Source organism: Lactuca virosa, chromosome 2 (assembly GCF_052849685.1).
Source record: "Lactuca virosa cultivar CGN04683 chromosome 2, Lactuca_virosa_CGN04683_v6, whole genome shotgun sequence".
In the NCBI taxonomy this organism is placed as follows: Eukaryota; Viridiplantae; Streptophyta; class Magnoliopsida; order Asterales; family Asteraceae; genus Lactuca; species Lactuca virosa.
Genome location: NC_136427.1, coordinates 145,709,912 through 145,782,000, shown reverse-complemented (window position 1 = coordinate 145,782,000; position 72,089 = coordinate 145,709,912). Strand labels below are relative to the sequence as shown.

Below are 72,089 nucleotides of genomic sequence, written 5' to 3'. Positions count from 1 at the left end.
CACCTAAAACCTTCCAAACTTCCAATGGTTAGAACTTCTTCATTTTAACTTCGATTTCGACGATCTTTATATTCACGAAAAGGAATTGACGATTTGAGTTGTCCTTTCAGACCCTAGGAGGGGTCGTAAGTCATAAAAATGAAGTCCCAATGGTTAGTTTTTCTCCATGCACCTTGTAGAAAGTATTAATGGATTCAGATCCTGAGTTAAGCTCTTAATGGGAATGTAAAGTCATAAAGTTGGAAACTTTATGACTCTAGAGTGTATTTTATCCATGGATCTGAAGTTTGGTCGTAAGAGCTTAAGCCATTAAGCTTTTAATAGAGTTTTGGACCTTGCAAGGGTACACCCCACGTATGAGGTCAACCACCCCGATGGTGGTCAACTGCGAAGGGTTGGAGTACGCTCAGCGTACCTCCGGAGTACGCCCCACATACTTGCACTTGGTCAGCCCAGATGAGTTGACTCGGTGGGGTTGACTCAGTTGACTTAGTGGGTTTGACCAGTTGACTTTGACTTTGTCCAAGTTTGACCTTGAGGGTATTTTGGGTATTTTGGGATTTTGATGGAATTGATCAATTGTTGGGAATAGCCACCGATTAGAGAGCTGAGATTCGAAGTCGGGACCTTATCAGCTCCAGTTTAGTTTGTGAGGTGAGTTTTCCTCACTGTACTTTCCACTCGAAGGCACAAAGGTCGGCCCATTGGATTTTTATCCTGGTTTATTGCATGTTGGTATGCTATAGTGATCTGTTCGACCTGTATCCTGGTATATAGGATGATGTTATGCTTAGGGACCTATATGATCTGTTGATTGTCAGTTGACTGGTTATATATGTTTATATGTTATGTATATGTCAACATGTTATATGTGGTTGGGTTGAGGCGGACCAGTGGATACTGAAGGCCAAGAGACCCAGGGCGACCCGGATAGACCGAAGGCCTGTGAGGCGGACCCGTCAGACCTAAGGCCAGGAGAACGGTCCAGATAGGCTGAAGGCATGGTGAGGCGGTCCAGTCATGCAGAAGGTTCTGTAAGCGGTTCAGATAGTCTGTATGTAACGACCCAATTTTTTGTTTTTCAAAGAAATTTCTCATTTTTAATTAGTCAATCATAAATCATTTAACATGAAAATCCAAATAATTGTTTTCAAATCCACCATCATTACATCATTATTTTTAAAACATCAGAGTGTCCCCAAATCATATCGGAAAAGAGAGATAGAGTGCACGCCGCATCATCACGCCTTGCCTTTGCCCTTGGGCTCCGATGTACTTGAAACAAATCCACAAACGGTAAGCTGAAAGCTTAGTGAGTCCCCCAGAGCATACCCCACACAACATCCACATGTCATATTAGCTATATAAGCTACCTCTACCAAAAAACATATATCAATTCGCTATAATAGTTATCTCTACCATTATCCATAAAGGCTATCTCTACCATTAGCCATAAAGGCTATCTCTACCATTAGCCATAAAGGTTATCTCTACAATAAGCCACGAAGGCTATCTCTACCGCATATCGCTAAAATTAAATGTATCACACATCTCAACACAACAAGTATACTAACTATCATAAAATGGTCCAGCCTTGGTGCCTTAGACCCATTGGTATGGTGAGAAGACTCACCTCACAAAGGCTGAACTAGCAAACTGAAGTCAGATATATCCCACACTGCTCCTCCCAAACTTCCTATAATCAATGAGTAAATAACTCAACACAAACCCATAAATACCCCCAGGGTCAATTCTGGTCAAATTCAAGGTCTATAACCCATGCTGACCCTGACTCGTCGAGTGTAACCTGACACTCGTCGAGTTCCTTGTTTAACTCACCAACTCGCCGAGTCATCCCAGTGACTCGTCGAGTTCCTTGATGTTCATGGCCGTGAACTCCCAACCGGAAACCCATGACCGTGAACCCTTGCCCGTGAACCCTTGTGTAACAACGTAAATTTTCAAAACAATTTTTCATTTTTAAATCATACTTTCAATCACAAAACATAATGTATCCACTGTGTCATAACAAAACATGTCCTAGAATCTCAATAACATAAACTCCATAAGTGTGTACGAATCATGCCAGCGCCTTCCCGCGATCCTCGCTAGTACCTGAAACACACATCATAACAATTGTAAGCAAAAATGCTTAGTGAGTTCCCCAAGATACCACATACCACACATACGCCTTTCCAGGCCATAACTCTGTAGGATCTTCCGATCCATGTGTCTCAGGGGACTTCCGTCCCGAATCCCGGTAGACCTTCCGGTCCTACCCGTATCGACCTTCCGGTCCATAACCCCTTGACCTTCCGGTCTATATCATCGTGACCTTCCGGTCCATATCATCTTGACCTTCCGGTCCTTACCATACATAACATACATAACACATACATATCACGTAACCGCATATAGCACATACATCTTATAGCATACAAGACCTTCCGGTCACACATATCACATAACCACATATAGCACATACATCATAGCATACAAGACCTTCCGGTCACACATAGGTACCCTTCCAGGTACAGTATAGTGAGAAGACTCACCTCAATGAAGTCGGTTAAACTCTCGTTGCTCAACGTCCCGACTTAGCCTCCTCCTATTATTCAAATAGCATTCCCGATCAATATTCTCTCATAGCCTCATCTCTACAGATTGGGTAGAAGGCCATTCTACCCTTCCCTGAACTCTCTTGAATCAGTCTTGCCCAGAACCCTAAAGTCAACGAAAGTCAACGGTCAAACTTTGACCCGACTCGTCGAGTGCACAAGGGCGACTCGGCGAGTCCATGCGAGTCCTCTGAATCCTTTCAGCCTCTCTTGGCTCGTCAAGTCATCCTTCCACTCGACGGGTTCCTCCAGTCACGAATCGCGGGGCAACCCCGACTCAACTCGTCGAGTCTGCTCATGGACTCGGCCAGTTCATTCCATGCTCGAACTCAAATGGCCTTCTGAGGTCAGATCTGTTCCTCTAATCCATAGATCTGACCTTCCTAAGCTCATTAAACACGTAAAGGTTCAAACTTGATACTCATACAACGTCCAAATAACTATACTTGAAGAATTAGCCCCAAATACAACATCCTAAGTCCATTTCTTCCATAACTCATCATAAAGCAAGATGGATAAGGCTCTCTGGACCACTATGGGTCCAGATCCGAAGCCTAAACATGATAAGGGACCATATTTCCAACAAATCATCCCAATAAAGGGTATAGAAAACCCTAGATCCATGGATTCTTCAACAAAATAGAAAAAGGGTCGATATGCTACCTCAAGGATGATGTTCTTTGCTTGAGATCCACATATATGCAACCTCCTTGGCCTCCTCTAAGCTGGAACCACCTTCTTCTTGCAAAACCAACCCACAAAGATCAAATAATGGCTTCTTCCCTCTCACAAACGCTCAAGCACTCTTAGGGTTTCTCTCAAGGGTCTGGTAGTCGCAAATGGTGGCTATAAGAGTCCTTAAATAGGTCCCAAACCTGAGAAATTAGGGTTTCTTTTGTCAGTTCTGACTCGGCGAGTGCACTCCCCTGACTCGTCGAGTCTAATCATTTTCCACGTCACCCATTCGCGACCTGACTCGACGAGTCTAAGCACCAACTCGTCGAGTCACCTCAACACAAATCAAATTACAATATTAATTAATGTACCTGGGAAACCGGGCGTTACACCTTGACCGTGAATGAGAAAACCCTTCCCGACTCGCCGAGTCAATTTCACGACTCGTCGAGTTCCCCTAATCCAACATGTTTACGGTCCTTTCCAGTGGGACTTAAGGTCCCAAACTTCAGATCTATATTCTTCTAAGGCAGATGTCACGTAACGTTGCAAACTTTACGCGCATGCATGGCCTCACATGGCCATAACACCAAAACTAACCTTCAAATAAGGTTTTCATTCATGGAGAGGGGATAAGCTTATAAAAAGATGCAACTTTATGCTATTTGGGACCTAAGACTGTCTAGATCTGGAACAATATCACTGTGATAGGTCCAGATCCAAGCTTGATTCCATTTTCCCTCAACAATGACCATAATCATCCAAATGGAGATCTAAGACTTCAAGGCTTAAGATGACGAATTAATACCTCAGTAAAGTGCCCAAAACGAAGTGGATGCTGGATATGATGTTTCTCCCTTGATCCTTCTTCCTCCAACTTGAAATCCTTCCCAAGGTTCACCAATTTACCTCACCAAGGCTCTCACTTCTCTCACAAGAGGGTTTGTGGCTGTGAACAGTTCCTAGGGTGCATATGGGAGGCTATGGAGGTTGTTAATGACGTTTATATAGGGGGCAAACCCTAAAGTTAGGGTTTTCATTAAACAGCCCCGACTCGCTGAATCAGGCCTTCCAACTCGCCGAGTCACTTCCGACCCGCGTCCATGATACACGACCCTACTCGACGAGTTGGACTCCCAACTCGCCGAGCCCATACATATAACCTCCCCAATTGGCAAATTTCCAACCAATACCCAAAATAGGCGTTACACTGTAGGCCTGCGAGGCGGTCCAATCAGGCTGAAGGCTGAGTATGCATGTTGTTTGGTGTTATCGTGATGTGTATTATGTGTTGGTATTTTAGGGGGATCTCACTAAGCATTGGCTTACAATTTTGAGTTCTGATTTAGGTACTTCGGATGATCGAGGGAAGGTGAAGACATGACTGTACACATCCTCATGTTTTGACTTATGATTTTTAGGAGACCCTGATGTTAAACATTTTTTGAAAACTATGTTTGTAAACAATTTGTGAAATTGGTTGGTTTTAAAAAGTTTAAAATTTTCATGATTTTTATGAGTGTTACACATGTTCTGTGGATTCCAGCTTTATCAAGTTGGGGTCTTATTTAGAAATTTTAAGAAATTAGTTCAATGTCTGTTTTATTTTTTCATGCTTGATATATGATTTATTTTAGTTTTATAATTGGTTTAACTTTTTACCGTGTCAAACGACATCCTGGTGTTGGAGGACTGTTTCTACATCTGGCAATATTGAGACTATCAATTTCGTTCCCTATCATTTTCCATCTTTGATGAAGCACAGTCGGAAGTAAAGAATTTCATCATCTCATGAAAAATAAAACTTCTTTTAATGATGAAAAGTAATTAAAAATTTGAAATACAATAAAATGTTTTTGGGACTTTCCTTATATGATGATAAGAAAAATACGAAAACGGAAAATATTTTTGAATTTTGTTTTTTTATGCATGCAATACAAAAATTTTAATACAATGTATTGTAAAAAAAGAAAAGAAAAGAAAAATATGTTACAAAGGATAAACTAAAGCATAAATCCCCACTCTAAGCTTAAAATTAAATATGGTCCTCAATTCTTGGAGATAAATACGATAATATTGGCATATGATTATCGAAAGAGAGAAATTACAAGGTTCTTAATAAAAAGCATAAGACCTACAAACAAGAAAAAGGAGAATAAATACTAGCTAAGACCAAACCCTAGTGGGCTAAACCCTAAAAGGCCCATAAACATGTGGGTTAACAACATATGCGCTAACATCCCCCCTTAAACTCACAATACTGCAACAATAAGCATTAAAATTTTGTCACACAAAAAACGAAATTGAGATGCCGATAGAGCCTTCGTAAAAATATATCCGCAAGCTGCAAGGTTGATGAAACAAACGGAATCGATATGGTTTCGAGCTATAAGTGATGACGTGTGAAATGACAATCAATCTCAATGTTCTTTCTCCACTCATAGAAAACAAAATTTTTCACAATTTGTATCGCACTTTTGTTATCACAATGCAGGGGAGTAGGTGAAGAAATGTGAACCCCCATATTCACATAAAGCCACTGTAACCAGATAATCTCACATGCTGTCACATCCATAGCACGATACTTATCCTCCATGGAAAATCTAGAGACAACATCTTGTTTCTTGCTCTTCCATGAAACGAGAGACTCTCCAAGAAACACACAAAATCCGGTGGTGGATTTATGATCATGAAGATCGCCATCACAATCAGCATCATTATAGGCACGCAACTCAAGAGAAGACGTTGAGGGAAACAATAGAGTCTGAAAATGAGTGCCATGAAGATATCTCAGAATACGGAGTATAGCTCCCCAATGAATAGTGGTAGGAGCAGTAACAAACTAATTGACAACATGAAAAACATGAACAATATCCAGATGAGTAACTATGAGATAAACCAAACTTCCTGCAATAGTCTGGTAAAGATTCAGATCGAACAAAGGAACACCATCAGTAAGAGAGTACCGTGCATTGGTTTCAAGAGGAGTGTCTATAGTCCGATTGTCAGAGAGGCTCGCCCCTATAAACAAGTCAGATATATATTTAGTCTGAGAAAGAAGATACCCTTTCTTAGATTGAGCAACATCAATACCCAAGAAGTAATGCAACAAGCCCAAATCCTTCATAGCAAAACGATGAGCTAGATCATACTTCAAAGACTCAACACCGTTACGATCATCACCTGCTTTAATCATCTCATCAATATATAAGGGCAAAAGAATCCGTCCTACACTCGAGCATCTAATGAACAAAGCCGAATCATGATTACTCTGGACAAATCCAAGAGAGGTAATCACCATGGAGAATTTGCCAAACCAAGAACGAGGTGCTTGCTTGAGACCATACAAAGCTTTGCAAACCCGATAAACCTCACCTGACTGATACTGAATTCCTGGGGGAGGAGACATATAAACCTCCTCATGGAGGTCACCATTAAAAAGGCATTCTTGACATCTATGTGAAAGATCTTCCGATTTCGAACACATACAACTACAACCATAGTACGAACCGTCGTCATCTTTTCCACTGAGGAAAAGGTCTCCTCATATTCAAAACTATAATGTTGGGAATACCCTTTTGCTACAAGTACGACCTTGTACCGCTCAACAGACCCATCATATTTTGTTTTTATCTTGTACACCAAATGACAACCAATCGTATGTTTCCTAGGAGGAAGGGAAACCAAGTCCCATGTATGTTTCTGATCAAGAGAAGTGAGTTCCTCAGCCATAACATTCTACCAAAGAGGATCTAATACAACCTCTTTATACGATTCAAGTTCATAAAAATGGTGGATGTTGGCTATAAAGGAAGAAAATAATCCTGAGTATGAAGAATAAGCAAAATCTAGAAACTTGGTGGACTTGATAGGACAAGTAAACCTCCTGAGGGGTAGTGGTGGAGGTGGATCTTCAATTTGACGAGTAGAAGGGGCAGAATCAGGATCAGGTAGAGTCGAGGAACTCTTTGGAGAATTGGGCGTGCCATGAGTTGAAGGATTAGGTAGCATAGATGGGTCTCGAGCCTCTATATTCTCATCAAAAGCATGAATATACAAAAGGTCTAACTTCGTTACATTATGGGTGTAGCAGGAGTCGAGAAGATAGGAATATGTTCCAAAAAAAAAGTGACATGCCGGGAAACATATAACTTATGACTCACAGGATCATAACAACGGTATCCTTTCTATCCAACACCATCCCCTAAAAATACACAAATAGCGTATTTTGGCCCCAACTTGTTCCTCTCAACATGAGGACGAAGAACAAAACAAGTACATCCAAAAACTCGTAAGGCAGAGTAGTCTGGTAGGTGACCATATAACTTCTCAAAAGGACACATTCTTGAATTCAATAAAGTAGTGATACAATTAATGTGACAACTGTCAAATTCAGGACATTCTCGAACTCATGCATCTTTTTATAAACCATATATCCACATCATGCTATGGCCTAGTAGTATAAATTAGGTCAAAATCTTGTAGAAACTAGGATCCAACAAAAATCTAGGACTAATATACTTGACTCTTGCAATTTTAGTAAGTTGTCTAGCTACTGCAGGAAATGCCAATGCTTGAATTAGAACGAACTCCAAACATTTGTTACATTGAAAAAGGGTATAAAATCCTTCAAAAATAAATTAAAATCTTCTAAGTTCATTTCATTATGATGGTAAATATCAAACAATGTTCCAAAAACCCTAAAGAGCCCAAAAATCCAAATTTACAAACTTTAAAACCTAAAAACTCTATAAGATTAGTTATGAACCTCATTATATAAAATTTAAATAATTAAGTTATGGGATATAATGAAAGACATAAAAATTTAATTATCAAACATTAATCATAATTTATTAGTTAAAAACAAAGATTTTTAATAAATCAAGAATTAAATAAAGAAGCCTTTTTATAAAAATTGGGGTTTTATAAAAATTAAGGGGAAATTATATAAATGTGAATTAGGAGAGAGAGGACCCTACTTATACTCATAAAATTCGTCTATACTCTCTCCTATGCTCTCTTTTCCCTAAAACTTCAATCATTAAGTCCATTTTTACACTTCCTGTCCCTCTCTTCACACTCTCTCTCACACTCCACTCTTCACCACACTCAAACACTCTCTTCTCTCTCTCAAAGCCACGAAATTCTCCAGCCAAGAACACCTCTCAACCTTCAAATCTTCATCTTCTAGGATTGTTCTTCAAGGTAATCACGAAAATCCTTCATCTTCCTTCACTTTCTTTCTTGTTTTAAAGGTTTTTCTTGCACTTCTCTTTCTTCTACACCATTCTTTATGAACATACATGAACATATCCATGGAATTTTGAGTTTGATGATGATAGTGGTAGGGTTTCACCCAAAAACAACATGCATGTTGTTTAATGGTGAAATCCAAGGACCAAAACCTATGCCAAACCCTAAAATACAAATTTTTACAAGTTTTAAAGGGTCATCTACCTTATGCATTCAAGTTTTTCATTTGAAAACATCACTATGAACAAAATATATCCATGCATGGTCTACAAACCATGATGCATGTGATGAACATCAAGTTAAAGAGCTTGATGATCAAAGTACATTATTAATAGTGCATGTAAATGGTTTTATTCATAAGAAAATCTAGATATCCTTTTCTGGTCGAAATAAAATTTCCTCAGATTCCCAGTAAGATGATATGAGGATTTGGAAAATTTCAAGAGTTTTTATCATTTATTTCATTTAATAAAATTATTACAAGATAACAAGGCCATAAATCATTTAGGCTACAGGGAGTGGTAACACTCTTAGCATGTTGCCACATAGGATTTTTAAGTTTTTTTCATGACACATAGGCTAAGCATGTCTAGCACAAAAAAGGTAGGGAGTGGAAGTGTGACAATTTAATAGGTTTAATTGTGGAGAAAAAAAATTAAAATATATAAATAAATACAAATCAAATAATCACAACACACATTCATGCTTTCTCTCTCCTCTCTCCTCTCGCTACACCCATGGCATCTCTTTCTTAGCACCCTCACTGGCATAAGGTAGGGAGTAGTGTAACACCTTTAGCATTTTCCTTAACACCTCCCTTGACACATCCACTCCCTTTCGCCTTAAAATACTTGCTGAGGTCTATAAATCCTAGGTAAATTCGTGGATGATCCCTAAAGTAAATGATGACATCTCAGTGAGTTTCATCGATTTGTTGTTACTGTTTTCTATGGTTTTGAATTTTCTTTTTGTTTAATCCAAATAAATCATAAAACCACTTTAGGGAATGTGAAAAGGTTATCTAGTATTTTTCGCAGATCCTACTGCATGTGTAATAATCATAAAAATATTTTCAGAAGTTTTCATAATGCATATCTATTTTTCTCCGATTTTTGTATTTATAATGGACTAATAACGGAAAAAATAGTTCTACTCATCCAAAAATCATGAAAATTTACCAGAAGACCTTATAGTATGTTAGAAATATAAATAAAAATTTGGAGGATTTTTACATTCCATATACTATTTTTCTTCTATTTTCTAAGATTAAATACACTTAAATCCACAAAATCGGATTATAGTGTATAAAAATCACCATTAGTATTTTTCTCTGATTATGTACACTGTAAATCAAGTTTGCAAAAATTTTGGTAATTTAATTTAACTGTTTGGTAATTATTCACTAATTAATGATTATTCAAGAGAATAAAACAAAGAAAAATAGAAAAACACATTGAAAAATATCTTTTATATTTTTACCAGCTTATACATATATAATAAAAGTGCTACAAAAAGTTTGTGTAACTTTGGAAACTGTTTTATATTTATCTCCATTTTTGTTAGAATAAATACACAAAAATCATAAAATCAGGTTAAACTATTTAGAAACTCATTTCAATATTTTTCCCAGCTTAAGTATATTTAATTGAAGTAATATAAAAAGTTTGGGAATTTTTATCATCTGTATGCTATTTTTAACGAATTTATATTGTTATGAAGACTTAAAATTTTGGAAAAAATAGTTAAACACATCAAAAATTCAAGGGAAAATTTGTGGAAGACCTCTACTGTATTTGGAATGAAAATGTAAAATTTGATGAATTTTGGAAACTGTTTGATAATATTTTTGGATTTTTGGAGTTTAAAACACATTTAAATGAGTTGAAATACCCTCAATTAATATTACAAAAATCTGGAAAATAATATCCAAGATTATCTTAATCACATGAGTTATAAAATATCACCATTTCAGAAAAATTGTTACCCATTCAATATAAAACGAATATTAGAACAAAAATTTAGCATTTCTCTATATGTAGAATTTAGTATATTAGAATTAGATTTCAACATAGAAACTCACTAGCGTGTGTTTGATGTCGTAGGATCCCGGTAGTAAGGCCTTGGTGTATTCCGAGGAACTACTTGTAGCTACTTGAAGCATTGTGAGTATTCACGACTCCCCTATTTTCGGTTTTTATGTTTTGGGGTGAAAAAGCATGTCCGAAAATCTATTTATTGTTCGTTGTATTTAAATTGATTTGTATCAAAATTGATTGCTATATTTTTCTATGTATGTTTATGAAACTTGAAACATGAGGCCTTATCGTCTTAATTCCCTTACCTTATACTTTAATCCAACCATTAACTCTTTGAGCCAATGGTCATTATGGATAGCGCTATTAGGAATTGACAACTCCTCACTCGCCCGATTGCTGGAGTGCATGATACCATATTAATCTATGGAACGATAAGCATAGATCTTGATTGCGCATCAGTCATAGGTTTGGTTGTGAACTCATTGTTTTCTCATGTACATACAAGCTTGTTATTTATTATAGCAATAAACTTTGTTTCTCATTATAGCAATGTACTTGTATTTATGGAAGTTTTATACAAAATCTTGATTTTGTAAACTTGTGAACTCACCAACTATTTTCATAGTTGACCCTTGTTTTACATGCTTTTTCAGGAAATAATTAGTAAGTGGGTATAAAGATTCATCATCATAGAGCATGTTGCATCGTGTGGAAGTTATTTTATGAAGTTATCTTTTGAACAATGTTATTTTGGAAAAACTTGTATTTTGTTTTGTTAATTATGGGTTGTAAACTTTTAACTGTTACTATGGTGATGTATCTTTATCTTTTGCAATGAAACCTTATCGTTGTCATATCTTGCGTTTCCGCTTTAGCGAGGTGTGACAATTAATCACATAAACAACAGTTAAGATTGCTTCTCCCCAAAAGGCACTAGGGACCTACGCACACAGGAGCAATGAGCGGGCTCTCTCAACAATATGACAATGTTTCCGTTCTGCCCTACCATTTTGCTGAGGAGTGTCATTACACGATGACTGGTGTATGGTACCATCAGAAGTAAGTAACTGAGTAGAATCATTAGAGGTATATTCACCCCCTAAGTCATACCTGAAGCACTTGATCACAATCCAATGTGGAGTTTTAACAAGCTCTAAAATTGTTGTAAATGCCAAGGAAATCAGATCTGCATTTCATAAGATAAACACAGGTATATCGAGTATAAGCATCTATAAAATATAAATAATAGGTTGACCCACCCTTTGTGGATAAAGGTGCAGGACCCCAAACATCAGAATGAATTATTAACAAAAGGAGTAGTAGAATAAGACATACTTTTACTGAAAGGTAAGGTAGAGAATTTTTCCAGTTTACAACCACTACAATCAGAAACATCACAAGTGTTCAAATGACCCAAAACACCACTAGATGATAGAAAACTCAAAAGTGATACGGACATGTGTCCCAAAAGAGAATGCCAAAGATAAAACTCAGAAGAAAAATGACTCAAACGGAAAGAAAACAAATCAATGTTGGAGGCAGCAACAACAGACACTTTGAGAACCTCCAAGACATATAGTTCCCCCACCCTACAACTAATCCCAATCCCCTTCTAGGTGTGTTGATCCCATATAACACAGACAAAATCAGAAAAGTACACCCAATTACGAAACTTACACAACGAACTGAGTGAAGCAAGATTCAAAGTAAGTTTGGGAATGTAATAAACATAAAGTAAAGTGATATGATAAATAGAAACAGACCCAACACCCTCGACTAGCCTAGATGTATCTCTAGCAGACATAACAGAGATAGATGACACGTGTGACAAAGAAGAAAATGATGACAAATGAGGAGTCATATGATGGGTTGCACCAGAATCTAAAATCCATAAAGAAGAGGGAATGCTTGAGGTACCGGATGAAGTAGGACTAGAATGAGACATAGATGCAGGCATGTCATTGGGATTAAAGGCCAAATACTATCTGAAACTTTCAAAAACCTTATGATCCAATGTAGATGGTGGCATGTTTCCAACATATTCCATACCAACTGGTGGTGTAGCAGCAATAGCAAACTGTGGAGGACGAGGTGTCCATGGAAGAGTACCAGAGGAACGTGGCTGAAACTTCTGTTGACTAAACTTATTTTGTTGTCTCGACTGAGGCTGACCAGATTTTCCTTGTTGACTAACAATGGACATTGAGCTTTCCAATGATTTTTCTGTTTCCAGAATGCACACTCATCATAAGCAACCCTTGGAGTTTGTCGAGACTGATTAGAGGAAAAAACAAGCACAACAGGAGTGGAAGTAGGAATGAAGGTTGCTTTAAACCCTTTATCCGCATGAGACTTGATATGAGTATCTTTAGCAATCAGCTCATGAACAATAGAATCCAATGAGGGAAAGGGAGAGCAATGAAAAATAGTTACACGTAGGACTTTAAAATCAGAACGCAAGGCCATCAAAAACTAGACCAAATGTTGTTCTTCCCTCCTAACAATATAAGGCTCAAAGTCTTTTAGCTCTTTAGATTCAGTAAGAGCCAATTGATCCCAAAAATCAGACATAGCAGCATAGAAATATTGAATACTCTGGTCATTTTGTTGAAGCACACAAATATCATATTCTAACTGATACTATTTAGCAAAGTGGACTGAGTATACAGTCACTCCAAGTGATTCTAAACTTCCTTTGTTGTGTTATATTTAGCTAACTGCATACCAATAGACTGTGTCACAGAATTGTTAATCCAAGTAATGACCTTGGAGTTATCAGTCTCCCCAGCATCAACTAACAAATCAAAATTCTCAGTTTGAGGCACTCAGGGTTTGGCTTTAGTTCCAGTGACATAGCCCCCACATATTCTTCCCACGAAGGAAGTTCTCATAACATAACTCCAATACGTATAATTCTTTCTATCTAGTCGAGTAATGATTAACTGAAGGGAATCATCCTTTCTAGCCATGTTGGCAATGGATAAATATCGACAACAATAGATAAGCAATCTGAGAATGAGAAGAGCAACAAACCAGCAAAAGCAACCAATCGGAAAACAAGAGATTGAACATCAACAATAAACTAACAACAACAACAAATGAATACCAACAAACAAATGAACATTAGCAACGAAGAAGCATCAAACAGATTGAAAACAAAACGACTATAGTAACCCTAAAAATATTCGATCCGCACCACAGATGACCGCTACAAAACCTTCTAACAACGTATCAAACCTCCGCTCTGATACCATGATAATATTTCCATATGATTACTGAAAGAGAGAAATTACAAGGTTCTCAATGAAAAGCATAAGAACTACAAACAAGAAAAGGGAGAATAAATACTAAATAAAACCAAACCCTAGTTGGAAAACCCTAATGGGCTAAAGGATAAAAGGCCCATAAACATGTGGGCTAACAACATATGGGCTAACAGAGTAGGCAACTCAATATGACGTATCGGGTTTTGATAGAAATGGTGAATTAAATTAAAAAATGAAGCTTGGAAAGAATGTGCTTGGTTGGAAGTGGAGCTTGCTTGTTATGTTAAATGACGAGTCTTCTTTCTTGAAAATTTTCTTGTGCTTAAATTTAGAGTTTGAAAAAAACATTCACAACATACTTGGAGAGTGACTAACTCGACCTTATGGAAATCAAAAACCAAAAGTAAAAGAAACTTAGGTTGCCTGCCGGTAAGTACAATTTTTTTAATTCGTTGGCCTTGTTTTTCCTTTAGAATTTTTAGTTAGTATAGGTTGGGGAATCCAACATCTCGACTCCTTTATTCTTCGCCTTAGATCCTTGATAATATGTATTATTTCCTGTTCTGGTAACCGCATGGTAGAATGAATGTTTTTTGGGTTAGTATCACATAATTCTATTTTCGGTGCTTTGTGTCTTGCTCTTTTTGGGGTATCATTGATAATGATCAACTCCTTCCTAAAGGTTGAACCTTTTCCATCATTTCTTTTGATGCTCCAGAATTGAGATTCTTACCTAAATATGAAGTTTTTAAATCGGGGTTAAACAATTCATAGTATTCCTTACTTAGAGGTTCAATAGCATCCAAAATATTCATATCTGATATGTTAATTAGATATCGTATAACATCATGTATATTAACATTAATTACTTCACGACTAAACTCCATATAAAGAGTGTTATTATAAACATCAATTTTAGTTTTCCATGTTTTTAAAATAGGTCTTCCTAATAAAATCGAGTTTTTGTTTGATGTATCATCATCTCCTATACCCAAAATACAAAAGTCAATAGGAAAATCAAGTCATTCACTTGGACTAAAACATCATCCGGTACACCTTTTGGGTATACTGTCAAACGATCAACCAACATATTGATTATCCTAATTTTATTTAATGATCCCATTGTTAATGTTTTAAAAATACAATATGGTAAGACATTGACAGATGCACTGAGATCTAGCATAACTCTAGAACAATCAAGGTTTCCCAATTTATATAGAACCATGAAAACATTTGGATCCTTGCACTTTGGCGGTAACCCTTTTGTAAAATTGTTTAAAAAATTATCTATACTTTTATAGTTTTTTTTATCTTATAACCTATTCTTCGATGTACAAAGTTCTTTAAGAAACTTTTCATACCGAGGAACTTGTTTAATCCCATCAAGTAAATGAATATTTACCTTAAACTTTTGAAAATTGTCCATGATATCATGTTCTTCTCTATCATGTTTTGTGCTCATTAGTCATTGTGGGACGAAGAAATGATTTTATCTCTCTTTAAACCAAATTTGTTCACTTTGGAGTTTCTTTCACCACCTCGGTTTCTTTCTCAATCATAACTTCCTCCTTTTTCTTCCTCAGGTATGATTGGGCATTCATATTATTTTCCACTTCTCATGTTGAGGGAACACACAATGTGAGTCAAATTTTCCTCGAGCTGTGCTAGTAATTTTCATTTAGATTCCAGTCTGCTCACGAAAGTTGCAAATTGAGCCATTTGTTGCTCTAGATTTTTTATGCCTGTCCTAGTCTCGCTTTGAAATGTGAGTGGTAGTTGTAGTTAAATTTGTTACTATGTCTTCTAAGGAGAAGCTGAAACTGCACATCTGTTGTTGAAAAAGTTTTTATTGAAAGCAAATTGTTGTTGTTGCTACTGAAAAACAAGTTGTAGCTACTTCTAAAATCCTGATTCTTGTTGAAAAGCAGGGTAGTGTTGAAACTGACTTTTTTGCTAATAAGGCTATTGAGGTCCTTGATGGAAGTTATTGTTTTGATTTTATCCTTAAGCTGAATTATTTAAGGCGTGTTCAAATGTCTATGTTTATCCCTCGGATACCCCCGACAAGTTTTATGGTTTCAACATCTTCTTATAGTATGGGACACATGTCAACTGGGTGTTGGTTTTTAACAATATTCCACAAGCTTTAATTGTGGATTCAATTCCTTTTTATTTTGTGAGCTGAAGAATGGCTTTTCTCGAATTAGAAATTTGAGCTTCGAGATGAGATCTTTACGACTTTTACCGCCCTGATCAATGAACAATTCTTCTTCTTATACAAAATGATTGGAGTGTACAACTAACTTTTCGACCAATTCCTAGATTTGATTCGATCTCATGTCTCCCAACATTCCCTCACTTGAAGCATTTATCAGTTAGCATTCCATAACCATCACGCTTGGTAAAAAGACTAGTATAGCTAGTAATCATTGATCTTGTGTTGTAGCCATCTCACTTTTTTGAATCGTTTCCAACAAGTGTGAAGAGCTTCTCTTTTTCGTTGTTTAATTCCAGGGACCTCTCGACGTAGGCTAGGAACTTTTGGTTCTTGAAAGTATTTCTCTAGAAATAATACTTCAAAAACATTTTCTAGTTGGTTATAGATCTAGAGGGAATGTCATACAACTATTCTTTAACTAAATCTTGTAAAAAGAAGGAAAATGCCCTTTCCTTGATCTGTCTTTTGCTACAGTATGAGGCTTCACTATAGAACAAACAACATGAAACTCTTTAAGGAACTTGTGTAGGTCCTCGTTTGCTAAACCTCGATAGATTGGAAGAAAATGAATCAACCCAAACTTTAGCTCGAAAATTTGGGCATCAAGGAAGTTAATGCAGAGAGGTTGGTAGGTTATTTAATGCTCTTTTTGGTACGACCATGGTTACTTTAGAAGTGGAAGATTTAACGGTCTCTGATATAGTGAAAAATGGTGAATCTGGTTCCTAGTCCCTTTTGGTGGTGGTGGTGGATCTTTTGTTAAGAATGTAAAATCGGGTTCGGTTTCAGGTTGGTTCAACAAGGGATTGTCATGCTGATTGGTGATCTCAAGCGGTAAGGAAGATGATGAAGTTGAGGAATTTGGTTGTCGTTTTCAGAGTTTTGCTTCTTTCTTCAGTTTCCGCACAATCTTCTCTTTTTCTGAACCAACTTCTATAGAAATATATGTATGTAAAGATATTGACATAAAATTATTATTTTTCTCGTGTCCCCAAACAACGAGAGAAATTTATAAGGCATGTCAAACCTAGAAAACAGAGATGGATAGTAAAAATCACCATTTTCTGCACTGAACGGTAGTATGCAATATGCATAGTCGAATCCACATGGACATGTCCTTCAGCCAAATTCTTATTTCGTAAGGCACAACCACTAGTCAGTATCAAAATTAATTGGGGTGTTTTAATTTTTAAAAATATAATACAAAAAGAAATTAGTAGAAAATAAAATAACATAAAATAAACTTATCAATTCCGAGACAACTCATAATCCTATAAATAATCATTCATCCCGGTTATTTAAAATGCATTCTCCCCTAAACTCACAATCTCTACCAATTTACTTTTAGCAAGTTATCTAATCAAAATAAGCTCTTTGAATTAAACCTTAACAAAACCTAAACATGCTCTAATAATTAAGTTAGAAAGACATATTAAGATTAGGGTAAAATTCTCAACACTAACCCTGATTCAGGCGGACAACATGAACCAAATTAAAATCAAACACTCGATTAACACAAAAATGATATTACTAGGCAAAAAAGATAAAAAAAAACCACGTCTAATGATTACTTGCAAGAAAAGTCGATTCTATGTGAAACTAAACTCTAGGGTTTTTTTTTTTGCCAGCCATGGCTAAAAACCGATCAATACATTAATTATGTTTGTCAAAAATTCTTCAGGAGCTCTAAAAAGCGCTAGGGTTTCGATATGGGGGATAAGGTCATATTTATAGGCTCAACAGAAGTCATATAAGGATTTAGTGGGAGAAACGACCATGTTAGGGTGGATACGGTCCACGTTTACCGGAAAAGGTATACTCGGCACATTTTAATGAAGTAATATGCTATTTCATTACTTTTCTTCAGGACACGTCCCATGTGTCAGGAACGACACAACCGTGTCTGGGTGTCGAGGTTCTCATGGGTCAAAATAAGCATAAAAATTCACTTGTGAGTGGGACACGCTCCTTGGACTTCAAACTTCATGAAAAGGCCAAAAATAAGTGTTATATGACTTTGGGGGTCGGACACGGCCCGTGTAAGAGGGAACACGACCGTATCTGGGTTTTTTTCACGATTCCGCATCCAAATCTTCATTCCAAGTTATTTCCTTCCGGCTTCCAGCTTCCTAGGTGCTTTCCAACTCAAGTCAAGCTCCAATTTTGCATCCAAACTCTAAAATCCTTCTTTAATTCATTTTAACCGGAATAGATATCAAAATATGAGATGTAGGAGAATTCTAATGGAAAACATAAACTATCCAATTATTAAGGCTAATGCATGTACAAAGGCACAAATACAGAAAACATTATGCAAAATGGGACTAAAACTAGCAAAAAGATACATAAAAATGCATCTAACATTGTCTTAGTAAGCCAAATAAAATATGCAAGAGTCAACAGTTTAGCTTAGATTTGGAAGTCAAAAGAAACTCGAACACAAACATCTACAACATCAACAGTTCTTATTTCATTAAGAACTAGAAGGTTTTTCACAGTTACTTACGAAAGAGACCTTACTACATAAACTCTCTTCTCTCTACAAAAGTCCTCACTACAAATCACTCAACTAATCTACACACTCAATGGAAGAATGATTAAGAACAGAAGATGAACACTTATGAACTCAAACCCTAAAGACGAGAGAGAAAGAATCAGATATTCGTATATATTATCAGTCTATCTTTATCCTTACACAAATATCCTATTTATCTCTTTGACAAGTCAATCCGGGTTACTTGATCAATAATATGGACCAAATATAACCCGCGTGCACACATCTTCACCGCATTATCAATCCAGTCCAAAAGATCTATAATTTGTTCACAATATGTCCTCCTGCACAAAACCATAACTAACACAAGAATATATATATATATATATATATATATATATATATATATATATATATATATATATATATATAATAAATTAAAGAATATTAAAGGATACTCAAAAGGATATATTGAATTATAAGTTTGTACTCATTAAATCCACATAACTCAACACCCCTCCGTAAACTTATAATTCAAAATTAATTTCAACACTTATTCTGAAAAGGATCAACCAGTCCTAGACTTTTACAGATCCACTCATGTTTAACAACACCCAATGGTTTAGTAAAAATATCTGCCAGATTAAAATCTGAACTTACTTTATGAACTTCAACAACACCTTTAGACACTCTGTCCCTTATAAAATGAGTGTCCACATCAAAATGTTTTGTTTTTTCATGAAAAACTGGATTATGAACAAGCTTTATAGCAGACTCATTGTCACAAAATATAGAAACAGGTGTTAGATCTTTCAATCTAACATCAAACAACAACTTCAAAATCCACATAATTTCACAAGAAATTACACTAAGTGCTCTATATTCTGATTCAGTAGAGGACCTAGAAACATTATCTTGTTTCTTAGTTTTCCATGACACAATAGTATCACCAAGAAAAATCACATAACCTGTAACTGACCTCCTTGACACTAAACACTTAGCCCAATCAGCATCAACAAAACTTTTTAAATTTAGATTACCTTTTTTAACAGAAAAACCCCTTCCAGGATTTAAATTTAAATATCTAAGCAACCTTATAGTAATATTAAAATGAGATATTCTTGGTGAATGCATAAATTGACTCAACACCTGTACAACATATGAGATATCTAGACGGGTAATGGTTAAATAAATGAGTTTTCCAACTAACTTCTGATAAAGAACAACATTTTTGATAAGTACATCATTACTATCAATGCCCTCTCCTTTAATTACCACATTACAATCCAAAGGAGTTTTAACTGGTTTAGAGCTTAACATACCAAATTCATGTAGTAACTCCATACATTATTTCCTTTGACACAAACATACTCCTTTATCAATATCTATAACTTCAATTCCTAAGAAAAACATTAATTTGCCTAAATCTTTGATTAAAAACTTGGATTTCAAAACACTTTTAACCTTATTAATCTCTTCATCACAATTACCACTTAAAATTATATCATCAACATATACAAGCAATATAACAATAGTACCATTAGTCATTTTAACAAACAATGAAAAATCATTCATACTTTGAACAAATCCAAACTCAAGTAAAAAACCACACAATTTTTCATTCCATTTCATGGGAGCTTGTTTTAGCCCATATAGAGACTTTAGCAACTTACAAACTTTATTACCATTCTTATCATTATAACCAAGTGGTAAAGTCATATAAACATCTTCCTCCAATTCACCATACAGAAAGGCATTATTTATATCTAATTGATATAAATTCCAATTAGAATTAATTGCAAGAGAAATAACAATCCTAATTGAAACCATTTTTGCAACAGGTGAAAAAGTTTCATCAAAATCTATTCCTTACCTTTGGTTATAACCCTTAGCAACAAGCCTTGCCTTAAACTTTTCTACTTCACCATTAGATTTATACTTTATTTTATACACCCATTTACAACCTATGGGTTTTCTGTCAGCAGGTAACTCACAAATCTCCCAGGTATTATTTCTATACAAAGCTTCAACTTCTTCATTCATAGCATTTACCTAGTTAGGATCCAAGGATGCTTGATAATAAGATTGTGGTTCTACTATTTTGTTTAAATTTGTTGTAAAACATTTGTTATCAAAACTAAGAAAGGAATAATTAACAGACCTTTCAATTCCATATTTATACTTTCCTTCTATAACAAAATCATTAAACTTTTGAGGAAATCTAGACTCACGAGTAGATTTCCTAACTCCTATTAACTGTGAATCAGAAATAGTATTATCATTATTAAGATTTTCCTCAGAACAATTAGTGGGATCCATTGTAACAACCTCAGGTTGCGAACCAGAAGTTTCACAACCAAGAGTACCTTCATGATGAGGTATAGTTGCATCTAAACTAGAACTACCATCAATACCTAGATCAGTTGCACCCAAAGGTTGATTGACAACTGTATCACCATCCTGCCTATTACCATTAGATACACCACTATTTTGATTATCATCAAAATTTTCATAGAATAAAAGTTCATCATTGGAAAATGGATCCGATGAATCCTTATTGTTCAACAAAGTTGTCTCAAAAAATTGAGAAACTTCATTTGATTTAGAAGCCAACTTAAAAGGAAAAACAGTCTCATAAAACTTTACATCCCTAGAAAAGAAACAAGAACCATTATCAAGACTAAACAATTTGTAACCCTTTTTAACATTAGAATAACCAATAAGAACACATTTCGCAGATCGTTCAGAAAATTTATCAGTAATGTTTAACTTAGTAGCAAAAGCTAACAACCAAACACACGAATTTTATCATAAACTGGAACATATTTATAGACTGGTTCAAAAGGAGTTTTTCCATTCAAAACTGAAGATGGGGTTCTATTTATTAAAAACACAACAGTCAAAATAGAATCACCCCAAAAAATTTTAGGCAAACCAACTTGAAACAATAAAGATCTAGCAACATTCAGTAAATGTCTATGCTTTCGTTCCACCACTCCATTTTGTTGTGGAGTGTGAACACAAGAAGTCTGATGAACAACACCCTTAGATTCAAGAAAACTTTTCATTTTTAGATTAACAAACTCTGTTCCATTATCAGATCTAATAATATTTAGATTAACATTAAACTGATTTTCTAATAACATAACAAACTCATGGAAACAATTAAACACTTCTTCTTTAGACTTCATCAAAAAAACACATGTGGCTCTAGTAAAATCATCCACAATTGTAAGAAAAAACCTAAAACCACCAATAGCAGCTACTTTATAGGGACCCCAAACATCTAAGTGAACAAGTTCTCCTAAACTAAATGACTTATGCTCACTCAGAGGAAAAGGCTCCCTAGTTTGTTTAGCCTTATGGCAAACATCACATTGCATAACTGACCCATCATCAAAATTTAAAAAAGGTTTTAAAACATTTAAAGCTTTATCAGCTGGATGTCCCATTCTATTATGCCATGTTAATTTTGAAACAAAACATCTATGATTATTAATTACTGAATTTGACCTACCTAACACTTGATTTTCCAAATAATAAAGACCTCCAAATTCTTTACCAGTCTTCACAGTCTCCATTGACAGTGAATCCTGAATCAAACAATTATTTTCATCAAAAACAACCTTGCACTTATTTTCTTTACAAATTTTGTGAACAGACAATAGATTGACATGAAAATCAGGAATAACAAACACATCAGATAACATAATAGAATCAGAAAGACTAATATTTCCAATCTTACTATCTTAGCAGTTGAACCATTAGGATGATCAACTCTTAGATTAAGTTTGGAGACATCAACCACATCAAAAAGTTGTGATTCAGATGCAGTCATATGTTAACTTGCCTCTGAATCAACAATCCATTTTCTTTTATTAAAAAGAACATTATTACAAGTCATACCTGCCATATTAGCATTAGCAGGTACTCCTTCTGATAACTCTTTCTCTTGAAGAAGTGACAAGAGAACAACCAGGTTGATGAACACCAATTTCTTCAAGATCTACTACAGATCAGGAAAGGATCTGTAGTTCATATAATAGCTCTGATAACAGATCCAAAAAACCCCAGGAAGAAAAGGAACAAAGACCAGAACCAGATCCGATCTAATGAAATAACCTGAAACCCTAACTTGACCTAGTTGAGAACGATCACAAACCACTGTGACCAAGCTCTGATACCATCAAAAGAAACTCGAAGACAAACATATACAACATCAACAGTTCTTAATTCTTATTTCATTAAGAACCAGAAGGTTTTCATAGTTACTTACAAAAGAGACCTTACTACATAAACTCTCTTCTCTCTACAAAAGTCCTCACTACAAATCACTCAACTAATCTACACACTTAATGGAAGAATGATTAAGAACAGAAGATGAACACTTATGAACTCAAATCCTAAAGACGAGAGAGAAAGAATCAGATATTCGTATATATTATCAGTCTATCTTTATCCTTACACAAATATCCTATTTATCTCTTTGACAAGTCAATCTGGGTTACTTGATCAATAATATGGACCAAATATAACCCGCGTGCACACATCTTCACCGCATTATCAATCCAGTCCAAAATATATATAATTTGTTCACAATATGTCCTCCTGCACAAAACCATAACTAATACAAGAATATATATATATATATATATATATATATATATATATATATATATATATATATATATATATATATATATATATATTACACAAATATTCTATTTATCTCTTTGACAAGTCAATCCGGGTTACTTGATCAATAATATGGACCAAATATAACCCGCGTGCACACATCTTCACCGCATTATCAATCCAGTCCAAAATATATATAATTTGTTCACAATATGTCCTCCTGCACAAAACCATAACTAACACAAGAAAATATATATATATATATATATATATATATATATATATATATATATATATATATATATATATATATATATAATAAATTAAAGAATATTAAAGGATGCTCAAAAGGATATATTGAATTATAAGTTTGTACTCATTAAATCCACATAACTCAACAGGAAGTGACTATTCAGAATGCACAAACAATGTTTGTAGAAAAGATTTATTTTATGTTAGTTGAATAAAATCGGGCAAAATATTGTTGACTAGAAGCACAAGTATTGAAATGATCTTACCCACAATCACTTGATGGAGTAGGTCTCTTTTCTGTAAACCCAAAATAAGTTGCCATGTCCATTAAAAGAGTTGACATTGTGAGGTGTAAATAGGCCCAACCTAGGATTTTAAAGGGTCAAGACATTAGAGTTTTGAATTTGTACCACACTTGACCAACGCCTACATATCCTGTATTTTCTTTTGCGCTCTAATGTCCAACAACACCTTCCATGAAGCCCGCAATGAAGCATCCATGGTTTCTGGTTTTTCTCAAAGTTTCACTAAACTCAACCACTTTTCAATAAAATTTTCCATAAAAACCTCATCTATTTTTAATATAAACTTGGATATCTTCACCCTCTTCCTCGAAAATAAGTTCTTCCGCCTCTTTTCCTCCACATTTTGTGGATATCCACAAAAAATGAAAGCAAACACTAGCATCATATCCAGGTTTTCGAAAAATTTAGCACACAACCAATGGACATTTTACAATGTGGAAGATGGTTAGAAAAAGAAAACGTGCATATCATTGATTGGATCTGAAATTGTTTTTGATTGCCTTGCAAGCCTTTGCTCAAGAATCGGTAGTTTGGACCTCAAAATAGAAAATCAAATTACTAAAATTTTTTATTACTACAAGTATCGTTTCTTAATTACTTAAATTATTGTTTCCGAACTAATATTAGTGATATTTATTCATATTCATGTCAATTTGTTATAGTTATGATAAAATGCCAATCTCTTCTTTCTATTCTCTCTTCTCTCTTCTCTTCTCTTCTCTTCTCTCTATACTAATAAAAAAGTAGTTCTTTTGTCATGTGTCACCATATTAAAACTTTTAATTAATGTATTGTCACTTGTCAATCTATTAGTTCTCCATTTTAAATTAATTAAACCTCCTCATTAATGTGATGTTATTTGTCAATGTATTTATTCTCTATTTTAAGTTTTAAATTTTAGGGTAAATAGCACAAAAAACACTCAGTTTATACCAAAATTCTAATTTGACACTGTATTTTTTTGTCTCAAATTTGACAATGTGTATTCCAATTTGTTACAATTCTGACCATTTGACCGGTCAACCATGTTACATGCTGACGTGGTATGATAACATGTCAGTTTTTATGACGTGACATGCTGACATGATATGTTGACGTGTCAAAAAGAAAATTTTTTCCACAAAAAACACTAAGTTTTCACATTTTTCGATTTTGACAGTAAGTTTAATTTTTTTTTTCAATTTTAACACTATGTTTTTTTGTTCCAAATCGAACATCATTTTTTCTAATTTTGTTCAATGTTGACAATTTTCTATTTGAAACCGTATAAATATTTTTTAATACATTTAAACCGTATAAATACGTTTTTTTTCATTTTAAAACCATAGTTTTGTATAAATGCAATGTTTTTTTTACATTCAAACCATAATTTTATGTATAAATATGTATTAGTTATATAAAAACCATATTTTATATTAAATACGCAACTTGAAAATAAGTTTGGAGGTGTGTAGTCGATCAAAAACCGGATGTCAAGTTTGCAACCCGTGAAATTTTTACATCTTATTAGAAGCTTATGGTTAGTTTGATTCTCATGATATAACTAATGCATATGTATACATTATCCTTTATATGTAAAAAAAAAACAAAAAAACACCTTGTATTTAAACAAAAATGTGGTTTTTAAACGAAAGAAATATATTTATACGGTTTAAAATGTAATAAAATAATATATTTATACGGTTTCAAATGGAAAATGGTCAAATTTGAACAAAATTTGATAAATGATGTTTGATTTGGAACAAAAAACATAGTGCAAAATTGAAAAAAAAAATTAAATTTAGTGTCAAAATCGAAAAAAAGTAAAAACTTAGTGTTTTTTGTGGAAAAAAAATTCGATTTTGACACGTCAACATATCATGTTAGCATTCCACGTCATCGAAACTGACACGTCATCATGCCACGTCAGCATGTAACCTGGTTGACCGGTCAAGTGGCCAGAATTGTAACAAATTGGAAAACACAATGTCAAATTGAAATTTTCGTATAAAATGAATGTCTTTTATGCTATTTACCCTAAATTTTATATTACTGTTTTCATTAATTCACAAATAAAAAATGTCTAATATATATTAAAAATTAATTTACATATTTATTTGAATTAACGATTATAATTTCACATAACTAATAAAAATATCTCTTAATTAATAATTTATTTAAAATAATTGATTAATAATTTTAAATTTTTACTATAAAAGTTTAATTAATTTTATAACCGTGGTTCCACGGATTATAAACTAATATTAAATATTAGTGATCTTGATTAAAGTTATATAACACTAAGAAAGGGACTATTACATTAGATAAAAATAGTAGAAAACAGAATGCTATATTACATCAATAATTCGGTAGTTGAAACACTTGGAAAGCACTAACAAAGCATGCCTTTCCACACTAGTTGACATAATGTTAAATAAATTTTAATTATTATAATACATCAATACATGTGGTGCATTAATCATCCTGTTCTAAACACTAAAACTACCATAATTTTTATTGGCATTTTGTCTTAGTGTTACGATGCTTCAGAAGAAGTAAAAGTGCTTTTTGAACGGCAAGTTGACATTAAACGAAAACTAGTTAGAGGCTAGGGGTACAAAGTTTGGAAGGAAACAAAATGAAAACAAAAACAAAATAGACAAAATAGAATTTGACTACAACCTTGAGTAACACTCAAGAACAGGATCACTACACCACTCAACCCATCTGAGGGGTTCCCCCTCCTGCTTCCTCGTGTTAATCCATAATACATACATAGATTGTACAAGTCAGCACTGAATGAGATTTGGCACCTGAGGAGTGTACCTTCAAGTTCCGATAGTTCCAGATCACCCATAAAAACACTAACATAACCGCTTCGTGGATGTTTGACAGCCTTTGATGACCCTTCAACAATTTTTTACAATTTAGAAGGTCTCCAATCGTTTGAACATTGGAGTCCAGCAATCGCCACCAACTAGATACTCTCGATCTGCCATACTTCTTTTGTTGTCCCACATTCAAGAAAAAGATGGTTCTCGGTTTCTGGAGCTATACCACAGATCTTGAATGAGGTGGATGTTGAAATGCCAATTTTTGATAAATTAATCATTGTTGGAAGTCTCCCATGAATGATTCTCCAGGCTAGAATATTTAATTTTCCGGGGATTAATGAATTCCACAACCACTTCGCATCAGATCGAGGGAGGAAGGCCATATCGATGCAGTTTCTAAAGAGATGCTACTGAATATATCCCAGATGGCTCCAAATCCCAGCTCCACTTAACTGCTCCAGGAACGTTAGAGATGTTTACCGAATGGAAATGATTTGCGAAAGGGACATTGTCCTTTTCGAGGATTTTAGGAATGTTAGCAATTACACCCCAACATCCACTTTTCCGCCTAGCCACCGAGGATCGATCTAGTAAATCCACCATCAGCCCCATAGAGGGACTTTATTACTTCAGCCCATGCACTATTAGGATTTACCTTAAAACGCCACCACCACTTCCCCAACAAGGCAATATTTTGGGCTTTCAGGCTGCCAATACCCAATCCACCCCTCTCTTTAGATGCAAGAGCTTTATCCCACGCCATCCACAGTATTTTCCTTTTTTCCAAATCATCGCCCCAGAAGAATCTCATTTTGATCTTCTCAAGAGTGTTGATCACCTTGATGGGTGCTATAAACATGGAGAAATAGAACGATCCTAGGCTACCTAGGACCGCTTTACATTGGGTTAGACGCCCCCGAAGGATAATGTGGAGGACTTCCATATTGATAATTTTGCCTGAAATTTCTCGATCAGCGGGTTCCAATGCATAGCTCTAGCCATGGACGCCCCGATTGGAAGACCAAGATAAGTAAAAGGTAGGGTACCATCGAAGGATGCGAATAAGATTTTTAGCATTTTCAATCGACCATGAGCCTAGGAAGATTACATAATCCGCGTACCGGAGGTGGGATATACTTGGGCCCTGACATGGAATTCGTACTTCGACTATAGACCTATTAATCCTCATCTGTAATGGTCGTTGTGAGCCTAGCATATGCAGTTCATAAATACTAATTCGTACTTCGGCTAGAGATCTATTAATCCTTATAATTTGCTTGTTTGGATTTTCGTATAGCAAAAATAATTAACTAAGAGCTATTCATTAAAATTACCAGAAAATACCCACTTTTAGGAATCTTTTTTAAGTTGTTTGCTTGCGCCTCCACAACTGTAATAATAACTAAACAAAACGAACATTGTTAGAATTGATTTAACCGAACACGAGTGGGTTAAAACATTTGCTAGAGATATAAAAGATGTAATACAAAATTTTTTTAACAACTTATTACATCATATGTTCTATCACTGTCTTCATCGTTGGATTTTTCTAAAGACATTGTTTCATAAACGAATAAATTATAGATTGTGTAATAGTAATATCACAATATATGGTGCAACCTTCTTCCGTTAATTGTCTATAAATACAACAATATATGGTGCAACCTTCTTCCGTTAATGGTGCAACCAAGTAATTACTAATGAGTTTTGTAAATTTTAATATAAATATACGTTTTGTTTTATTTTTATATATTCATATCTATCGGGGTCGGGTTCATATCTATCAGGGTCGGGTCCAGGGTCTGGGACTAGTATCCCCATCCCCACTTTTTTGTTTGGGGATTCCCATCTCCGTCCCCATCCCCGGTCAACTTGGTGATTCTCCGGTCAAACCGAATATCAGTTTCGGGTTCCCATCGGGTATGAAGATTTTTCCATCCCTATTATTTTCTAATTAAAAAAAAATGGTTTAATAGGTCTCCATATTGGGTCTCCCAATATAATAAATCACAATTTTATTATGGTAGATTTAGTACCATCTTAGGAAAATTCATTGGATTTACTACGAATATAGATGGCACAAAGAGATTAAGACCATTCCGTGTACTAGCCACGAAGCTCCTTCTGGTCTAGCTTGTCACAAACCACAAATGTAAACACCATCCCGGGTGTTTAGTGTTGGCTAGTAGTTGAAGTTTTAGTGGTCATTTGTCGTGGGGAGCACGAACCACCACGATCAATTATTTTCTTTCTCTCTTTATCACTCTTATATCTCTCTACCTTTGTCTACATTTTAAATAATTAAAGTATACATATTTTTATTTAAATAATTAAAAAAATAAAAGGGATATAATGGTGGGTCTACCAACCTTTGAGTGGTTATGTGTGATAATGAAGTGACACCCACCATATTAGTGGTAGGGCTGACAACTCTCGACCTTACTTGTAACCCGACACTGACCCAACCTGAAAATAGACGTGTTTAGGTTGAGATTTTTGACCCGCAAACCCGTTTATTTCATGGGTTGGGTTGAGTTACCTGTTTGGGTTCGCGGGTCGATCAACCCGCCAACCTGTATATACATTACTTACATTTAAAATAAATTGATATATTTGATAATTTACTTCGTGTTCTCGTTTCAATGGTAGCATCTGAATCGACTTTTAGTCTTGTTGGAAGAATTTTGAATGAATATCGAAGTTCCATGAAGTCTGATATGGTTGAAGCTTTAGTTTGTACTAGGGATTTGTTGTTTGGAGAAAAAGGAAATATTTAATAATTTTTGGTTTTTTAGTATTAACTAAAATTTTGGATTACTTATTATTATTTTTTTTCTTTCGATTCCTTATGTAGTTGATTTGAATGTGGTTGTTGACAACCTAACTCAAAATTTAATTAATTTGAACATCAACGAAGACAATACAAAAGCTACAAATTCCAACATACTTTAAGTTATCATTTAGTGAGTTATTTTTATTAAAAATAGTAGACGACATAAAATTATTTATGTAGCTTTCAAAAGATCAGAAATTTAATTTTGTATATTGATTATATTTGAAGGTTATCATGAAGAAGTCGGTGTTGAAGGAAGAAATGAGAAATCTAGCATGAATACATTATCAAATTGGGTTTTGGATATTTTTGAACAATTACACTTTGTGAATGTTTTTATGTTTTAATTTTATTCGGATGTTAATGACTTTATGACTTTATGTTGGAAACCTTTTTTTTTTACGCTAATGACTTTAATCACTTTATGACTTTATGTTGAAAAAACCTTATTTTTTGAAAATTTGTTGCTTATTTATTAAACGTGTTATGCAGATTGGGTTCGACCCACTAACTTGTTAACCCGCGAACTCATATACTTTAACGAGTTATATAGGTTTGGTTGGGTTGAGGTTTCCAACGCGTCAACCCGTGACCCTCCAAACCATATATTATATGGGTTGGGTTGAGTTTATATTTTTTCTAACCCGTCAAACCGAACTCAACACGTGACCCGCCAACCTAACCCAACCCAATTGTCAGGCCTAATTAGTGGTTAATGATGGATGTTTTGATGACCTAGCTAATAAGTTCTTTAATTAATAGAAGTTTGTTTAAGAGTTTTTCGAGTCAAAGAAAGTTAAAAAATTTAATGTGGGAGTTTGTTAAATACAAAACTTTTTCAAATAATTTGTACATTTATAAACTCTTGTAATGATATTTTTTAAAGATCGTACATGATAGTTTATTTTCAACAAATTTTAAATTTAAAACTTAAACAAAAAATAATAATATGATATAAACAAAATTGATGCATCCTTTAAATAAGTTAATGAAAAAACTCTATTATTTAGAATATTTTTAAAGTTTTATAAAATGATGGTACCATTTAGAAGATATTTCAGCTTTATATATTGTTGAGTTATATTTAGATGATATGAGAAATCTCAACAAATTGTGAATCCCCTACTGTAATAAAACAGTATCATTCATGCCACGTGTCTTCTCATGCGCCAATCCTTAGCTTATTTTTCCGCCTATTTTATCAAAATGATTTTACAAAATTGCCCTTCTTCTACTTTTTACCCCTTGGCCATTTAATACCTCGTGTACATTCCTGATTTTTTGCAATCTAGCATTACAAAATTTAAATTCTTCCCACTAAATAAGGATAATATAATGCAGGTTATTTAAAATTTAAGAAGATATTTCAACTAAGTATAACAGATTATTTACCTTTATATATCGGGCCTATTAATTATTATTAATTTTTTTCCTTATTTTCAACACTTTACATTACAAACAATCCAATTATCTCCGCTAAATCCGAAAGTAATACAATTTTTAGGCAATTATATGATCTTATATTCCACCTATAATAAGAGATTATCATTCAATTGCTTGAAAATAGGTAACTCTTATTATCTTCAGCAACATTTTTCAATAAAAACCTCTTAAAATTACAACCTGCAACAGAAAATATCATATCTCCTATTTTCAATGCGATTTGAATTGGTTTTCTTTCTCAATCTCATGTTTTTTCAAATTATAAATACTTTAAACCTATATCAACATTTCATTCACACGTCCGATCTCTCATAAATCATCTGCATAAATTGAAGGAAAAAAACATCAACCTTCCATCAGTTTGATACTTCAAATCAGTGTATGTCGTTTTTAGTGTTTGCCTTTTACTCTGTTTGTATGTGTGTATTCCAATAATACTCTATGATTATTAGTTCTAACTCCTTTGTTACCTACCATTTTCTACGATGACATCACAGTCTGTCTCCTAAATTGAAGGATCAATTTTCATGTGTTATTTTGATTTTTAGTTGTTGGTTTGAAAATTTTGTAAAAAAAATAATAATTTTATTTATTAAATATAAAGTTGATTTTTAGTTGTTGGTTTGAATATTATTATATAAATTTTTAGTTTAAGTATGTTTTAACAAGCTACTTGAGGACAAAAAGGGTTCAGAGAGTATGAGTGTAAGTATGTTGCTATATCTTCAACATTTAACCATACATAAAAGGGAAAATACAAGATATATCAACATAGTTTCTGTTATACCATATGTGTGTGGGTTATTTCTGAAAGTTGTTATGATATAAAGGTAAATCTTAGTTGGAATTAAAATGTTGTTTCTGGAAGTACCATGTTTTAAACTACAATGGATATATGCAAGAAAAAGAGATTTACTTTTGATTTTACTTTGAAGAATAAATCGATTTACAGCCCTATGTCTTCTTTTTTGAGGTTGACACATCAAAATCTTCAATTTTTCTTACAAGTAAGTTCCACATAATGAGTTAAAAGTTAATTGTGTTGTTTATAATAACTTCACTTTTTTGCTTAATTTTTTTTTTGCAATCTGATTTTTTGGGATTAAGTTTTCTTAATTGTTTTAAACTTTAAATTTAAATGGTTGGTTTCATGTGTAGGAAAAGGACTGATGGCTGACATAATTTGCATTGTTTGGTGCTGCTTAACAGTTGAGGAAATGTAAGTTTTGAACAAATATGGTTATATTTGTTGCATTCTTTGTATTTGAAATGTGTAATTGCAGTATATTGACATTTGGTAAAAAAAAACTTTTACTTGATAGAAGCCCCTTTTATTGGGAAAATTGTTATTAAAAGGGTAATTTGAGTGGTTGTGTTTGTTAAATTCTGTTATATTCTTTCGTATGTCTAAGTTCATGTCTGGTTTGGCTGGGGCTGAGATAGGAAGAAGTGAGATCACTATCAAAGGGTAACCTCTCCTTTTTGTATTTCATTTAAATGTATTGATGCATTTTTCTTTGAGAATGATGACCATGCTCATTTACTGCAGGAGCTTCATTCAACGTTTATGAAAATTTTCTTTGAATTTCACTTAAGGTGTCATTGTTGTTGGTGATAATGGAAACAATGGTATTGATGTTCTTGAAGATAAATATAGAGAAGCATTATATACGCTTAAGTAAATGTTTTTATATAACTTATTACGTATTATGTAATAGGTATACGTTTTTAAAAATTTATTAGTTTATAACTTACTGAGTTGTCTCACGACTGACATCACTTTTGACTTGTAATTGTTTTCAAGTTTTATTAGTTCATAGTTTAGTGCATCTTTGTTTAATTGCATATTTGTGTATTTGTCCCATAGAAGATTGCAGATTCATTTATCACTTTTAAACAATTAAAGAGAAGTTTTTGTTTGTAACAAATTCATTTTAGCACTTTGTATCGGCTATTGGCCATAATACTCCGGCACCACTATTCAAACAAATGCTTTTCTGTTTTACAAATGTTTTACACTTAATGTTTCTATATTAATTTTTATTTGCATTTTCTCAAAGTTTAATATGTTTATTTTTTCGTGTTCAATTTTAATTGGTTTTCTGGTTAACCAAATTACTATTCCGAAACCAAATTACTCAAAATTGGATAAATCAACATTTACTTGGTTTAGTTACAGTTAGTTTTAAAAAATGTTATAAACACGATAAAACCATAAAATAAAATTGATTACATGGTACAACCAATAATAAATGTTAAATATTACACATATTCTTTGCATTAGTTCTTTTTCCAAAGAGTCGTTAGTTTAATTTGTATATGTTAATTTAACTATGAGTTTATTAAAAATATCATGTGTAAACTCCTGTAAATAGTGCCTTCCATTTAGGAAAATAAGAAGGAATGAACAGATTTAGGGTTGTCATTGGCATTACCTTTAATAAATATAATGATGTGACAATTAAATGAAAATAGAATACACAAGAACACCATAGAAAATTTAATGACATCTATTGTATTAAAAATCATGTTTTTTTTTCTTTTTGGAGCAAATTGATTTAAATTTATAGTCATTTGTAATAACTGTTAAGCTAATTTTTGACCAATTACCGTTTGCGAGAGAAGTCTGAGGTTGGGTGATGAAGTGGTGTGGCATTACAGTAGTACAGGTACCGACAATTGGAGATTTAATTGAGTATTTGGCAGATTTTGGGAAGAATAAGGATCAAAAAAATAACATAGTCGCTATATGCTACGGGACGCTATGGTGGATTTGGAAGGCGAGATGCGACAGGGTACTTAAAAACATACGTTCGTCCCCAACAATGGTGGTAGATACTATTAAGTCTCGGGTATTCGTGTGGATCAAACATAGGAGAAAGAATTATAATTACAAATGGGTTGATTGGTCCTCATCTCCTTTTCTCTGTATGTAAACTTTTGTACTTATTCTCCTGTTTCCTGTGCGTCTAGTGACTTGCTGGGCGGGCGGGGCGGAGTTTTTAATATATTTGACGGTTTAAAAAAAAAAAAAAACTTAAATGGATTTAAAGTCACGTGTGATGTATCCTAAATGTATATTTTTCCCACCCCTTAAATTTTTATTCTTCAAAGCTTTTGTCCCATCCAATCCATTATTTCCCATGTAATTTAAACGACGTTATCAACTTTAGAACCGTATTGAAAACAAAGATCAAACTGTAAATACATAAGATAACGGTTGGGAAATGTACAATAATAAAACTATAATATCTTTAAAAAAATGAACAAACAAATGTAGATTATAGCATTTTAATTTCATTCAGTTATTCAATTATAGGATTCAACTTTCATTTTAATGTTGATTATACCATTAAACTTTCACTTTAATGTCGATTATAGCATTTTAGTTTTACATATTTCAACTTTTTTATACACTACTACTTCGTGAGTAATGTATGTCTACCTTTTTCTTGATTCACATAATTTTATTAAATGTCTTAACAAAACTTATATTTTATTAATTTAATAAAATTTTATATATCTTTGATTTTTCATTACCAATTTTAATTATCAATATTGTTTTTTTTTACCCGTGGTTTCCAGCGGTTGTAACCTAGTCATAAAATATATATGTGCATGTATCCACAACTTAATAATTAGTTCTTAATAAACCTTATGGGCAATTAAATGATATAGAAACCTACAAGATTAGAAGGCAAAACTTCACTGATTTTGATCAAAAATCAAAAACCACACACAAACAACGAATACATGTGTAAATCATACACATACATTTAACCTTTTATTCATTTTCTTTTGCAAAAGCCATTACCAAGTTTAATGTATGCATAACTTACCGAATAAAATGACGTCGTTATAATGATCAACCATATTGCTCCCTCTAGTTTCATATGTGATCCAAGAAAGCTTGGAGATTAATGGTGGATGTACCGCCATCGCTGAGAGCTTCTATTGCCAAATCTCTCCATTTCTCTGCATTTTTCTTCATATCCTCATCTTCCATCACCATTTGCACACACCTCTCAATCTCCTTCCCTTCCACCACTCCATCTCCCTCTCTTATTCTCACCCTAACCCCTGTTCTCCATACATCTTTCATCATCTTCGCATTCGTACACTGATCCGACCATTGTGGAAACACCACCGTTGGAACACCAGCCACCAATGTCTCCACCGTTGAATTCCACCCACCATGCATCACGAAGCACCCAATTGCTTGATGGCTTAACACCACCACCTGTGAACACCAATCCACTATCATCCCATGTTTTTTCAGTTCCTCTATCTTGCTTAATCTTCCTGCTTGCTCACTATCTCTTATCACCCATAAAAATGGCCGCCGGCTCTCCAGCAACCCAATTGCTATCTCCTCTAGTTGATCCAATGACAACTGCGCTATTGTTCCAAATGAAACATACACCACCGAAGATTTGGGTTTTGTGTGTAACCATTGGATGTAATCATCCTCTTTTCTGTCACTGCCCAAGGAATTCTCCGATGAGTATTTTCCGTCGAATAACTCCGACGGGATTAAGGGTCCAATCGGAAGGAATTCAAGTTTATCGATTGCTCTGATGGTTTCAATTTCGAGTTCATTAAAAGAGTTAACAAGTATTCTTGAAGCTGTTTTGAGGGCCTCGATATGACGTTTTAAATCATGTCGAACGAATTCATGTTCCTTTGGGCATGACGGCGTAAGAAAAGATGGTAAATCAGCGGTGGTTAATGGTGGTAGTCCAGGTAAGTTGATCGGAGATGTCTCGTTGTTTTTGATACCGGAAATCAAACCTTGGTGTTCATTGACATAGTAGTAGTAAATATCCAAGATAGTCGCCGACTGGCACCAGAGGAGAGTGGATTTAATACCTTGAGCATGCGCAACACGCGCCGCCCAAGGGATGGTGGTGGTGTAAACCAAGTGGTCATAGGGTTGGCCTCCAGCCGCGGCGGAGCTGATGATTTCTGCAACCGCAAGACCACCATACGTAGAGATATCGGAGAGGAATTGTTGCAAGGTGGTTGTTGGTTGTTTGCCATCGTCATGGCCGTCGGAGAATGGAGCGAATGTTAGGCCGTGAGGGGTGGTTTCCTTGTCGATTCGTCGTATAGCGGAGACACTGGAGGAAAAGGTGACATGGACGCCCAGTTTCAGGAGGCGGTAGGCGAACCGGAGGGCTGGAATGATGTGGCCTTGGCCTTGATAGGCGACAATCAAGATTTTCCGATGGATTGTCATTGCGACGGAGATAGGTGGTGATGAGTAGGAAGGAAGTGATTGACAGCTTAAAGCAGAAACAGAATCACATGCGCAACATCTCATATATCCACGTGCGAGATAATATCAGGCTCCAATGACAAGTGCTGTTCTGAATGCAATAGCATCCACACAAAATGCTATCCTGGGACGTTGTGTTAATAGTATATAAAGACAAAAGCACATCAACACTAAAGAAATCTTTGTCGTTTTATAAGTTAATGCGTAAACTTTTTTACTCTTTTTACTTTTTTTTTGTAACAATCGGTTCGACCCAATCCCTGCGATATTAGTGATGAGATCAAAATTAGTGATGAGATCAAATTTTGATTGTCGGTGGGAACTTGTTTGTTGCAATTAGCTGAAAGTTCTGGAATTCTGAATATCCTTGCCGAAAAAATTGGACTCTTGCTGGAAAAATATGGCAAACACTATTGAGAATAATTCAGAAATTATTATCATTTATGCACGTTTTATTTTAGCATTTCAAGTTCTAAATAAATCAAGCCATGTTGGCATTGAGAGTCCGAGTCTTTAGTAGTAGTGGAGGTCGTTTCCTGCTTTCTAGCTTAGTTTCTCTTTAAATGTTAAGGAAAAGTGTACGTTGAGTTTTTATCTAATACATAAGTTCAAAGAAGCGTGAAGCTTTAACCTCTCCCCTGTTGTTCTTTTCTTTGATTTATTGTTGTTTCCAATTGAGTGAGGTTTGTGAAAAAACCTACATTTGGTATCAGAGCGAATCTGGTGAGGTTCTCGTGAAGAGATGACAGGAAACACGAGTGGAAATGGCAATGGCCAGAAAGAAGGGCAAGTTACTCTTCACTATCCGATGCTTTCAAGAGAGAACTACGCCGCGTGGGCGATTAAGATGAAGGTGTTCATGATGGCTCAGTGTGTGTGGGAAGCAATTGAGCCCAGAACGGCGAATACAGCGATAGATCCCAAGAAAGATATGATGGCATTGGCGGCCATTTATCAGAGCATTCCTGAAGATCTATTGTTGTCTCTTTCTGAAAAGAAATCTGCAAAGGAGGCGTGGAAAGCGCTGAAGATTATGTTCATGGGTGCAGATCGAGTGAAGACGGCGAGAATTCAGACGTTGAAGGCTGAGTTCGAATCGCTGAATATGAAGGAAACAGAGGGTGTCGATGAATTCACTGCGAAGGTGAATAACATCGTGAGTACCATGCGAGCACTGGGCGATTCAATTGAAGAATTGTACGTCGTGAAGAAGGTGTTGAGAGCCGTCCCCAACAAATTCCTTCAAATTGCATCAACACTTGAGCAATTTGGGGATTTGGAAAAGATGATTGTTGAAGAGGTGATCGGTAGACTCAAGGCTCATGAAGAGCGTATGAAGGGCCATGGTGAAAGTGACGATCGAAAATAGAGATGCACAAAGACCCGATCCGATCCGGATCCGGATCCGATCCGGTTTGATGACGTCATAGCCGATCCGAATAAGCCAATAATCCGAACCGGTTTCAAACCGGATTTGACCGGTTTTCCGAGGCCCCAATCCGAATCGGTTTAATCCGATCCGGTTACAATCCGATCCGAAATCCGATCCGAATTTGGTTTTTTTTTTTTTTTTTAAAAAAACATTTTTTGGACCTCATATATAACACAAAATGCAACATAGGTTCATTAAAATAGTTAAAACATACATCAAACGTCGAATTAGAAAGAGTTTTTAAACTAGTTAACTAATAATAATAATAATAAAGTGGCGTTATAACATTTAGCCAAATAGAAATAGTTTTTGTGGTCTTCCACTTCGTGTCGCCTTCACTAAAATATTCTTTAACCGCCACGCAAATAAGTAGGGGTGTCATCAATACCATATTCTTCATCTTCGTCTTCGTCTTCATCGTCATCGTCTTCGTCTTCCGGAGGTGTTGATAAGCCTTGTGCATATTCTTCATCCATGATCTCCGGTTCAACATTTTGTGGTAGTGGGCCTTCTAGTGATGCCAAGTGTTGTATACGTTCCACCGAATCCAAGTAATCCTTCAAGCAAACGCAAACCTCTACCGCAACCGCGGTAAGATTCGTCCTCAACTTTGATAAAACTCTACCACTAAAAGAAAAAGCGGATTCCGAAGCTACCGTGAAAGCTTGGACGGTTAGTAAATCGCGGGCCATGACGGAGAGAATAGGAAATTGTGCTTCCTTTTCTCTCCACCAAGCCAAAAGATCCAAATTTTTAAATTGTGGTGCACTCATGAATTTTAAAAAATTTGACCCCATATAAATTCCAAGTTCGCTACTAGGGGTTAATGTGCGTGCTCTTTTGTTTTGTTCCTCCAAAAGGTAGTTATAGAGGTCGATATGAAAATCCGTTCGACCCCCACCACTACCCGATGCACCACTAGTAGAGTCGGTTACACTTGCAAAAGTGTTTGACATATCGCCATACTTTGTAGCGTAAATGTCAAACAAATTAGTAAAAGTATTATTAAAAGTGTGTATTTGGTTACGGATGTAGTTTGAGTCATCTTTGTCCAAATTTAAAGACATAGAAATTTTGGTAATCAAAGCCTCTACACCCGTAACATTGATACATGGGTTTAATGTCGCGGCACAAGTAAAAAGTGGTGGCATTTCTTTGAAATATTTGACTAGTTTTTGTCTCATTGGTCTCGTAACCAAAACAAATATTTCACTTCTTTGTTCAAAACGCTCCAATTGTGCAGACATCAACCATAATTCATTTAGTAACAACGACCTTGTAGGGTAATACACGCCCGATAAAAAAGTGGTTGATTGTTTAAAAACTTTTAACATTTCCACAAACTCTTCTATCAAATCCCAATCATAATCCGAAACCGGATTTTTTCCTTTTTGCCGCGACGGTATTATTACTTGCATTGTCAAACGAAATAGAGAAGATTTTGTCGCGTAAATTTTAAGTCTCTATAACGCTTACTAAAATTGCAAATAATCGTGTCCCCGTGTGAGGATGCGCAAAAAGTTCAAAAGCAATAACTTTTTTGTTCATTACCCAAGTAGTGGGATCTATCCAATGTGCCGTGACGGCAAGATAGCTTTTGGGACAAGTACCGGTGGAGGACCAAACATCACACGTTAAAGAAACACCGGTTTTTATATTTAAAAATCCCAATTGCATATCTTTTTTGGCTATATCCCAATACTTTAAAGCATCACGTCTAAGAGAAGTGCGACTTACTTGCCGGTATTGTGGTTGCATTTTTTCCCGCAAAATCCTTGTTAATCGTGGGTTGTCGAAGTGGCTGAAAGGCAAGCCCTCTTGAATGACGAACTTGCAAAAGCTTTCACGAATGTCATCATTGTTGTAAATAAAGATCGAACCGTCGGGAGTAATATTTGGTTGATCCGGATCGTCTTGACCTTTTACAACCGGACACGTTTTTGTTGTATGACTCCTCAACGTACTATTGCCATCTTTTCCCAAAAACATCCCGCATTGCTTGCACCTTGCTTTTTCTTTCCCGTTCGACAACAAACACAAATCGTAATGTTCCCAAACATCTTTACTCCGAGTGGTTGGTAAGATTTTAACCACCGTTGCATCCGACTCTTGAGCCGCGGTAGAATTTCGGGAGCTCATTTCTTGGAAGATTATGAAAATAAAAGTATAAAGTAGAAGTAGAAAGTAGTAGAAATGTGTGTAAAATGTAAATGGAGCAAATAGGTTGTATTTATATGTGTTTGGAAGGGCAAAAAAGTCAAGAAAAGTCAAACTAGCCGTTTTTTCCCCTTTCCAACGGCTATAAAAAAAAAAATTCAAATTTCTGAAATTTCAACGGTAAAAAAAAAAACCGGTTTCAATCCGGTTTCGGATCCGGTTTGAACCGAATCCGGTTCTCAATCCAAGGGTCAATCCGAAATGCTGTCCGAATACTCAATCCGGTTTCGATCCGGTGGCCGGTTTAATCCGATCCGGTTCGGTCAAAACCGGTTTTGACCAAATCCGGTTTTCGGATCGGATCGGATCCTAGAGCCCAATCCGGTTTTTGTGCCCATCTCTAATCGAAAACTTCTCCTGACGCACCAAGAGTGGTCAGAGAGAAATAAGAAGAAGGAGAATGACTCGAAATCAAAATCGAGTCGTGGTGGTTCAAGTGGATTTCGAGGACGAGGCAGAGGTCGCGGAAGAAATAGCGGCGGACGAGGTGGTCGTGGAAGAGGTTCACACTACCAGAAAGATGGGGGACGTGGCACCTCAAATAATCAAGATAAAAGCAGGGTACAATGTTATAATTGTCAGGAGTATGGACACTATGCCGCAGAATGCTTGAATCCAAGGCGTGAGAGAATTCATGAGAACAATCTGGTCCAAGATTGCAATGACAATGAACCAGCGCTACTGCTGGCTTCATTCGATGACGAAAGGATCTTTCTAAATGAAGAAAAGGTGTTTCCAAAGTTAAGAAACACGAAGGGGGCGGTAAGACAATCGAGTCTCTGGTATCTTGACACAGGAGCCATTAATCATATGACAGGTGAAAGATAAGTTTCAAGAGCTAAACGAGTCAGTTCAGGGCTACGTGAAGTTTGGAAATGAAACGAGAGTAAGGATTGAAGGCAAGGGCTCTATCGTGTTCAAATGCAAAAATGGTGATCAAAGAAAACTCAGTGAGGTGTACTATATTCCAGACTTATGTAGTAACATCATAAGTCTGGGACAGCTAGCAGAAGGTGGTGACGAAATCAAGATAAAAGACCCGTTCTTGTGGGTTCACGACACTATGGGAAAGTTGTTAATGAAGGTAAGAAGGTCACCAAATCGCCTTTATAAGATAGAGCTGGAAGAGATCAGCTCCATGTGTCTATCTGCTCGAGTAAATAATCCAACTTGGTTGTGGCATATAAGAATGGGGCATATAAATTTCAACTCTTTGAAATGTATGTCAGAAAAGAAGATGATTGAAGGAATGCCAACTCTAGATGTTCCTACACAGCCATGTGAAGGGTGTTTATCAGGAAAACAAGTGAGGAAGCCTTTCCCTTCTCAATCGAATTACAGAGCTAAGGAGAGACTCGAACTGATTCATGGTGACTTATGCGGACCAGTGTCACCGCCCACTCCCTCTGGAAACAAGTACTTCATGTTACTCGTAGATGACTTCAGTAGAGTCATGTGGGTCTATCTTTTAAAAACTAAAGATGAAGCTCTGCAAGTGTTCAAGAACTTCAGAAATCTAGTAGAAAATGAAACGGGAGAGAAGGTGAAGGTACTTAGAACTGATCGTGGTGGCGAATTCTTATCGAATCAATTCACGAACTATTGTAATGAGACAGGGTTGCAGAGGCATTACAATTCCCTATACTCTCCACAGCAGAATGAGGTGGTGGAGAGAAGAAATCGAACCATACTGGAGATGGTTAGGTGTAATCTAAGAACAATGGAGATGTCGGATGTGTTATGGGGCGAAGCAGTAAGTCACTCCGTTTATGTGTTAAACAGAGCTCACACAAAAGCCTTGAAAGAAGCAACCCCATATGACATGTGGACCGGAAGAAAACCCAATGTCGAACATTTGAGAGTGTTTGGGTGCGTCGCTCATATGAAAATCGCAAAAGGCCATCTGAAGAAACTTGACAATCGAAGCATGAAGCTGGTTCATCTCGGAATCGAAAAGGGAACAAAATCTTATCGGTTACTGGACCCAGACACCGGTAAAATCTACGTGAGTAGAGATGTTGTTTTCGAGGAACACCAGAGATGGATATGGGAGAAGAATGCGAAAGTGAAGGAGACGCCGAGAATGTCCTTCACCGTTGAAGCTTTCAATTTTGATGATGATTATGTTGATGAAGAAGAGTCGGAGCCGGTAACACCACAACAAGAGAATGAGGCTTCTCAAACAGACAGTGACTGGGCTGAAAACACCGGGCCCATTAACTCGCCGGCTGATTCCCAAATAAGCCCACATAGCGTTCCATTTAACCCGACGGGTACACCAGATGCTCCACCATCACCGATCTCTCCGATCCCATCTCCATCCACAGCATCGAGTTCCACAGGTGGTGGTGCTCCGAAACGATATCGCCTACTCAAAGACTTGTACGATCAAACAGAAGAAATGGAGGAGATCGAAGAACTATTGATGATACGCAACGACGACGAGCCAACCTCATACACAGAAGCCAGTAAGCAAAGGGCTTGGATCGATGCGATGGATGCCGAAATAACATCAATTGAGAAGAATAAGACATGGAGATTGGTCGATCTTCCCAAGAATCGAAAGGCAATTGGATTAAGATGGGTCTACAAAGTGAAGAAAGACCCGAATGGAAAGATTGTGAAGTATAAAGCGAGAATTGTGGCGAAGGGGTATGTTCAAAAGCAAGGGGTTGATTACGAAGAAGTATTCGCACCAGTGGCCAGAATCGAAACTGTTCGAGCGATTCTAGCACTCGCAGGCATAAACGGATGGGCGTTCATCACCTCGACGTCAAATCGGCATTTCTAAACGGCACACTAGAAGAAGAAGTCTATGTGACTCAACCTGAGGGTTTTGTCAAGAAAGAAGAAGCGAATAAGGTGTACAGACTCACAAAAGCCCTATATGGCCTAAAGCAAGCGCCTAGGGCGTGGAATGCCTGCTTAGATAATCACTTGAAGAATCTAGGATTCGCAAGGTGTGCGCAAGAATACTCTGTTTACACGAAGAAAGAAAGAGGTAACATTCTTATCATTGGTGTCTATGTCAATGATCTGATAGTCACAGGGGATTGTCAAATGAGTATTCGAGCTTTCAAGAATGATATGAAAGCAAAATTTGAAATGAGTGACCTCGGTCTGCTGAGTTATTATTTGGGAATGGAGGTGAGCCAAAGGGAGACTGGGATATCATTGAAACCGGAAGGTTATGCCAGGAAGCTCTTGATGAAGACATGAATGCAAGACTATAATCCTACGAAGAGTCCCATGGAGCACAAGCTAAAATTGACTAGAGATGGTGGCGGAGAACTGGTAAATCCCACAGAATATAGAAGTTTGGTTGGAGGCCTAAGGTACTTAACTCATACTCGACCTGATATCACCTTTGCTGTGGGAGTGGTAAGTAGGTTTATGGAGAAGCCAACAGAGCAGCACTTGCAGGCTGTAAAGGGTATTCTAAGGTATGTGAAAGGAACCCTGAATCATGGTTTATGCTACACTAGAAGCAAGGATGAAGTCACAGTTACAGGATACTCAGACAGTGACCTGGCTAATGACGTGGTGGATAGAAAGAGTACAGGGGGGATGGCATTTTACATGAACAACAACTTGATCACTTGGGCATCTCAAAAACAACGTGTTGTTGCCCTATCATCCTGTGAAGCGGAGTTTATAGCTGCAACAATGGCAGCTTGTCAGGGAATTTGGTTGAGACGCTTATTGACATAGATAACCAAGCAAAAGGTCCCGCCTGTCACTCTATGTGTTGATAATCAGTCAGCCTTGGATTTGATGAGGAATCCGGTGTTCCATGGGCGTAGCAAACACATAGACATACGATACCACTTCATCAGGGATTGTGTAGAGAAATGTGAGATCATAGTCAACTATGTGTGCATCAAAGAGCAGAAAGCAGACATCTTGACCAAAGCAATGGCAAAGACAAAGCATGAAGAAATGAAGGATTTGATTGGAGTTAAACAGGTATGAAATTTCTGAATTAAGGGGGAAAATATTTAGAATAATTCAGAAATTATTATCATTTATGCACGTTTTATTTTAGCATTTCAAGTTCTGAATAAATCAAGCCATGTTGGCATTGAGAGTCCGAGTCTTTAGTAGTAGTGGAGGTCGTTTCCTGCTTTCTAGCTTAGTTTCTCTTTAAATGTTCAGGAAAAGTGTACGTTGAGTTTTTATCTAATACATAAGTTCAAAGAAGCGTGAAGGTTTAACCTCTCCCCTGTTGTTCTTTTCTTTGATTTATTGTTGTTTCCAATTGAGTGAGGTTTGTGAAAAAACCTACAAACACTACTCTATAAAATAAAATGGATAGTAGATCTGGAGAGATTACAGGATGCGCAGATAGGATTGACATGCCGCATCCTTCATAATTAGGGAACTCCAACCACGATTCAAAACTGTCGACGTGGCGAACAAATAGGATTGACGCATCACGATCTTTGGCAAACAGTGAAAATTTTATCGTTGAGTAAAATCCACTTTGATCTAATTGATTAGGCCCTCGTGTCTTCTCTTGTATATGTTTTCTCCTATTTTTAATACTTCCTCCGTCCCAAAATTATTATCCACAGACAAAAAATACACAAATTAAAAAAAACATTAATTATTACTAATTTTATTTAATAAAAAGACCGTTTTGTCATTACTTTGCATTTAATGTTCAATTAAAATCTTAGTTGGTTAAGTAATAATGAGGGGGTATTTTGGTAAAAAATGTTATTTATTTTTAGAAGTGGATAATTATTTTGGGACAAACCAAAAAGGGAAGATGGACTATAATTTTGGGACGGAGAGAGTATTAAAGGTTTAGTTGAAAACTCCAATGATTCTCCATGTAGATTTGCATATCACAATTGAGTGTTGTCACGCCCATTGCTTCTTCTTTTCTAATCAACTCTCCTCATCTAAAATAAAACATAACTAAACAAACACATTAAAGTAGCATATGATAATCTCTTCTTTTCTAATCAACTCTCATGATCTAAAATAAAACATAACTAAACAAACACATTAAATTAGCATATGATAATCAAGAGTGAAAATGTAATTCAAAAACTAAAATAAATTACTTAAAAAAATTACTAAAAAATAAATCAAACCAAATGTCGGGTTCTTCATCATTCAAAAACCCCCAGTTACCCCATTAACGTTATTCTCATAAGACACGAGTACAAACACTGCCCCAGACACTGAAACTGCCCGAACACTGAACTGCCTGAAGTAGTATGTTGCCACATGGCTGCTTTCCAAAATCTAATGAGACCTCCCGGGTCTCTATTCGTTCACCAATCATCTGAAATATCGGGTTCCGGCCCGGCTGCGGAGCCAAAGCACTCCCACTTAGTCGCCTCACACGACTTATGAACGAAATCCTTCTCTGGAACTAGTTGCCACTAGTTATCATGCCACTGTGGCTCAAACATCCTTCTGATCTAACCGATCGGGTCCATGCGTCGAATCCTGTCATCATCAAATCCAAGGCTAAAAGTGATTGCCACCTAACCGATGGTAGCCTTATATCACAAGCAATTTTATACGGTCCACTGCTTCCCTGATCCCATAACTGTAGTGGCACTCCTACAGTCTTATCACTGGCTCAACCTGATCTAATCCTTATGGGTAATTCCGAAATCCAATCCGTGGATTTCCATATCCTCGACGTTGCACCCGAACTGGTGGGTACTACTGTCCTTTTCACGATCTCTAAACGTGCTCATGCTATCTACCAATCTAGTGGATGCTACGGCTACACCCGCAGCCTTACAACACTCTAGCACTATTTGACCGCTAGTGAATGCTACGGCTACCCCCGTAGTCTTACAACACTTCCCATGCTAACTGACCACTAGTGAATGCTATGGCTACCCCCGCAGTCTTACAACACTTCCCATACTAACTGACCACTAGTGAATACTACGGCTACCCCCGTAGTCTTACAACACTTTCCAAACCGGGTCGAACACGCACTCGACCTAACACACCACTGAACTTGAGTCCTAACCGGAACTCTAACTTGGTTCCCGAAACCTGCTATCACGTGACCCCACTGTATCAGTACCGCACCCAAGCCCGTGATCAAAGCGTCACAGTAAACCACGAAATCATCTACACCCTCTGGCAGGGTGAAAATCGATGCCTCGCACAACCGTTGTCTGAGAGTCTCGAAGGCTGCCTGCCGCTCAGGCCCCCAGCGAAAGGCCACCGACTTCTTGGTCAGTCGGGTCAAAGGAACTGCAATCTCGGAGGAGTCCCGTATAAACCTCCGGTAATAACCCGCTAGACCCAGGAAACTCCGAATCTCAGATAGAGACCTCGGAATATCCCATTGCATCACGACCTTTATCTTGACCGGATCGACCAGGATACCCTTCTGGTTGACAAGGTGCCCAATAGATTGCACCTCGCGCGACCAGAACTCACATTTGGAGAACTATATAAAAAGTCTCTCCCTCACTTAAATTCGACTAAGTCTTCACGGTACGTGCGAATTGAAGGATTCCCAATCCTTCTTACTTCCCAATAGTCCATTGCTGACAACCTGTGCTTACCCATGCTAGCGATCACTTACCAGTTAAACCTTAAGATCGACCATCCTCTAAAATCTTGAAGAGTACTCTTGAATCTGGTACAGTCTGACACCTCAGACCATCTCCCATGCTGTTCACTGAAGACCTTAATCTTGCAGCTGACGAATCCTCGTTCCCACTTCCAATCTTGCAGCACCACTGAACTCTAACCGAACATAGCCCACGCGAGAAATGCAATTCTCTTGAACATCCAATGACCGAACACCCATGCGCCTAACACTCGCAACTGACTCCACTATCTTCATGCTACCAGTCCTGTCCTAGCAACGGTAGTGCCTTGAACTCCGAAGTTCGTCCATAGACAATTGTCGACCATACCTGAACCATGATAGAATCACTGAATGCTGACTTCATTGGAGAACTATCGCTATACTCCTGACCGAGTATCCTCTAAATAATACTCCCGCACAGATCCTGACAAAGATCCAGAATGATAACGGTACACGCGGAACCCATTCCGCAAGATGCGTCCCTCTGTGGGTTCATCAAGGACCTTTCGACATCCAGGATGGCATATATGATCCTTGATAACCCGAACACTAGCAGGAAAACCGACCCGAGGTCTGACTTATCCAAACTTACTCACAATTCCAAGGCAATACATATTCCTAACATCCATCTAGCAGCAGTAGAAGACAACATACCCGCAACATTTGGAGGAATACTAATCACCTTCAACTGTCATGATCAACCCTGCCACACCTGTAGCAGCCTAAACCCTTGGAGTGACAAACTCCCTCGTGCACTTTCTCGTACGCGTTGCACTGACTCCGACCCTGCTGGCCTTTCACCCGACGATCAGAAGTCATGGGTCTCTTCCTGGGACCCTCTACTATGCGCACCTGACACGACCCTCTCTTCCTAGGGCTCTTAATCGATCTCGCATCTGAAACCTCTTGGTATTCATATCCTTCAGGATCTGACACCCTGTCACGCACGCTAGCTCACTTTCCCATGGCTAAGCTGCAACAACTGGAACATCCTCTGTCCCCAAACCGGGTCACTAATTCTTCCCCGAAGCTTCTCAGATTCTTCAAGACTCTCACTGATTCGAGTATGGATCCTGTGCTTTCAGTAGTACGGGCCCAATACTACCTTCCACACCTATCCGTACTTTCCTCAGCAGTCCTCCCGAATCCTCCAAGTCACTTTCCCAAACTGGTACACCCAAGTCTCACTGAACCTCACTACTAACCCATTGAAACATCTCCTAGGCTGTCCTAGGTTCCCGAACTCACCCACTCCTCAGCTGCTGAAAGATTCCCAGTAATGTCAACTAGCTACCTTATGAATATAGCCACATGCAACAGAGATCAGATAATCCTTCAAGTTAGAGACCCATCCCTAGAACGTTTGGACTCGGACAAGAGCTGCGCAATAGGGTCAAGTCCATCACTCTGAGATTATCCGGCCTATGTCCCATGTGACTTAGCATATTCACTTAGTAGCTAACTCACATCAGTAAGAGTCCCAAAAAGCACAAAGCAAACAACATTCAGACAATGGAAATCTAACCATCATATTCCAATCAAACCTTTCTATCCTCTAATCAGGAATATGTACATGCAATTCAACGGCTCATACAATCAGGCATAACCTAAACAGGCCATCCTATCACTGACTGATCAGTACTAGCATGCAAGTCTACAAGCACATACAATAGGCATATAAAGCATCCTTCCTAGATCCTTAGCGCTAATCTAGCATGCAGTTCTCATAATCATATCATAACATAACATATCATAACATGTATGGGTATCTTGGGGAAAACTTACTTGAGCTCGGCTGATTGCACGCATCACACACCTTGTTCTTTTCAAACTTCTTTTATAAAATGATTTTACTTTTGAAAATTTTCATACCCAGTCCTTAGTTTGAGTCCAGACAAACCCGAGAGTGTGCCCGAATCCCTCAAAACAAGGCTCTGATACCAACTTGTAACATCCCAAAACTGAAGGCCAAAAATTTCATTTCTAGATAAGTTATTATAAAACCAACAGTATAAGAAAACATTCATAATGTCATGTCATGTCATGTCAAAACCAAAGTAGAAATAATCAAAACATGTTATCATAAAACAATATCAGAGTGTAATCCCAAAGAATCTCATGAGCGGAAAACCATAGTGTGATGCGCTGCGATCGAGCCGACTCCTTTCCTTTGAAACGAGTACCTGAAACCAAAACTGTAAACCGTAAGCACGAAGCTTAGTGAGTTCCCCCATCATACCCACACCATACAATAAACATACTGTCAGGCAATTCTAGGGTGCCTGACTTACCCAGGTCAAGCCATTCTGGGGTGCTTGACATACCCAGGTCAAGCCATTCTGGGGTGCTTGACTTACCCGTCGGTCTATTTCACCCGACTATCGGGGACTATTTCACCCCCTACCACTACCATGTAATAGTATAACACACATATACTTCCAGGCAATTCTGGGGTGCCTGACTTACCCAGGTCAAGCCATTCTGGGGTGCTTGACTTACCCAGGTCAAGCCGTTCTGGGGTGCTTGACGTACCCGTCGGTCCTTACGACCGACATACGAGGACTATTTCACCTCCTACTACTACCACATAATATCATAGCATAAACATACTGTCAGACAATTCTGGGGTGCCCGACCTACCCTTCGGTCCTAACAACCGAACTTGGGGACTATTTCCCTCCTACTACCACTATCACATATAACATATCATACTAGTACATAAACATATCAGGTAGTAGCAAACCTAGATGAATATCACAAAGACAATCATCTATCATACAACTCCTACTGGTGGGCCGGCATTATGGAAGGTAACTCACCTCACACTGTTGAAGTCCCGGAGACACAACCCTACACTGCTGAAGTCCACTCAATCTCAGCTGCTGGATGACAGATTCCCGAACTGTCAATATCAAAACATCACCCAATTAATAATTGGGTTCCAACACAAAAATCATAAGTCCATGCTTGGGGTAAAAGACTGCTTTACCCCTATCTTAGCTTGATTCAAGCCCAAGGCCCGATCCAAAGGCCCAAAAGTCAACTATGAGTCAAAACCCAACATATGGCCCAATTTTCCAAATTGGGCCCAACTCTCTACACGGTCTTCCCCTAAGGCCCAACCATTTAATCCAGTCCAAACAATTGGCATTCAAATGCCCAATGTCTCATAATCATCAAGGCCCAAATAATGGCCCATCTATGGCCCAATTTTCCAAATTGGGCCCGAACCCCTTACATGGGCCTTACCCTGGGCCTATTAAATTATTCTAGTTTAATTGCTTGCTCTTGGATGGCCCATTATTTAGGCCCAATCATTTAGGCCCAATAGAATGGCCCTTACATGGGCCATTATTATCCCAATCATTTAGGCCCAATATAATGGCCCAACTTAAGGCCCAAGTGAAATTAGGGTTTCACATAAAATGATGATTAGGGTTAAGTTTCCTACTTAACCCATTAAGGACTTAATCCACTAAGGACTTAATCAATTAAGTCCAATATTGCTTAGATTAATTTTTTGCCAATGATTATTATTTAATATTTCAAGCTATCAAATGATTCCCGTGTGTCCCGATAATTCCCCAAATTAGGGTTTCATTGCATTAGGGTTTTCCAAACCCTAATTAGGGTTTCCAACCCATATTAGCCCAATAAGCCCAATAGCTAGGTCCTTAAGCCCATTAGGGTTTTCCTTAGGTCAATTAGGGTCCATTAGACCCATTAGAGTTTTCACTAGGCCCATCAGTCTCATGTTTGGGCTTTTAGGTCCAATAGGGCTTCATTGGGCCCATTAGGGTTTCAATCACCCCAAGCGATTCAAACTCAACGCGGCAAGCACACCGCCACCCGATACGGTGGCCGGTGGCGGCAGCCACCACCCTACGATGGTGGTTTGATTTTCCTTTCATTATTCCAATTTTTACAATTTACAATGAACTCACGAAATAAACACACACACTATACTAAATAAACACACACCCACAACCACCCTTGTGGTGGCAGACGGTGGCACGTGGCGGCAGCCACCACCCTATGGAGGTGGTGTAGCCATTTCCGAGAGCTACAGCTATACACACACACACCAACTGAAACGCGCATCTTTGCTTCTTCACTCGGAAAGGAAAGCCAACCACCCACCTGGTGGCGGTGGTGACACGAGGAGGCGGCAGAAACGGTAACAGCTTTGCTAGCAGCGGCAGCCACCATGGCCGGTGGCCATGGTGGTTTGTCTTCAGGTCTTCCTGTCCATCAAGCGTCCAAATCGACATCAGCAACCCAAGAGCACCCCCATGCGTGCGATACACGACTGAAGCTCACATGTACCCACCCTTACAGCGGTGGTGAGCGGCGGCAGTTGCGGAAACAACAACATGGATGGCGGCGATAGCAGCGATCTAGAGCAGCAACAACAACCGTTGTCTCAGTCTTCACTTTTGTTTACCGGATTCACACGATCGGCGGTTCACCATGGCGTCACGGAGGCGGCGGCTAGAAGACAACATAAGGAGAAGAAGAAATCACGAAGTGACGGTGGTAGTGTTGAGGTCGCTAGCAGCCTTCGCTAATCGGAAACATGGCATGGCGGCTGTGCGATGGCGGAGGATAGATGGTGGTGCCGGAGGGAGTCACAAGGGTGGGGAGATGCGGCTGAAGAGTGGAGGGTAGTGACGGATGGAGGCTCCATGGCGGCTAGAGAGAAACGAGTTAGGGTTAGGGTTCGGATGACATATATACCCGATGCCATACAACTTATAGCCATAATGGCATAAATGGTCCCTCCCCAGAAATATCCTTTCATATCAAGTCTATAATTTACCCTTTTAACCCATCCATGTAAATCCTTTACAATTTAAGTCCGGATTTTACTAAAACAGCCCCTCCCCTACAAATTCTTTTCAAATGAAGTCCCAATAATTTACCAAGTAATTCCCGCCCTCATAATTCTTTACGGAACCCATATGAAACTTACACTTTTAACCCCCGACTTCTAAAATTGTGACAATTAGCTCTTCGAGGCCATCCTTTTATATATAATTATTTTTTTAGGACTATTATTCATTCATTAATTTGTTTATTTATTTAATAAATAAACAGGGTGTTACAAGGAACATCAGTTGTTTCGACGGTTGTGGTAACAGTTAAAGTTTCGAAGTTGTTGTTGTTGTTATTGTTGTTGTTTCGACAGTGTGCATCCCTTCACCCATATTGACATTTGTATCCTTACCAGATAAGTTCACAATGATGTCTAGAGTTTCGACCTCCTACATAATCGACTTAGTATGTGAAAACCCGGGTGGTATGACTTTTGTCTGCTTAGGGATTGTTGTGTTATGTTGTACACCAGAATCGATGTTTACATCCGTATTGGATACGTTTGCATTGACATCAAGAATATGTGTCTCCTCGATAGACGATTTGACATGGGTATCATTTCGTGGTGACACATGAAATGAACATCCCATTTTTGCATATGCTTCTTTAAGTTTTGCAATACATCTAAAGCAATCCTCTTTCTTGATGCGGGAGAACTAGGAGACGAAATCTCTCGAATCACAACTCCTTTTCATGTAAGCTATAGCTTCGTATCCCTCTTTGAGCCACCTTTTTTTCACAGCTGGTTCACCTTCTTGTGTAATTATAGCTGCAATAGGAGCAGGATTCTCCATAGGAATTGTCTCAGCTATTGGCTCAACATTTTGAACAATAGGCTCTGTTGTGGGTTTCGTGATTTCAAATTTAGATGGTTTCTTAGCAGGTTTCTTTGTTCTTTTGAGCACCTATTTTCCAGTCTTTGAGGGTACAGTCTCTTTAACCCCATTTTCTTCTACTTCTTTTGGCTTCACATCTTGTTTCTTTTCTTATGACCCTTAGATACTTTTGATGAACCTTCAACACCTTTAGATGGGACCTTTGGTGGTAGAATACCAGTTGGAGTAGAATCCGTTGAAGCTTGATACTTAACCATAATTAATGAGTAGGATTCACTAGTTTTAGCATCGAATCAGAAATTCGAGAAACATTTGGGAAAATCTTAGCATCATCCACCAAAATTTTATGAACCGTCATTGATGGAAACTCAACATTATCAACATCAGTAGGAAAAATAACATCTTCCTGAGTATATACCTCCCTCAAAATTAATCCCCAAAACCTAGCACTCGAAACTCCAATTGCTAGTTTGGATTGAGAAACCGAATTTCCAAATTCTTCCCACAACAACGATGCATAATCAACATCTAATCCATAATACGACCCAACCATAGTAGAAGAAATTTCAAGTTTTGCCTTATCCAACCCTAAACTTCTTCCTGTTAAGCACCTTAGAATAATGTCGAAAAAGAAACTCCGATTACATGGCAAACTGGACTTCTTGAAGTGACTAATAACAAATAAAGTGGGTTAATGACCCATCTCATTGAACATATGAATTACTTGTTTAGTGGCCACATCATAAACCGTACATGTAGAAGGTAACTTCAAGATTTGGGCAAATTGATTCTTGGTAAGTTTATTCGTCTTATTGGACATCAATTGAAACATAACAATCTTCGTGGTTTTGTTGTAAACGGCAATAGAAGTAGCTAAAGATAGCCATTGCATCGGAATTACGAATGAACATGCTATAGTATGATTAAGAGTAGAGTTGTTCAAAACCAATACAATCATTCTTAGTTCTTCAGGATAAACATCAAGCGAGGGATTAAGCCAAAGATTCGTGTGTTGAATCTTCATCATCGCTTGTGAAAACTCTTCGTCATTGGTGTTGAATTGATCAACGATGTTCTACTCAACAACCATTAGAGTAGATTGAGAGAATTTTGGAGAGAAAATTTGTGATGAATAGTAAGGATTCTTGAGAGAATTCTTGGAGCATAAAATTGGAATTGAAATGAGCAGTTTCATTAAATAACTGACATGAAATTTGAATTCAAACCGTTGCCCAATTGATAACTCCACGTGGAATATTGGTTACTTAACTGTCACCATAGAAAATTGTCACGTATAAAAGTTGATGATAACTTTTTGCATCAAGTCTCGTGAAAATCTTGAACCATCCCATCCAACGGATATGTCGCATCCCCCAATTAAAAATGAATTGCCATGTCTTTCGATCCAGCTATAGAACCATCCTTCATTATGGAGGCGGGGCTCGTTCACTTATGGGAAGGATAAGCGAAATCATTTGCCAGACTTTGCAAAATCCAAGTTTCAAGTCAGTAATACTCAAAACCTCAAGGATTTCAATGCTTATGTGTGCTAAAGAAAACGATAGAAGGAAAAAAAATTAGGCACTGTGATATAAAAGAATCTTTGATATGAAAGTAGATAGATCTCGGGAAAAGATACGCTTCATTTGACATCAAGAGAGATGACGAACTGCTTGTGTGGTTTCCCGTAAATTACAATCTAAAACTCATTGAGGAGTGTCGAAGGGCCTTTTTTGCATAAGGTTCATGGGTGGTTTCATTTTCACACAAATTTTTTCACACCCCCGAACCAGACGGCGGAAACGTCTGGGGGCTTGTGCGTGAGTTCATCCTTGTAGGATCATCACATAGTATATAACTGAAACATAACATCATCATCATTACACATGTAATATAACAAAATACATTGTTTACATCGAGTATTGTGTTTGAATATTACATGCCACAATAATTAAAGTATGATGAAACAAAATATAACAAAACATCCATTAGTTTGTTCAGCCCAACCTGCTTCAACGGTTTCCTAAGAATACAAGTTAATTTAAAAAGGTCAACATAAAAATGTTGGTGAGTTCATAAGCATGTTTGAGAAAATGATTTGTATAACTTTGTAAACACAAGAAAATCCTATATTTTCTTAAAATAGTTTAGTATGTTTGTGTCCGATCTTGTATTAATGCATGTGTGTTATTGTTTAATAGAATGCCAAAAGTGAATGAATAGAATGTAAAGAGAATACCCCCAGACAACCCTATGTTGCCTGTAAAAGAGAATGCTGGTATATCAAACCCCGAGATTGAGTACCGGCGAAAGTATGTTCCCGAGTAATCCAAAGAGAAAAGAGAATGGTCTCCCGTAAATTTCAAAATGTTAATTCCTCTAAGTGAGCCGTTATAACCATACTAGATAATGACAATTTCGCCTGTCTTGGCGTTTAAGGACGCCGACGAAAAATAGAATAAGGTTTTCGTCACCCTAGACTGGTTTAGTCTAACTGTAGCGAACAGCTCAGGTGTGGGGTGTCATCCCCAGATAGATCTATACACAAACCTCCGCTCTCCCTCCAAGAGACTCTGGTTATAACTACAGACTACGATCGTACACTCAATAGGTGTCAACCAACACGTCTCACTAGATCCTTAATCGAATTTACGCGAAGAGAAACATATAAAACACATTCCAGGCCCAATGAACCATGTAAGTGAACAACTAAGGCTCACTAAACATGTTAGTCATTTCCAAGCCCGAAAAGAATGAGATTATATAACATGGGCCCAAAATATAGGTAAAAGGACAACTAAGGCTCATTTCACATGTAATGTATTTACAGGCCCAAATAGCACGTAAAGAGTATCCAAGGTCCGTCGAGCATGTTAATGGGTCAATGAGGCCCAATAAACATATAAAGAGTATTTAGGACCTATCAAGCATATAAATGGGCCACTAAGGCCCAATAACATGAGAATGACAAAATTAGCCCGTTTGTTATTATATTGCTAGTATTAGCTCAAATATTTACCAAAATGGCATAAAAGGCCCACTTTTTGTAAAAATGACATTCTTGGCCCATTAAGCCAAAAGTTTACAAATAAGGCCCAATTTTAGTAAAAATAACATTTTAGGCCCCTTTTGGACAACAATTGTATTTAAGGCAAGTTTTTGTAAAAATAACATTTTTAACTCACTTTTGTCAAAAATATCATTTTTGGCTTGATTATATATATATATATATATATATATATATATATATATATAGAGAGAGAGAGAGAGAGAGAGAGTAAATTACACAAATGGTCCCTATGGTTTGGGGTAATTTACGCGTTGGGTCCCTAACTTATTTTTTTAACTCGGAATGTCTTTACTGTTTATTTTTATTACACAATTGGTCCCTACTGTTTGTTTTTGTTACGCGTTTGGTCCCCGTCTTACCTAAAAAGACTATTATTTAAATAGGAAAAAGTGGTGGGGTAGGTAAGATAAGGTGAGATGGTGGGGTTGGGGGTGTGTTTATTTAAAAAAATTAAAAAATCAAGCGAAAAATAGTCTTTTTAGGTAAGGCAGGGACCCATCGCGTAACAAAAACAAACAATAGGGATCTGCCGAGTTAAAAAAATAAGTTAGGGACCAAACACGCAAATTACCATAAACCATAGGGACCATTCGTGTAATTTACTCATATATATATTCGGCCCATTATAGAAAATTTTATCTTTTTGGCCCAAATTTTTATATTTTCACAACTTTAACCCTTCTTATCAAAAATTTACATTTTTGGCACAACTTTCTTAAAAATGACATTTAAGCCCACAAAAGATCAAAAATTACAATTTTTGGGTTCAAAACCGTGAGAAGCCCAAATAAGGCCCATTTATGAAAATGTTTACATTTTTAGTCCTTGTAAGGTGTCAAATGTCGAGAGTAGCCTTGTTTAGCAAAAAATTTCCTTTTGAACCCCTTACTAGTCATGAGTTACATAAATAACCCATACTTTTGTCATTTTGTCGATTTTAGCCCCTTTCATGAAGTTTTTCTTAGCTTCAAGTAAACTAAATGTATTTTAAACCTTTTTCTTGTAAGATGAGTTGAAATAAGTGTTATGTCAAACCAATATCATCATCTTTTAGTAGATCTTTGCATGGATATATGAACTCTTGCATGGATATCCACTAGGTATTGTTGAGGTGTCAACTCTCTCCTTCCCTCCCATTTGTTTTTTTTCTTTTTTTTTTGTTGTTGGGTCGAGTATAAGGGAAAAAGGAAGAGAGAATGAAAGAGTTTGGGCCCTTTCTTGATTTAGTTCGAATTTAGGAGGCCTAAGATGAATATTTTTCGGCCCATTGGGCCCTTATGGGGGTTCACGACCCAATAGTGATAAGGAAAAAGGGTTTACGACCCAATGAAGCCCAAGAATATAGTTTACGGCCTATTAGGGCTTATGAAACCATTTACGGCCCATCATGGCCCAAAATACTTTAGTTTCATGGATGTGGGTCCAATTAGAGCCCAAATAGGGTTCCTTGGCCCAAAATAGCCAAATTGAAAGTTTACTGGTCCATTTGGCCCAATAAGAGGATCCTAGTCCATAATAAACTTGAACCGGGATTTTTAGGGTTTTCAACCCATAGTTGAATATATTAGATGTATTGTATTAGGTTTTGAACTTCACTCAGGAGTTTTGATTCAAATGGATGATTTCAATTTAGCATATAACATGATATTCACTTAGAGTACAAGCCTTACAATAGCTGATGTTTACATGAAAATAGAATTTCCTAGCTAAAATGCTAGTTGTGACAAATTTACAACTTAACATAAGTGTAAAGAGTTGTGCAAAAATACTTGGATGACCTGTGTAGTCAAGAAAATTTAAAAACTGGATCTATTGGGTAGAAACAACTTGGGATGAGCACATTTCATTAAGACCACACAATAGAAATGAAAATGAGATTTTGAACATCGAAAGTGGTACTTTGAAACAAATGTTTCGTGATAATCTTGAACATACAAAATTTCACCGTGAATTCATTAAGTTGAGATTTGTTGGGTTTCACCTTCATCACGGAAAAATGATTTAGGATCATTAACACATATTGTGACATACATATATCCTGGTTGGTTTCGACCAGAGATGGCTTGGGCATGTGTCATTGTATGTGATCGTGTTAGAAAATTTGGGTGAAAAAGATTGGATATGAAGACTCATTGTACCTCTACGAAAAATGGACTTACAATAAATATCTTTACTTAACATGAGACTTGTGAATACAACCTAATTGGGAAGAAACTTTCGTGTGAAAAAATTTCATTAAGGCTTCAAATACAAAGAGTCTATGAGGCTTATGGACAACATGTTATAGCATGCCTTTAGGGACACTTAACTAATACAAAAGTTGTGTATCATACATGTTCCCTTTGAATATATGCATTTGGCATGCAAAATAATAACATGTTGTTACAATGAGCTCTCCAACAGAAATAAGGAAAATATTTATATATTTTTCTTTTTTTATTAAAATGAAAATTCAAACATAACAAAAATGCTTTTGGATTTTTGATTTTTTTAAATGCAAAAACAAAACAAAATAAAACTTTTTGGATTTTTGGATTTTATAAACGAGAAAACAAAAATAAGAAAATATTTTTGGATTTTTGAATTTTATAATTGAAAAGACAAAAGCAAGAAAAGGATATTACTAACACTGGTTATTTGTTAGAGATAACAAATATGCCACACAAGAACCAATGTCTTCTTATCTGCAAAGAAATGTACATTAGTCGAGCGCTCACCAATGACATATACTTCCCACCAAAAGAGTAACTCCATACACGAGACTGGTACTAAATGAATCAGAGGGAAATCGAATGCGAAGGCATGCGAACGCTGAATGTGAACAATAACCTCTGAACCACTATCATACAAGTAACGAAAGTTAGTAAAACACTCGAACGTTATACCAACTAATCGAAAGTGAGATAAACCATCGAAAGTTAACCTAACAATCAAAACTAAGGCTAATATATTCACATTTTAAATCCAAAACAAATTATGTAGAATGTGGAACATAACAAGATTCCATCATTCCCAATCCATTTAAAATTCTTAAAAATGATTTTTCGTCCAATTGTTTTGTAAAAATATCAGCAAGCTGATTAGTTGTTTTGACAAAATGGACTTCAATATTCCTATCTTCAACGTGATCTTTGTTGAAAAGGTAACGAAGATCAATATGTTTAGTTTTTGAATGTTGAACTGGATTATAAAATATGCGAATTTCACTTTGATAATCGCAATACAATGGAATTTTCTTCATGTTAATCGCATATTCATGTAGTTGACTTTGGATCCAGATCACTTGAGATGTACACGCTGCAGCAACAATGTATTCAACCTCAACAGTCGAAATGATACGTATGTTTGGTTTTTCGATTGCCAACTCACAAGTTTCCACTCTATAAATTGACATCCTCCTATTATGCTCTTTCGATCTAATTGACAACCCCCTAGATCTGCATCTGAGAAAGCTTGAAAAAAGAATCTTGTTTTTGACGGATACCACAAACCAAGAGTCTTTGTTCCATGTAGGTATTGAAAGATGTTTTTCACTACAGTAAGATGAGGTTCTCATGGATTTGCCTAATACCTGACACAATTACACACATAAGACATTATATCAGGTCGACTTGCAGTTAAATACAAGAGCGAACAAATCATGCTTCTATATGTTTTGATATAAATAGCTGGCTTATCCAACGAGGGACCTAAGCGAGTGTCGACTGCCATGGAAACTTTAGCTTGCGTGCAATTCGTCATTCCAAATCTTTCAAGCAGGTTTCAAGTGTAATTTTCTTGGTTGATAAAAATTCATTCCCTGCTCTGACGAATATTTAAACCTAAGAAATTATTTCCCATCATGCTCATTTCGAATTGACTCTTCATAAGCTCCTCAAATTCCTTTGACAACGAAGGGTCAGTTGAACCAAATATAATGTCATCGACATAAATTTGAACGAACATCAGATGATCCCCTTCTTTCTTTCGAAATAAAGTGGGATCAACTAATCATTTCTAAAATTTTGCGATTTTCAAAAAAATGGTAAGATTCTCATACCAAGCATAAGGTGCTTGTTTTAACCCATAAATTGTCTTGTCAAGAATATAGCAAAGGTCAGGAAACTTATCATCGACGAAACCATGTGGTTGTTCGACATAAATTGTTTATTCAAGAACAGAATTAAGGAAAGCACAGTTAACATCCATATGATAGACGTCAAAATCTTTATGAGCTGCATATGCCAGAAAAATTCGTACAACCTTGATTCTTGCTACAGGGGAAAAGGTTTCTTCATAATCAATTCCCTCTTGTTGACAATAACCTTTTACGACTTATCTAGCTTTGTTTCGAGCAATATTGCCTTCTTTGTCCATTTTATTTAAAAAAAACCCATTTTAGACCAACTATCGAAACATTATCAGGATTAGGAACCAATCTCCAAACCTTTTTTCGTTCAAATTCAGGCAGTTCAGCCTGCATTGCAACAACCCAATCGAGATGTTCTAATGTGTTATTAACTGTTTTTGGTTCAATCTTCGAAATAAAGACATTAAGCATACAAAATTCTTGATTAACATTTAAAACCTTATTTTTGGCTCGAATCTATGCTCGTGTCAAAACACCAGAACTTGGATCACCAAGAATTTGTTCTTTTGGATGATTCCTCGTCCATTTCTCCATCGGAGGAAATGCAGGATCAAACTCCAAATGTGCACCGTGGTATGTTTCTTCTGCTTTTGATAATTCACCTAAAGTAGAAATATTATCATTAGTATCGATGACTTCATCACCTCTATCATCATCATGATTCAATCCACTTGTCTCCTCCTCAACCAATGGATTCGTTGTCTGATGCTCCCCCTTGACACCAACTTGAGTGGTCAATTGCTCCCCCTCGACATGAGATTGATAAATCGAATTTTGTGTTTCGTTATGGGATGTAGTCATCAAGTGCTCCCCCTCCACTTGACCATAAGTTGAATTATGTATTCTTTCGACAGTGACTCTCGATGTTGATTATGAATTTTCTTCATTGTCGTCGTTAGTGAGTGTAGAATCATCTGAGTGTTTTGATGCTATAGGAACTCGATTGTCTTCAAGGTAAAAATTTCATTTTTCAATATAATTAAAACACTTTAATAACTTTGTTCAGGACATTGAAAAACGTTTCAAATAAAAGGAATATTAGAGTCTAATCCCGAAGATCACTTATTGCGGAAACATGGGTGTATGCGCTGCGATCGTCCCGAGCTCTTTCATTTAAAAACTGGAGTACCTGAAACAAAACTGAAAACCATAAGCATAAAGCTTAGTGAGTTTCCCAAATACCACATACCATACATATCAAACGATCCATACATGCCATACATAACCACGAGCCATACAAATCATTCATACATCATAATCAATAAATGTGCTATGTGTCGCACATAGTCTTGCCAATATGCCACGAGCCACCTCGTGGTCTTTCTTGCCAGGCTGGGGGCCATAACCCTAGGTCTTACAGACAAGTGCAGGAGCCACCACCGGGTCTTCCATGAAAGCATCAGAAAGACAACTAGCATACAGTCTACAACTACTTAACTAACAATTTCCAGAGTTCAGACTCTGGTCTTTCATACAGTGTGCTAGGAGCCGATTCCTGGTCTTTCATAAAAATACATAAACCAAATGGGCTGGCATTGGTGCCTTCAACCCGTATGAACAGTGAGGAGACTCACCTCGAATGCTGAAGCTCACTACAAGAAACCTTAGCTGCTGACCTGACGACTTCCCAAACTAGCAATACGCTAACAACATCCAATTAGCAACTGAAATCCAAACCATGATCCATAATACAAACTTGGGGTAAAATAACCATTTTACCCCTGACCATCAAGATTCACAACCTGTCACACCCCCAAACCGGAACTACGGAAACGTTCGAGGGTGGATGACGTCATGTACATTATCAGAACAATTGAATAATAGTACTCAAAGCAACACAACCATCATACTGAAAATATATAATTTACATTGTGTTCAAAACATCATTTATTTGACACCAAAACTATAGCAAAAACTAAGACTTGACGCTACTATGCTCCGTCTTCTTGAAAACCTGTGTGGGTACCTGTCTAATAATTTCCTGAGAATACAAGTGGTTTGAAAAAGTGTCAACATTTAAGTTGGTGAGTTCATAAGCATTTCGTATATAAAAGTACGTTCTTTGTTTCTTTAAAACGTAAGTGTATTCATCCAGAAAATCCAATATTTTCTATATAAAAATTAGTTGTAGTCTTAATACCTTAAGGCCAAAATGTATAAGTTTCTTATGCTTATAATATCTAATTCGAAGTTCAAATTTATGTAAGTGGTGTGACCCATACTGCTTCCTCCTATGATTACTTAAAGTATACAAGTTATATATAATCAAACTAGAACGAACAGTCGAATGAGTGACTTTGCCCTAAACCCACAATCAAACAAGGAACAGGATCTAAGGCGAAAACACGCATTCTGATGTCTATAGGATTTTTATTATATATAACCTTAACGTATACGTTAATTAATCATGGAGTAAACCATAATAGTCCTTTTAGAAATGTAAGTTGCACTGTACTAGGAAAATAGTATATTATAGTTGTCTTAGTATGTAATACCTTTAAATGTATGTTTCTAGAAATGTAACCCGTGTTGTACTTGTTGTACTGAGAAGTCGTGTAATGTAGTTTTATTATCATGTAAAACTATCTGAAAGTATGTTTGCCCCGTAAACCAAATGTAAAGTTAATATTCAAATGAAACTGTCTAAAAATATATTACTCCGTAAATGTGTCGTTGTTTTCTTTATGTGAGTTCTTATAACCATACTATGGCCTAAGATGGCCTGAACACGACGTTCTTCAGGCATCGGAAACGTTAACGACATTTGTCACCCCATGCCTGCTAGCCTAACTGTAGCTAACAGTTGAGGTGTGGGATTGTCAGTCCTGTATAGATCTATGCACAAATATCTCGCTCTCCCTACAAGAGACTCTGGTTATAAGTCAGGACTTTCGTTGGAACTTAGATAAGTACTTGAAGACGTCTCACAATTTATTGTTTCAACGAGTTTACGAGAAATGAACTAAAAACCCTTTTAGTAAATGAAAATGTAATACCCTTTAGTAAATGAAATGTAATACCCTTTAGTAATGTAGTAAATGAAATGTAATACCCTTTAGTAAATGAATTGTAATACCCTTTAATAAATGAAATGTAATACCGTTTAGTAAATGAAAATGTAACTTTTCCACAGAGATTTCTAGGTGTATAATTATTGTAAAATGAACCATAAACTATACCTATTATAGTTTATACTGTATATTCTGCTGAAATGAAAACCGTTGCGTTTTAACATGTTTCGTAAATGTTTGTAAATTTGGCAGTAACGTTGTTTCAGATATTTAGTAATTTCACATAAAAATGCATATAAACGGTAAGAAAATATAATAAGCGATTTATATTTTTAAACACAAGATTTCTTGTGTTTTACTTGTATTCCCCCCTAAAGCAATTGAAAAATCATGAAAACGTAGGGGTATGAACTCACCTTATCTGTATATGCGGTTAGGTAACGAGGTAAAAACAGTGATCTTCGGGTCTAGAATACGGGAAGGTGATCGTATCCTACGAGTATTTTAACACACCATTTGTGGTGTGTGTTAGTTAAACTTATTCTGAATATGATGTAAACACTGGGTAAATGAAGAAAATACTTACTATAATCCTTAAGGGATTATGTTAAATAACCAATGCTTCATGGGGAAAACTTGTTCTTTGAGTTGAAAGGAAAATGAGGCTTTGATATTGGAGAGGGAATTTGTGAAGTGAAAAGTGTTTACTGGGAATGAATTGTGAATATGATCCATATTTTGTGTATATATATGAGGAATAAGATAAGGTGAGGGGAGGTTTACATTGAAATGTGTTATCTATCACATTGGGAACTTAATCTGTCAATCAAGTGGCACCTTATCTAAATGTTAAAGGAGTTTTCTACCTAAGTGGGAGGGATTTCGGTCTAGCATGACCGAAATCACTTTGCTTGCACTCAAAGATATTGATTTCAGTCCTAGCTTCATCCATGAATGAGATTTCGGTCCATGTTGAAGGGATTTCGGCCTTATTGGGCCTTAACTAGGTGTTTTCGGTTCTAGCATTCTAAAAGCAAGTGATTTCGGTCCTAAGGTGTTCTAAGATTCCCTAAACTGAAATCCTTAAAGTAGTTTACAATTTCATGCTTTTAGACTTGTTATTTAGACTTGTTTTAACTTGTATTAACTTATTTCGACATGGGCTTTCATCATGCATATATATATATATATATATATATATATATATATATATATATATATATATATATATATATATAACTTGTACAAGCATGGTTTTTAATTTATATATATATATATATATATATATATATATATATATATATATATATATAACATGCTTTCATATCTAATGGTGATTTAGTGTAGCTAGGTTAAAATGTGGTTTTACTTATCCAAGACATCTTTTGACTTGGCTCGGCTCCAAGTTTGCCAGTTGTCACACAACCAAGGCCCAAGCCCAAAACCAACAAGGCCCAAAACTATAAGATCCATAAAAGCCAACTAATGGCCCAATTTTCCAAATTGGGCCCAATCCGATATGGGTCTTATCCTAAGCCAATATTTTCCTTGAATATAATTCAGGTTACCTCAAACACCCCTTGGGACAAACTTGGTCAAAATCATAAGACAAAAGTCCAAGTCAGCGCCAAAGTCAACGATCCAGGTGACCCAACTTGCCGAGTTGGTCCTTCAACTCGCCGAGTTCTCATCAAACCGCAAAATCACAAAGAATCGATCCAACTCGCCGAGTTCCCTTCAACTTGTTGAGTTTTCCCCTCCTTTTCATCAGAATCGGGACAACCCCAAACCAACCCGCCGAGTTCTCCTTTGAACTCGCGAGTTCTTCAGTCAGCAAACCCACTTAATCTATTAAGCCACTTAATCATCAAGAAAAGGCTTCAAATTGCAGATCTGGTCCCTTAAGGATGTATTGATGAGTAAAGTCTCCAACTTTACTCTAATACAAGGCTAGAAGAAGCTCAAAAGCTCAAAATAAGCTAGAAGAAAGGCTTAATGCATGCACGGAGCCCTTAAGACCATAAAGTTGGCACCTTTATGCCAAAAGAGCTCCCTAGGACCCTAAATCTGAAAGGGTTTGTCCAAATGGGACGTCCAACTCCCAACAACCACTCCATTTGGACCAAAACATGCAAAAGAACCCTAAGAAGGAGATATATGAATTCACAAAACAAGGTTGAGACTTTTTACCAGAAAAGTGTCGAAAATGAGGCAAGGATTCGAGATCTAGCAGCTCCTTCTTGAGTCACCAACTCTCACCAAGCTTCCCTTCATTCCAATGGCTTCAAACACACCACAAAAGCACTTAAAATGGCTCACAACACTCAACAATGCCTTAGGGTTTCGAGGTTAGGGTTTAGGATAATGGTGGCTGGAAATGAGGCCAACATATGGGGTTTAAGTTGTTTAAATAGGGTGCAAAACCCCGAAATTAGGGTTTCCCAAACGAAGTCCAACTCGTCGAGTTGGTCCTGTCCAACTCGTCGAGGTGGTCTTCAAAAACACACGCGACCAACACTTCCAACACGTCGAGTTTCTTCCCCTAAACTCGACAAGTTGGCCTTTAGAAATGAGGTTTTATTTCCATAATTGACCTTCTAGATTCCAGATGTTACAACTCTCCCCGACTTAAATTAGATTTCGTCCTCGAAATCAATGCTTATTAACACCAATATCAAAACAATCAACCTGATGATCATGATCGGAAATTCTGCGCATAGAATAACCTTCCCAAGGCAAACGAAACCCCAACCGAAACTTCTATCCCGAAAATAACACCCAAACCTTCAACCCTTGCAAACCACCTCTACCTTCTGAGACCTGAAATCTACAATGAGCCGACTTCCCGAAAGATCGCCCATGCTGAAAGAACCCATGCCCTCTCTCAACGAATAACAAATCCAATCATAACCCTTCCAGCTCTGATCATACAACGACCTATGCCGATCTACTAAAACCATCCTTAGAATAATTCTTCAAGCCCGACGAAGAACGAATCCTCAATATTTGAATAAAACCCAGTCCTATCTTGCCTGAATTCCGAAACCTACAATCTCAATGGTCTGACTCCCTGTCAGACCTCTCACACCAAACCGCCACCAAGCCAACCCCATAGAGTTTTGAACCAAAGAAATGCTTCAAAGGCGAAACAAAATTACTGACCATATACAGTTACAAAACACTTATACTCAACAGAAGGCTCAAATAATCGTTCGAGTAGAAGATTCATCCCTGCAACTGTTAGAGCTGCGCAACAGGGTCATATCAATTACTTTGAGATTATTTAATCCTGCTGTGAGTGACTTAGCATTACCCAAACACCCAGATACTTCTCATACACACGAAAACCCAAATCGCTAATACCGCCCGAAACACAGAAACCGCCCAAAACACTGAAACTGCCCGGAACACTGAAACTGCCCGAAACACTGAAACTGCCTGAAATACTGAAACTGCCCGAAACAGCAGGCTACCTTCTGGCTGCTATCCAAAATCCACCGAGACCTCTGTGGTCCCAATTCGCCAGCCATTCATCTGAAATACCGGGTTCCAGCACGGTTGCTGAGCTAAAAGACTCCCACCTAGTCGCCCCTTGCAACTTCCGACAGAAAGCCTTACAGACAATAACTACCCAAACCATCTCGACACTAACCCGATGCTAAGCTAAACGCTACAGGATAATTGTAGTCTTCCTCTTACCCGGTCTCCCACGACCTACCATAACCTGATTCCAAACATGCTGTGGCCCTCCCTCAGCTTGGCAAAATAACCCATCCTGGCCTAAACCATCCAAAGAAAATCACGAACAAATCACAATTTGCCACACCTTCAACGCGACACAGGGACCAGTGAATGCTATGGGCCACCCCACAGACTTACAACATGCCTACACTATCTACAAACTAGTGAATGCTACGGGCCACCCCACAGTCTTACAACACTTCCACTAACCACAACCGCAACCCAAAGCCTTACTGCTAATCTAACAATCCGAACGTCTCCTGGATTCAAACACACACCTAACCAAGCTCCCAAACTGCACTCGAATCATGACTGGAACCCCACCCTGGGTTCCCCCTCCCGAAGCCTGCTAGTTGTCACCAAGAAAACGCGAACCCAATGTTGAAAAGTTTCCCGAACTTCTAACTCACGCCATCCTAAATCTCGACAACCACTTGGCCGCCCTCCTCCCCGGGGGATGTGAAACTCACCCTAGTTCCACACTTGCTTCTGATCCTGAATACATGCACGATTCTCCCCCACTTAGATTCGACTAAGTCTTCACAATAAATGAGAATTGAAGGATTCCCAATCCTTTTTACCCTCTAATAACCAAACTATTGACAACATGCGTTTACCCGTACTAGTGTTCCATCACTAGCCAAACCCCAAAAGACCGCACAAATTATTAAGACCAGACAAATACTTCCCAAATCCTAGCGAAACTGATAAACCCAGACGCCTTGAAATGATACCACACTCAAATCTTGATTTCCAAATAGCCGACGCTCAGTGCAAAACCTCAGCAATAGACCATTTCTCTCGGCACTTCCAAAAGCCAACCTAAGCAAAAAGACTGAACCCACCGAACCCTGACGATGCTGGATAACCACCCCACTGAACCCTGACCGCATACCTTCCACATAATACCCCTGAACCGATACTTGACCACAACCCAAGATAACGCTGGACACTCCAAACCCGCAAAAAGGAAAACAACCTTTCACTAACCACCAATAATTTACGGCATGCAAATGGCATATGATAATATTTGAAAATATAACCCAAAAATGAGTAAAGAAATGAACCGAATATATGCTTACCCAAACTGATGCAAGATTCCAACAATCACAAATACTGATATAAATAACCCGAAAGAAGGCAAAAGATATATACCTGCGATATTTCCTGCCGGAGTCCTGATCTCCCTTTTCTGACACTGCAAAGCTCAACTCCTCTCTGCTGGGGCTCCTGCCCTAAATTCTCGTCCATCGGTGATCCTGAAGGTAGCCGGAGCAGGCGTGCTCACTGCTCTTCCCCTCAACATCGGACAATCGACCTTCTTGTGGTCCACGTGATCGCAGTGAAAACATAATGGGCTTGCCCCCTGAGGACAATCCCTGCTGACGTGACCAAACCTGCCACAATCGTAGCAGCCCAAACCTCTGGAACGAAAAACTCCTTCGTGCAGTTTCCCGCACGTGTTGCACTGACTCCGGCCCTGCTGGCCTCTCAAATGCTGGTCAGAAGTCTTGGGTCTCTTCCCGCGACCCTCCAAAGTTTGCACCTGATCCGACCCCCTCTTCCTAATGTACTCCAAATCAATCTCCCGCTCTCGGGCCCTAGAGATCATTTCGTTCAGGGTCGCACCCCGAAATACTCATGAAGTCCCTAATATCATCCTGCAGTATATCATGATACCTCACTTTCTTCATCTCCTCATATTTTTCATACTGCGGTACCAATAAAGCCCTCTCCCGGAACTTGACAGTGATCTCTGCCACAGTCTCAGTACTCTAGCGGAGATCTAGAAACTCTCGTGCCAACTGTTGCACCTCAATCGCTGGAGTAAACTCCGCTCGGAACCTGGTCGAGAAATCATCCCATGACATAGCATCAAGTGCATCATCACCCAACTCATTACCAATCTCCTCCAACCAATCTTGTGCCTTGTCCTTAAATAGGCAGGAAGCAAATATGACCTTCGCCTCTTCGGGGCAGAAACTTGTCCTGAATGCGTTAGCCATATCTGCTAACCACCTCCTACTGACAATGGGGTCCCTCTCCCCATGGAATGCAGGAGCTCCACAAGACCGGAACTCCCGAAAAGACAGAGTGCGAGCTCCAATGATAGCCATAACCTCCACATGAAACGCGCCCAAGTGCTCATCCAAAATCTTGGAAACACAACGAGAAATCTCTAATGAAATGAACTCCCTCAACTGCTCGCTAATCGAATCAGCACCCGCACCTGAGCCAGAACCAGAACCCGAACCTAAACCATCTCCCTGAGAGCTCATCTCCAAACTGAAATATGACAAGCCAACAATCAGAACATACCCAAGAATCCTCCTCCCATCAACTTCTTAGATTCTCCAAGACTTTCACCGATTTGAGTATGGATCCTGTGCTTTCAGTAGTACGGGACCAATACTATCTTCCACACCTATCCATACTTTCCTCAGCAATCCTACCAAATCCTCTAAGTCACTTCTTCAAACCAATGAGCCAAAACTCACTAAACCGCACCACTAACCCACTAAAGCATATCCTAGGCTTTCCTAGGTTCTCGACCTCACCTAGCCCTCAACTGCTGAATGACTCCCACCAATGTCAATTGACTTCTTCATGAATATAGTCACATGCAATAGAGATCAGATAATCCTTCGAGTAAAAGACACAACCCTTGAACGGTTGGACTCAAACAAGAGCTGCACAATACGGTCAAATCCACCACTCTAAGATTATTTAACTTATGCCACATGTGACTTAGCATACTCACTTAGCAGTCAACTCACCTCACTAAGAGTCCCACAAAGCACAAAGCAAGCAACATTGAGGCAACGTAGAATCCAACCAACATACACTAAACAAGCCATTCCATCTACTTATTAGATATACAGGCTAGCATGCAATACTAAAACTCATACAATCAGGCATATAAAGGCATCTCTCCTATCATATAATACTCAGTAGATCCTTAGCCCTAATCTAGCATGCGATTCACATAGTCATATCATATCACATAATAAACATGTATTGGTACTTTGGGAACCACTTACTTGAGCTCGGCCAATTGTACGCATCACACCCCTTTCTTTGATTAAAATTACTTTTTAATTAGATGTTTATTTTATAAAAAATTTCACCAAGCCCTCAGTTTGAGTTCAGGCACACCCGAGAGTATGCTCGAATTCCTCAAACCAAGGCTCTGATACCAACTTGAAGCAACCCAAAAATTCAAGGTAAAAGTTTCATTTTTCAATATAATTAAAACACTTTGATAACTTTATTCAGGACATTGAAAAGCATTTCAAATAAAACGAATATCAGAGTCTAATCCCGAAGATACTTATTGCAGAAACACATGTGTATGCGCTGCGATCGTCCTGAGCTCTTTCATTTGAAAACTGGAGTACCTGAAACAAAACTGAAAACCATAAGCACAAAGCTTAGTGAGTTCCCCAAATACCACATAACATACATATCAAACGATCCATACATGCCATTAATAACCGCGAGCAATACATAACATTCATATATCATAATCAATAAAGGTGCTATGTGCCGCACATAGTCTTGCTATTATGCCACGAGCCACCTCGTGGTCTTTCTTGCCAGGCCGGGGGCCATAACCCTAGCTCTTACAAACAAGTGCCAGGAGACACCTCCGGGTATTCCATGCAAGCTTCACAAAGACAACTAGCATACAATCTACAACTACTTAACTAATAATTACCAGAGTTTAGACTTTGATCTTTCATACAGTGTGCTAGGAGCCGCTTCCTGGTCTTTCATACAGTACATAAACCAAATGGGCCGACATTGGTGTCTTCAACCCGTACGAACAGTGAGGAGACTCACCTCGAATGTTGAAGCTCACTGCACAAAACCCTAGCTGCTGGCCTGAGGACTTCCCAAACTAGCAATACCCAAACAACATCCAGTTAGCAACTGAACTCGAAACTATGATCCATAGTCCAAACTTGGGGTAAAATGACCATTTTACCCCTTCCCATCAAGACTCACAACCAAGGCCCTAGCCCAAAACCAACAAGGCCCAAAACAATAAGATCCATAAAAGCCTACTAATGGCCAAATTTTCCAAATTAGGCCCAATCCCTTATGGGTCTTATCCTAAGCCCATATTTTCCTCGAATACAATTCAGGTTACCTCAAACACCCCTTCGTACAAACTTGGTCAAAAGCATAAGTTAAAAGTCTAAGTCAACGCCAAAGTCAATGGTCCAGGTGACCCAACTTGCCGAGTTCTCATCAAACAGTAGAATCACGAAGAATCGATCCAACTCGCCAAGTTCCCTTCAAGTCGTCGAGTTTTCCCCTCCTTTTCATCTGAATCGGGACAACCCCAAACCAACTCGCCGAGTTCTCCTATGAACTCGTCGAGTTCTTCAGTCAGCAAACCCACTTAATCTATTAAGCCACTTAATCATCAAGATAAGGCTTCAAATTGCAGATCTGGTCCCTTAAGGCTATATTGATGAGTAAAGTCTCCAACTTTACTCTTATACAAGGCAAGAAGAAGCTCAAAAGCTCAAATTAAGCTAGAAGAAAGGCTTAATGGATGCACGGAGCCCTTAAGACCATAAAGTTGGCACCTTTATGCCAAAAGAGCTTCCTACGACCCTAGTGTTGGAAAAGGTGTCTAAGCCCATAAGTATAATTGGTATGTACTTGACCCGATAGTAGCATGGTCTATTTGGGTTGAATTTATCAAAGCAATATGTTAGGAAGGATATTTGGGTAAGAGGTTAATTATGATTTATTAATATATTATAAGTATAATATATTAATTGAGGAATCATATTATTTAATTAGTATTGATCAAGAATCAATTTAAGAATTAGTTTAGTGATCAAAATAGACTAATTAGAATGATACATATGAGTTGGGATAAAGATCCATGATTTGATGGGTCATGGGTTAATGTGTATGGATTAAGGTTACACATGACCCTTGATATTCTACACACACACACACACACACACACACATATATATATATATATATATATATATATATATATATATATATATATATATATAAGCTTGAAATCGGTACACCTTACACTCCAAGAAGTAGAATCCGATTTGAGAGTCTCCTTAATCTCTCTATATTCCTCCTAAATTGTTCTTGGCGTTTTGTGATTCCATTTGAGGCATCACACTATTGGTGTTAAGCTTTCTTGAGGCCAAGATATTCAAGCTACTACACAAGGTAATATTCTAACTAGTTTTTATGATTTAAATATCACCTTGCATGCTAGTTTAGGTTTCATGCTTTGGAAAAATGTTTATTGCATGTATAATAGATAAAACTTAGATCCAAAGCATTAGGGTTGTATGTGCACCATAGGAATGTTAGAGTACATAAAACCCAACAGCGGTATCAGAGACTAGGATGTTTTCTATTGTATTGATGCAACTGTGTAATTTTCAAAGCTGAAAAAAACTGCATTTTGGGATTCTGCCAGGGCCAACTCGCCAAGTCCATCATTGAACTCGACGATTTGGATGATGTTTGCCTTGAACTCGACGAGTCCTTTATAGCAGTCTACGATTTGATGCTTCTGTTGTATTTTCGAGTTTTCAGCCTGTTTTGGATTAGGAACATTACCACAAACTGTTTTGGTTTATAAAATTCGATTTTAATGATATGGTAATGTTAATCCCCATCCAATAACATGATGTTTGTCAAATTCTAAGATAACTACTTGATTTTTGTGAAATACTAGTTATTTGTAAAATTTGAAACTATCTTGAAAATGAATCAAATTAGGTCAAATTGGTAAATGTTCTTCATATCATAATTGGACTAGTTAATTTGATCCATAAGTGTTTCTTGAAGAGTTCCATAACTTGTCCTCAAGTTATGGAATGTGAAAAGTCACATCATTAATGAAACATTAATTTTCATAAGTTATGAAATACCAAAGGTCTTGTAAAGTTCATAACTTGTCCTCAAGTTATGGAATTGGAAATGTCTCATTTATGCAACTTTAAAATCCATAAGTTATGAATTTCAAAATTCTTGACAAGTTACAAAACTTGCCCTCAAGTTTTGGAACTTGAAAAGTTAC

The 72,089-nt window shown here is 37.2% G+C and overlaps 1 protein-coding gene and 2 pseudogenes across 2 annotated transcripts; 2 read left to right on the top strand and 1 right to left on the bottom strand.

Moving 5' to 3' along the window:
* Positions 1–30,951: 30,951 nt before the first annotated feature.
* LOC145159560 (UDP-glycosyltransferase 75C1 pseudogene) lies at positions 30,952–36,225 on the bottom strand (annotated as a pseudogene). The gene is made up of 2 exons (XR_013737798.1): positions 34,681–36,225; positions 30,952–31,161 (listed from the first exon to the last, which is right to left on the bottom strand). The product of XR_013737798.1 is annotated as a UDP-glycosyltransferase 75C1 pseudogene (transcript).
* Positions 36,226–36,861: 636 nt separating this feature from the next.
* On the top strand, positions 36,862–37,488 carry LOC145157833 (uncharacterized). The gene has a single exon (XM_079076817.1). The coding sequence runs from the start codon at positions 36,862–36,864 to the stop codon at positions 37,486–37,488; it is 627 nt and encodes a 208-aa protein (XP_078932943.1).
* Positions 37,489–43,017: 5,529 nt separating this feature from the next.
* On the top strand, positions 43,018–43,479 carry LOC145157832 (secreted RxLR effector protein 161 pseudogene; annotated as a pseudogene).
* The last annotated feature ends 28,610 nt before the right edge of the window (positions 43,480–72,089 follow it).

Excerpts from the sequence above, each read along its gene's own strand:
- LOC145157833 (XM_079076817.1), top strand. The coding sequence starts at position 36,862 with ATGACAGGAAACACGAGTGGAAATGGCAATGGCCAGAAAGAAGGGCAA.